This window comes from Mytilus californianus, unplaced genomic scaffold (assembly GCF_021869535.1).
Source record: "Mytilus californianus isolate M0D057914Y unplaced genomic scaffold, xbMytCali1.0.p SCAF_7, whole genome shotgun sequence".
Taxonomy (NCBI): Eukaryota; Metazoa; Mollusca; class Bivalvia; order Mytilida; family Mytilidae; genus Mytilus; species Mytilus californianus.
Window position 1 is genome coordinate 108,171,045 of NW_026262723.1, and position 58,932 is coordinate 108,229,976.

The 58,932-nt window shown below is 34.1% G+C and overlaps 1 protein-coding gene across 1 annotated transcript; it reads left to right on the top strand.

Annotated features, from left to right (window-relative positions):
• Positions 1-9,889: 9,889 nt before the first annotated feature.
• Positions 9,890-26,102, top strand: LOC127707898 (uncharacterized). Its single transcript, XM_052212656.1, has 2 exons — positions 9,890-21,394; positions 22,962-26,102. Exons 1-2 carry the CDS (start codon positions 9,947-9,949, stop codon positions 23,079-23,081), a joined length of 11,568 nt encoding a protein of 3,855 aa, XP_052068616.1. The 5' UTR covers positions 9,890-9,946; the 3' UTR covers positions 23,082-26,102.
• The last annotated feature ends 32,830 nt before the right edge of the window (positions 26,103-58,932 follow it).

Below are 58,932 nucleotides of genomic sequence, written 5' to 3' on the forward strand. Positions count from 1 at the left end.
TTGTACCTCGCTCAAAAACATCTGCAATAGAAATCGTGTGAGAAACAGGAGTCGGTTTCACAAAAAAACTTACGACTAAGATTTATCCTATGTGTACTGAATTGTTCATGACTTAAGATCAATCTTAATCGTAATTTCTTTTGTGAAACCGACTCCAGAGGTATAAGTAAAACAATATTTAGAAAAAAATATAGAATTACGTTACTAAAAGCAAGCTGAAAGTACTTAACCTGCAGATAGGAAATCTTGTATTCTTGCATTCTTATATCGTCGGTTGTACCTCTAAGTGTATGTAGATGTCATACTGATTACAACAATGTCTTAAACATTAAAAGATGACACGATCTTGTACTATTCCCAAAACGAATTTTAGCAGAATTTCAATGACGAAAAACTAAAGTAAATATCTTTTGTTAAACTATTTTATCAATTATTCAAAGGTCAAACAGAGGGATTTAAGGACAATTCCTAACTTTTTTAAGTCTGAACAATAATGTTGCCATAAAACAGTGAGTGTAATACCAATTGTATTGGATTCCTTCCATCAGGTTGAATCTCACTTTAACATCAATGCCTATAATTGTGACGAAAAATAGTAAAAGTTTTGAGTTAACTTATAACAAAACTAATAAGTTAAAGGTTTGTTACATAGTAAAACTTTTGTGAAGTTGTGTAAGTTTTTGTGAAGCAAGGATGTGGGCCATTTTTGTCGAGCCTGCGACTTTTGTCGCAAAAAGCTCGACATAGGGATAGTGATCCGGCGGCGGCGGCGGCGGCGGCTACGGCGGCTACGGCGGCGGCGGCGGCGGCGTTAGCTAACTTCTTAAAAGCTTTATATTTTAGAAGGTGGAAGACCTGGATGCTTCATACTTTGTATATAGATGCCTCATGTTACGAAGTTTCCGTCAGTCACATGTCCAATGTCGTTGACCTCATTTTCATGGTTCAGCGACTACTTGAAAAAAAAGTTCAGATTTTTTGGAATGTTAAATTCTCTCTTATTATAAGTAATAGGATAACTATATTTGGTATGTGCGTACCTTGCAAGGTCCTCATGCCCGTCAGATAGTTTTCACTTGACCTCAACCTCATTTCATGGATCAGTGAACAAGGTTAAGTTTTCGTGGTCAAGTCCATATTTGAGATACTATAAGCAATAGGTCTACTATATTTGATGTATGTAATGATAGTAAGGGGTACATGTCCAACTGGCAGGTGTCATCTGACCTTGACCTCATTTTCATGGTTCAGTGGTCATAGTTTAGTTTTTGTTGTTTTGGTCTGTTTTTTTTATACTGTATGCAATAGGTCAACTGTATTTGGTGTATGGAAATATTGTTCGATGTTCATGTCAGTCTGGCAAGTTTTATTTGACCTCATTTTCACGGTTCATTGCTCAATGTTAAGTTTTTGTGTTTTGGTTTGTTTTTCTAATACTGTATGCAGTAGGTCAACTATATTTGGTGTATGGAAATATTTAATGATGTACATGTCAGTCTGGCAGGTTTTATTTGAGCTTGACCTCATTTTCATGGTTTATTGCTTATGTTACGTTTTTGTGTTTTGGTCTGTTTTTCTTACACTTTAAGCAATAGGTCAACTATATTTGGTGTATGGAATGATTGTTAGGTGTACATGTCTAGCTGGCAGGTGTCATTTGACCTTGACCTCATTTTCATGGTTCAGTGGTCAAAGTTAAGATTTTGAGTTTTGTTCTTTTTTTCTAATACTATATGCAATAGGTCAACTATATTTGGTGTATTGAAATATTTTATGATCTTTATGTCAGTCGCGCAGTTTTTATTTGACCTTGACCTCATTTTCACAGTTCATTGCTCAGTGTTAAGTTTTTGTGTGTTGGTCTGTTTTTCTTAAACTATAAGCAATAGGGCAACTATATTTATTGTATGGAAGAATTGTTAGCTGTACATGCCTGCCTGGCATGGTTCATCTGACCTTGACCTCATTTCCATGGTTCATTGGTCAATGTTTATTTTTCTTGGTTAATGTTAATAGATATAAGAAGATGTGGTATGAGTGCCAATGAGACAACTCTCCCTCCAAGTCAAAATTTATAAAAGTAAACCATTATAGGTCACAGTACGGTCTTCAACACGGAGCCTTGGCTCACACCGAACAGTAAGCTATAAAGGACCCCAAAAAAATTACTAGTGTAAAACCATTCAAACAGGAAAACCAACGGTCTAATCTATATAAAAAAACGAGAAACGAGAAACACTTATGAACCACATCAACAAACGACAACTACTGAACATCAGATTCCTGACTTAGGACAGGTGCAAACAAATGCAGCGGGTTTAAACGTTTTAATGGTACCAAACCTTCACCCTTTTTCTGAAACAATAGTGTAACATCACAACATAGAAAGACACACTATAAAATATCAACTGAAATAGCTTAACTCAATCAAAGGACAAATTAACACCATTGAACATACACTGAACAAATAAATTTGACCTATGACACAATGTAAATACGTTTATGTGACAGTTGTAAGAAAGCTTTATATTTAGGACTATCAACATAATATCAATGATTAGTAAAGAAGGCGAGACATTTCAGCGTGTGCACTCTTGTTTAGATATATATGTCCATTACCAACATGTGCTACATTTAACTCTCTTTAGTTGCGTGGTTTCACTGATATCATTATAAAGAAAGATAACTATCTTTATATTGTCAAGATTTATGACCAATGTTATGTACTAGTTTACGTTGTACAATTTTTTTTTAAATAAGAAAAATAATGCGCGTCAATGAAAAAAAAAAAGAATTATTGTGATTTTTAACGTTTGTGTATTGTGTATTTATATTTGATTTATAAGTTAAATATCGAAATAATGTAATTTATATTAAAGGATCATATGACTCATTGTAAGGAAGTATCAACAGAAATACAGACTAGTAACCAAGTTGTGAAGAAGATTGGAAAAACTGATCAGACTGAGCATCCTGTAAGGAAAAAAAATGGGCAACATTTCGAAACATAAGTTACACAAAGCGCTTGTATCACCTTATTTACATATAAAATACTTATTTCATTTATTGGTTCTTGTATAAAACTACCACTTTCAATATAAAAATTCTGCAAACAAAGTCTTCACTCAATTAAAGATATAATACGCTATGGTGATAATATCTTTGTCCGATATTTAACTGTAATTAAAATCATTATCTAAATATTTTCAACAGATACATTTTGGTAACGATTCAAAAAATGTACTTCATGTAGAAAATCGCAAATAAATATCATACTAATTTGAATAAAAGAAAAATATCAAACGAGGGTCGAAAGATACAAAAGGGACATTCAAACTCGTTAGTCGAAAATAAACTGACAACGTCATGGCTTAAAAAGAAAAAGATAGACAAACAACAGTACACAAAACACAACATAGAAAACTAACGACTGGGAAACACGAACCCCAGCAAAAACAGAGGGTGCTCTCGTGTTTCGGAAGGGTAAGCATATTCTGCCCCACATGTGGCACCCGTCATATTGCTCATGTTAGTACACCCGATAATAAGTATAATTCGGTAGGTCACATTCCGGAAAAGGATTGTAGTTACGACATTTGGAACATATCAACAATTATCGGTGAAACGAGTATTCTATATGTTCAACCAGCTCGTGATGGCGTCCATAAAATTTACGAAGATATGCTTTCAACTCCTCCAATTGGAACCCTTGGTATAATAACTCCATCGTTAGCGTCAACCCTCTATCAAAGAAATCGTGATAGCAAATACCATCCCTGGAATATCGTATCAACATGGAGATTTATACTCCGCATACATGCGCTGCTGGAATGTTGCTACATAGAAATGGAAAGTTCACAATCGGGAAACTGAAATCATCTGTTTTGTTGTAAAATTTTGTTTTCAACCGACCCTCACATGTCAATTTCTAGATGTTAATTTTGAATTATTTTATTATGTGAGATAATGTCATCTCACAGCGGAAAGTACAGTTAAAGGAAACTGCTAACTTCTTTTCTTTCTTCCTAAGAAGTCTCTGTATGAAGTCCGCCTTATACCCTCTTTCAAGAAAATCTCGGAAGAAATACAAGCCATGGAATATAGTATTAACTGGGAAATATACTCTGAATACAGGCGTTTCTGTTATATAGCCTAACTCACTTTTTTTAATGTAAACCTTTGAAAAATTTTCTTTAGTTATCACGTTTTTTTATTTAGTTATGGTTTTACAATTTCAATCTCAAACGATTGAATGATGTTTATAATTCTGATCCTGTTTTTTAAGTTAACAAAAATTATGTGCAATTTGATCTTTACATTTGTGTTGAATATTTCAGAAACAGAAGAAGACTATTCGTGTTTATGTTCACACGGATCCTAAAAGTGTCAGTAGTGTCCGGCTTTGTCACAAAACCAATATTTTGCTCATGAAGAACTTGCATCACACACATTTTTGGGAAACGTACATACTTCAATCGAACATAGAAGGGCGTTTTTATTTTTCGATTGAAGTGGATTATTACCAAGGTGGATATTTAGGAATGTTAAGGTCCAAACAAAAAAATTGTTCATCTCTTTTATCCGAATATGGGTCTCTCAGTTATGTGTTTATAGTTTTGCCTATAGCAGGTACTGTTCCGTTTTATAGTGACGCTTTGTGTGAAATGTTAAGATATATTGTAAGCACTGTTTCCAGTGCTGATACAAGAGAAGGAATAATGCAACTCGATTCACTGATGTCAGACACTGCATTGTCTCCGTTTATTGCACTTCGCATTACACGCAGCGATTTGAGGCTCTATGATACGAAATTTGTACTGAAAGATATGATAGTTGAAGACAATAACGTATTCGTTTACTGCTATTTGATATACCACCTTATTATAGACCTTTCTGTTTTATCAAGAGATTATAGGGTCGTCGTTGACGTAAAGAAAGCACAAACAATATTAAAATCTTGTTCAAGAATTTCAAAGAATGACATAACGCCAAACTCAGCTAGAAAGGTTGCTCGTGTGCTGCAACATTTATGCAAACTTGTTTACAAAGATGAGGCTTCTCTGTTGCTCTTAATGGACTTGTCTTACGACCTGTTTGGAAATGAATTTTTCATTGAGCTTATAGACAATTCTCTGGATGACAGAAAAAGAGTACTTTATTTATATAAACATTCAAAGCATCTTGACTGTACAGATTTATTAGACCGACTGTATAACTTTGCTTTAGCCGACAATAGTACAATTCCCCTTGTTGAACGAATATTCCGTAATTTGCCTCTGATACCCCACGTTGAATTTTTTGAAGAGATGAAACAGTATGACTTATATGGGCATGTTTATAGTGTAATTGAAGAATCACTTTCCTTTAAGGGCATTAAGGAATTGATAGCACTAGGTAGTAAAGGGGCGCTGGAAGCCGTTTTAGATATATGGCAACGTGTTTGCAATTTATGTGTAGAGAATTCAAAGAAATTAGTTGACTCTGCCGAAAAAGGGATTCTCACAGCATTAAGCATTGAAGAAAAGATGATATCCTTTAAAAGTGTTACTCTCTTACTGGATGCTTTAAAAGGAGAAGATCTTTTTGAAAATTCCACGCAGCAACTTAAACTTCTTAAACTGTTGTCCGAAAGCAAAAATCACGATCTGCAACAGTTGTTTTTGGATTTATTGAAATACAGAAAATATTCGAATTTAGAAGAGGACAAAATGTTTCAAATAATTTCAATATGGTTTGCAAATACTCTGCAGGACTTCAAAACTAGATCCGGAATTAATGAGAAGGACCAGATTTTTAAATATTACTTCAATTACGGAAGGATTACGTGTACGGACTACGTTTACCAGCATGAAAGCATCCAAAGAAATTTGGAAGAAATTATTTTGAAAGTGATGCAAAAATGCAAATTCAAAGCAATGATTCATGCCATTCCAGAAATAGAGGCTTCAACCGGTTTATCAGACACATACACTAAGCATATAAACAGAACTTTGCGAGACGGCTATATAGGGAGAGGTGCAAATGATATTATTCAAGACATTTGTGGATTCGGATCATCAAGACTTTTAATAAATTCAAGGTAAGAATTATTGTACAAGCTTTCATCGTCATTGAAATGATATCTGTTCAAAACATCAATATCTGTGCAAAACATCGATATCTGTGCAAAACATCGTCTGTACTTCAGAAATCTGCTGAAAATTTCGAATACTAGTATATAATTGTGATAGCATGCATAATACTGGTTGGTCTACCCTTTTGAGACAGCATCCCAAATATGCATACATTTTAAAGTGAATATGAAGAGATGAAGGATATCCGTTAATAAGTCAGCACCCTAACAACGAAAGGCCAAGTGAGCTTTTCTCATCACTTGGCGTCCGCCGTCTGTCCTCGTCTGTAGTCCGTCGTCGTCGTCGTCCGTTTACTTTTACAAAAATGTTCTCCTCTAAAACTACTCGGCCACATCTAACCAAACTTGGCCACAATCATCACTAGGGTACTGTGGATTCATTATTATTCGTTGGATACCAATTTTCGTGGATTTCGTGGGTACAAGTGAACCACGAAATTAAATGTTCAACGAATGACATATTTTGTATAGGCTTGTACGCAGACTTTCGGTAAAACCACGAAATTAAATATCCACGAACATGCAATTTTTCCCTAATCCACGAAAATTGGTACCCACGAAAATAAATGAATCCACAGTATCTAGTTTAAAATGTGTCCGATGACCCCGCCTGCCAACCAACATGGCTGACATTGCTAAAAATAGAACAGGGGCAAAATGCAGTTTTTGGCTTATATCTCTAAAACTAAAGCATGTAGAGCAAATCTGACGGAATAAAAATATTTATCAGGTTAAGATCTATCTGCCCTGAAATTTTCAGATGAATCAGACAACCCGTTTTTGGGTTGCTGACCCTGAATTGGTAATTTTAAGGACATTTTGTCGTTTTTGGTTATTATCTTGAATATTATTAGAAATAGAGATAAACTGTAAACAGCAATAATGTTCAGCAAAAAAAGATCTACAAATAAGGCAAATGCCCAAAATTGTCAATTGACCTCTTAAGGAGTTATTGTACTTTATAGTTAATTTTTAACAAATTTTTTTAAATTTTTGTTATCTTACAAAATTCTTCTCCTCTGACACTATTGAGACAAATTTTACCAAACTTAGTCACAATCATCATTAAAAAAAATTGTGTTCGATGACCCCCGCCTGCCAACCAACATGGCCGACATGGCTAAAAATAGAATATAGTGGTCAAATGCAGTTTTTGGCCTATTTCACTGAAACTAAAGCATTTAGAGCAAATTTAACAATCTATAAAATGTTAATCAGGTTAAGATCTATCTGTCCTAAAATTTTCAGACGAATCAGACATTGAGAGCAAATTTAACAATCTATAAAATGTTAGTCAGGTTTGGATCTATCTGTTCTTAAATTTTCAGACGAATCAGACAACCCGTTGTTGGGTTGTTGCCCTTCAATTGGTAATTTTAAGGAATTTTTTCAGTTTTTGGTTATTATCTTGAATATTATTATAGATAGAGATAAACTGTAAACAGCAATAATGTTCAGCAAAGTAAGATCTACAAATAAGTCAAATGACCAAAATTGTCAATTGACCCTATAAGGAGTTGTTGCCCTTTAAAGTCATTTTTTTAACAATTTTTGTATTTTTTTGTAATCTTTTATAAAAGTCTAAGCCTCTGAAACAAATGAGACAAATTTAACCAAACTTGGCCACAATAATCAATAAAGTATCTAGTTTTAAAATGTGTCCGATGATCCTGCCAGCCAACCAACATGGCAGACATGGCTAACAATAAAACATAGTGGTCAAATGCAGTTTTTGGCTTATATCTCTGCAACTAAAGCAAAAGTATACAGGATGCATTGATTTATGAATCAATTGTAAATAAAAATATCAGGTGAGCGACACAGGCTCCTTGGAGCCTCTTGTTAGAAGTTATTAGCTTAATTAAATGTTCTTACTTTGTAAAGCAAAGTTTACATTAGATAATATATTTTTTTTAATAATTTATTGTTTCTTCATACATTAACAGGTCTTTAACTTGTGGCACAATAATCAAGGAAGTGAAATAAATAAACATAATATGGTAAAGCAGTATGAAACCTATGGTTCAAATAACATTTTCATCAATTTAATAATAGTATAAATATCAGTGCAAGAACACATATAACCATACATATTAACATACATACTTATAGTTCATTTATATATTTCGGAGTTTAGTATGACGTCCATAATCACTGAATTAGTACACATTTTTATTAAAGGGCCAACTGAAGCACGCTTCTTGGTGCTGGATGTTCTCGCTGTGTTGAAGACCTATTGGTGGCCTTTTGCTGTTTTCTACTCTTTGGTCGGTTGTTGTCTCTCTGACACATTCCCCATTCCCATTCTCAATTTTATTTGATACAATGGTATACATATACATTAAGGTTTAAGAACACCAGTTCATTTTTTCTTGTACAATGTCTATGTATCTACACGTATAATAGTTTTAAGATATTATCCAGAAGTGCAAACATGGGTAGACATTGTCATTTCGAAGAAAACAAAATCCTAAAAAGAGTAAATCAGAAATTTCTTTTTTGATAACTTATTTGTAGATCGTATCTTGTTGATCAGTTTTGCTATGTTCACTTTATCGATTTAGTTGTTGCGAAAATAACCCAAAACGCAAAAATGGTTAAATCATCATTTAAGAAAAAAATCACCAGTAATCAATCGACAATATCGTTTTTGTCATCTGATCATTTAGTAAAATGAAAAGTACAGTAATACATGTTTTCCCTTCAGAATGTTTCTATCTAATACATATTCAAGATATTAGACAATCTGTCATGTTGTAACTTTCATCATAGCTTTAACATCGAAAAGGTAAAATGATTATTAAGTATGATATTGATGTGATTTTTCTTTAAATTCCTCATGGATTTCTTAACTTTGTTTGCAGTTTCAATCATATTAAAGCTCTTACGGTATTAGATGTAAAGGGGTTTAAACGAGTTTGAACTAACCGAGCAGTTGCTTGTGAAACGGTCTTGTTTTGTACCGTGAGCTATAGTTGCTCCCCTTCTACGTCATGTGGTATCTAGTGGAAATTTGTTTTATTGCCTTCATACCACATCTTCTGAATTTAATAGTGTGGTCTTACTCTTTTATTATATATCAGCGGATTGCCATTTGTTGATTGATTGATTAATTAATTGTTTGCAAATTTCTTGCAGTTTTCGATGAGATGTTCCTTTTATTTCCACTTTGAGACTAGATTGTTTGACTGTATGATTCATACAAACGAAAATTGGTACTCTTTTTATAGGTATGTATAGGTATGGTCAAAAGTGTCCATTATGGATATGCATTGCAAGTGGTGTTCTATTAGAGTATTTGAAGTGTCAATGATATCAAGTAATTTTTCGTCTTCTTTCAGGACAACTTTAAGTATCCTAAAAACAACTTTAGACACAATGGAAGTCGCTGCAGACGAATCAATGGAGACCATAATTGGGAAGGTAATGAACAGCAGCAAGTTTTGGATTTTCATTTTGACTGCTGAAGGAACACTAGTAAATGAAATGAAGCAGCACTGTAAGGTAAAGGCTGTAGAAGCTGCAGTAAAAGGTACAATATCTGCCATCAATAAACAAACCATAAACAGCAAGCTATTTTTACTTCTGTTGAACAAAGAACTTGAATCAAAAAGCTTACTTTATTGTATGACTGAAAATAAACATCAGCTGGAAAGGAAAATAGAGAGATATGAGAAGAAAATAAATGACTATACGTTTAATCTAGGAATAATTGATGACACATTTAGAAAATTGAAATGGATTCCAGTTCGTAAACTGAAGTTGTTACTGAAAAAATGTATAGACTATACAAACACTCAAAAAGATAATTTGATGATGGGAAATATAACTGTACAAGAATTGACAAATACAACCCCTGAAATTCAGTTAGTTCAAGACATTGCAGAACGTTGCAAACACATTGAAACTGCAGTTTCAACCTGTGTCTTCGGGAATTTAATTAGACAATATTTTGAAAACAATGAGAAAGAACTAGAGGAAATTGAAAACGAGTCTGACGATGGTTTCGCGGACGACGAATTATCATTGACTTTTCTCTTTGATGAACATTTTATAAAACGTCATGACGGGAAACATGTTAGTCTACAATCAGTCCTTAGAATTGTCGAAATTATTGCTAAGGACTGTTTTGGACGATACAAACAACTATGGGACAATTATGCAAATGAAACGGAGCACAGTATTACTGAACTGAGAACCATGTTCTTAGGCGTGAAGGATATGGACAAAGAGATTAGACAAGCAGAAAAAACGTGTATTTTTAGACTGAAACCACATACGCGAAATAGTCTCATTCGTTTTTCAAATCTTCCTTCTTATGGTCAGACAGTCGATACTATAAAGGTCGCAGCTAAAACGTTCAAATTTGATAACAAGGAAGACTCGCTTTATATCGATACTGTGCAAAAATTTGAAGGTTTGTTAAGTGGAAACCTATCTGGTATTACCTTACAAGATATGACACCTATTTTAAACCAGATTGATATTGTACACAACGTTATAAACTCTGATCTTCAAGATATTCTTCAGGCGTTAAAAACATCTTCTGCATTGCTTGATTTTCTAAGAGAAGTTGCAGACGACGACCTTCGCAATCTGATTGACGCAGTAGAAGAACATTCTGAACAATATGTCAGGGAATCCACTGTTTCGGATTTAATAGAAATAAAGCGCTTTTTTAATCCAGTTTTGAAGGGGAACTTTTTGGAAAATATAGGTAAACTCTTCGAATTGCTACAGAGGCAGGTCGAAAATATTGGAAATAACAAGATTCCAGAGAAAATCTATATTTGTCGTGACAACCTTCATTCGTTGAAAGCTCTATATCGCAATGCTGCTAATAGAGGCGAACGCACTGTTGAAGTTATAGAAAATATTATGCAAAAAGGAGTATTTCGTTTTTTACTTTCATCCAGAGCATGTGAGGTTACCACGGAATATAAACAGGTAAAAAAGAAATATAAACAATCTGGCGCTGATTTAAGTGATCTAAGAAGTAGAGCTCTCCTACTTATGAATGCAGATGATAGAGATAAAAGTAAATCAAAAAGTGTCAGAAAAGACGATCTAGAAAAATTTGTCCATATAGTAGACGAAGCATTTGAAGTTGCAGGTATTTGCATGCAGTTAAAACGAGCTGGTCATTTTGAATTTTCAAAGTATGAAGAAAACTGCCGACGTGAAAATTTGAATAATTTAAAGTGTCAATTACAGCATCAATATGAAGAGTGGATATCGGAGATTCATGCGTGTCGTAAGAAGTTTTACTACTTGAATTTTCTTTATGCAGATCAACTATATGAGTTGTATTCTTTTCTTCACAATGCCAAAAATAATGATGTCATTGTAATGGCGATCCTTAGATTTATCGACCCATCCATCGAGGATTTACAAAAGATCACACTCATTTATGATTCTTTTAAAATTGTTTCAAGTGGTGATCACATTGCCGCACTTGAAAACATTGGTCAAACTTTAGAAGAACTGTACAGCGGGATGAAAACAAACCAAACAAAATTCCTGGAATGTCTCGAACACACCAATCTCGCCGAAAAAGTCCAACCTGGAGTACCGTATGTAACGTCTTTAGCCGATGGAAGTCCTCTTGTTATTAGAACCTTACTAGCACTTTACTTAAACACAACTGGAATGTTTCCTCAAGCTAATCAAGTTCTTTTCTGTAGAAAAGATACCACATTCGACGAAATAACTCTTCTGTTAAATAGGTGTATACAAAAACAGTCAATCCGAACTCCTGTAAAAGCATTATATTCAATAGCGAATATTGAATTACTACCATCAGAAGTACAATTTTGTCTACATAATGAAATTAGACGACTGTTAATATGTTCAAACGGATACGATTTCTTGCTGTGTTTATTATGCCGAGGTCACGAAAATCATCCATTTTTGGACCAATTTGCAGATATCCTGTCAAGACCGTCTCCCTTATCTGATTTGAAATTGAAACAATATTTAGTTGAGCAATGGTCGCACGTGACAGTTGTTACATCAGATGTACCTGGATTGGGAAAATCTGAGTTCATTCAGAGAAAAGCGATTGCTGATAAAAAACGACCAGTTTGTATTCACATCAGTGGACCGTTTAATAGACTGTCCATTATAGAAGAATTGATCAAAATTCGGTTGAAAAATTACCACGTATTACATCTTGACATTGGTGTTATCTCAGATCCTAATGAACTAGATTTGTTCATGTTTGAGATGATTGTTTTACGATACGTTTCTGCAGGATCAACCGCATATGCTTTAGCGTCCACCAGTATATCCATAGAAATTGCAAACACCATACACGACGAACTTAGGGACTCCCTGCCAACAGTGACCTGTTTTTCTAGAGAAAATTTACAGTGGAACTGTTATAGCGACTTACGCGTTAGTTCTGAAATTAATAGTCCAGTTCAAGTAGTTTGTCATTATTTGAAAGGTTTGGATGATGGTTTGATTGATACTCAGGACTTGTACTTTACCGGAACTAATGCCTTGAAGCCACTGACCAGTACAGAGTGTGCAAGAATTCTTGGAAGTCATTTCGAAGTGTCAGGGGATATGTCATTTACCTTGATGAATATTTTTATCAATGTTTTAGCAGATCAACTCAAAAAGTTGTCAGTCAGTTTGTTTTTCAGGACTTCCAGTCTGAAGGCAATGATGGAAAAAAGTCAACGGCCAACTGTAAAATCAAATCTTGTGAAAGCATTGGAAAATGTCTCAATGGATTTTGCCGCTAGATCTGTGAATGCATGTAGATCTGCGCAAACAGCATCAGTTTTATATAAAACAACAGCTATTGCAGATATCTTGGCTAATCGAGTTTCTGGAATGATTCGGTGGGAAGACAGTAATCATTTGGTTGTTCTTTTTCATCAAAATGTTCAAACTGTTTCTGCTTTATATAGAAATGTGAAAGATGTGCCACTGTCCGTACGCAATCTTTTTGAAAGTCAAGTGAAAAGCAAATTGACAGATTTTAAAGAAAAATCTACAGAAGAATTAAAACATCTTTTGCTAAAGCTTACAAGAAATTCGATAGCATCTATAGATAGGCAACATCTTGCACTATCAATGACGAAATACGCTTTAACACCGGATAACTTACTAAAAATGGTACTAATTTCATTGAGAGTCAATAGCAATGTTCCTGTATTGATTATGGGAGAAACTGGATGTGGGAAAACTTCATTGATACGTTTCTTAGCAAAAGTATGTGATGTTGAATTTGAAGTTTTCACTATTCATGCAGGCATTGAGGAATCTGATATAATTCGAAAATTCAGTCACACAAATCAAACTGCCTTTCAACATTTAAATGATCAGTTCTGGTTGTTTCTTGATGAGATAAACACTTGTAATCATTTGGGATTGATAACAGATTCACTGTGCCATCGAATGCTTCTAGGGACAGAAATTGCTCCTAATCTTACAATCCTGGCTGCTTGCAATCCATACAGACTTCGACAGGAAGAGGAAATACTGACAACTGGTTTACAGGGGAAAATCGGAAACGATGAACTTTCAAGATTAGTTTACAGAGTAAATCCTCTACCAGAGGCTTTGATTGACTATGTCTGGGATTATGGAAGTCTAAGCGAAGAAGACGAAAAGTCTTATATCACAAAAATGGTGGACTCTACTTTTCGAGATAAAAAGCTTACAATGCTTTTAACCAAAACGCTTGTAATGTCACAACATTTTGTACGAAATTTGGAAACAAATGATTACTGTGTAAGTCTGAGAGATGTTGATAGATGTCGAAGGCTTGTGGAGTGGTTCGACAACACTTTTCTGTTTAAGAAGCAGACCATACAATCAGTCACAGATCGAAAAATCAGAGCAGTAATTTTAGGATTAACCGTGTGTTATCACAGTAGATTTTCAGATGGTATCATTAGGAGAAAGTATCGTGAGGAGATAAAAAAATGCATTTGGTCAACAATGTCCTATGCGATAACAGAAGAAGAAATCCTGGACTCTATTTTAACAGAGCAAAAAGACATATTAAACATGATGACAGAACTTCCAGCAGGTACAGCTTTAAATGCAGCCTTACAGGAAAACGTGTTTATGTTATTGGTATGTATTTTGAATAAAATACCAATTTTTCTGGTTGGAAAACCAGGCTGCAGTAAGTCGCTTTCAATGCAGTTGATACGAAGTAATCTCCGAGGAAAAGATTCAACCGGTCACTTGTTTCAAGAAATGCCACAGCTGTTTTGTGTGTCTTTTCAAGGTTCAGAGTCATCAACCTCTGATGGAATTATTAAAGTGTTTGAGAAAGCTGAGAAATATCAAAAGCACAATGATGAACGCGATGTCTTGTCAGTTGTTATACTAGATGAAATAGGTTTAGCAGAAATTTCAAAATTCAATCCTCTCAAAGTGCTTCATGGTCTTATAGAACGACATGATGAACAGATTAAAGTTGCAGTTGTTGGGATTTCCAACTGGGCATTAGATGCAGCAAAGATGAATAGAGCGATTCATCTGTCACGACCGGACATGGACCTCGAGGAACTCATTTATACTGGAAAATCTATCAGTAACAGCATGATGCCTTGCACAGTAAATGCTATATTTGATCTAGAGTCCAGTCTTGATGATAATTTTGGAAAGCATTTACAACCACTAACAACTCAATTACTGGAAGGAATAGCGAAGGCATATTATGAATATTGTTCTCATGACCAAAAGTTTCCAAACTTCCATGGGCTTCGGGATTTTTATTCCCTGATCAAATACTTAGGCAGGAAGGAAGCAGTATACCAAAATGCAGATGATGAAGAAATTTGCGAAATCATTCTTACAGGAATATTTCGAAATTTTGGTGGTCTTCCAACAGAGAAAAACAAAATTTTTGAAATTTTCAGGAAGAATATTCCGGGTATTAAATCTCAAGAAATGCCTGTCACGAGGCTTATTATTGAAAACTTACAGGACAAATCCTGTCGTCATTTAATGCTTATTACCAATGGAGATGCTGTTATAAGTATTCTCGAAAGTCAATTAAGGCATTTAGGACTGCCATTTGACATTATTTTTGGTAGCAGCTTTCAAGATGATCTAACAGATGCTTACAACTATAGAATTCTTAGCCGAATTATTCTTTGCATGGAACAAGGTATGGTTTTAATACTCAAAGACCTAGAATCTATTTACGGTAGTCTATATGACATGCTTAATCAAAACTATACTGTCGTTGGAAAAAAGAAACACTGTCGAGTAGCATTAGGCCATTACAGTAATCCGATGTGCCACGTGCATGATGATTTTAAATGTGTTGTATTAGTAGAGGAGTCTAAATTAGATTACTCTGATCCACCTTTTTTGAACCGGTTTGAGAAACAACATTTTGAATTTTTTGATCTACTTGAGAACGAGAACCTCAAAAAAGCAGTTTATGAACTAAACAATGATATAGTAAATTTTTGTAAGATTCCAAATCACGCCTTTTCCCCTAATGATGTCATTCCATCATATAGTACAAATTTGCTTGTATCACTTATTATCAAGCTACAGCAAAACATGGCTTGCACGAGTTCTTTAGAAAATATCAAAAAGAATGCATTTGATACTTTGCTATGGTTGGTACCACCAGAAGTTGTTATTCGCTCAAAGGAAAGTGTATTTTGCAGATCAAAAAGTCCAAACGAATTTGGTCAAATTTTGAATAAATATCTGGAATTGCCAATTCATACAGGCTTGTTTCATTTCCTTGACAGAATGTGCAATGCATCTTTTGACGTAATAAAAGAAAAGACGACCGAAAAAAGTAATATTAGTTCAACTATATCAAAAGATGGGATTGAAAATGAAAACTCGGCTTCAACTCAAATACCCTCCGAGAATACTGATTATAATGGACAAGCGTCGTCATGCAATATCTTGGAAAGTAAGGATAACATCTTGTCAAGACAGACACTGCCTACTGATGTTTTTGAAATAAAAAATGCACTCAAAGAACAGCTTTTACAAATAACATATATAAAGGAGCAAGAAGTGCATGGTGTTTGTGAATACTTATATGTTATCTATACATTTTCGGGTATTAATTCTTTCTTTGAACCTTTGATTCAGAATAAAAAAATTCAGAGAGAAAAGTTGGCCATATTTAAATCAGAAAAACAATTTTCTTTTAAAATTGACGAGTTTTTTCAGTCTGACAATAATATTCTTGTGTTACAGTGCTCATGTTTAACGGACAATCGTCATTTACTACTTGTAAAAGGAATAATAGAGAAATACATTCGAACGCATATGGTTGATATGCATCAACAACAAAAACATGTGTGTATTGTTATACACCTAGAACGAAACGTTACTTCGGATATACCATTGAACTTTTTATCTGGTTGGAGTTTATTCTTTATAGATAGTATTGAAACACCTTTAACGCCTTTGGAACATTTGCTGAATGTTGACAAACTACAAATTGTTACAGAACGCAGACCTTTAGATAGCTATATCAATAAAATGCTGTTTTGGGCATTTTCAAGAATCAAATTTACCAATGGACAGAACTCCGTAAAAATCCTCGAAGATGTAATGATGCAAATTAAATCATGCAATGAGGTTGTTTCTACTCTAGAGGACTATGTTCTTATGTGGATAAAGAAAACGTCACTTGATCTTGAAATTCTGAGGACGAGTGGTTATGAACAACAAGACTTTTGTTCAACCTATTGGTGCGTAGATGTTGCCGAAAATCCCCATGAACTACTAAAAGCAGGCCCCTTTGTATGTGCGTTAGAAAATAGCATCTCAGACATCATTAGACTTCCACTTGCACCCTACATCTTCAAACTTTTAGAGCAAAACTTACTCAGTCCAGTATTTGTAGAGGACGCCTGCACGCCTGCAAGACGACTCATTTGGAGACGAGTGGTTCTTTCAGATATTTATGTAAATACTGACGGTATTCCTCTTCCATCTGGACCAGAATGCTACTTTTGTAGCAGTGAGCCTTTGAACTTTTATATGCCATGTAGTCAGTCATTAATGCTGCAGATAGACGATCGAAAAGGCGAGTTTTTAGATATTATCAGACGACTTCGAATAGACAATGATATAGACGTAGATGATGAACTCCCAAGGGATCTATTTGACAATGCAACAAATAATTGTATTGATATTATCTGTTTTGAAGCTGTTAGTATATCTGAAGATTTACGTTATCCGGAAAGGAATAAAGATTTTATTCGGGATTTTTGTAACTACTTTTCCGTTAAAATACTAAAGGATACGGACGAATTGGAGAGAATTGATATTTTTAAATGGGCCTTATCAAACTTTGTCGACTTTGAAAAAATAGAAAGTGTTGATTTTCTTACTCTTGTCGCATATCTTAATGCAGGTTTGTGGGTATATGGGCACATAATCAATGCAATATGCCATATAGTTAAACTATGCATGTACTCAGTTGATCTTTCAACTTTAAATGTAGCGGAGCTGATCTGTTTTCAAAACACAATCACTGGTACGACTACTAAAAGTGCTGGCAAGGAGAAAAATGTAAGCATGAAGGAAGTCAATAACACAAACATTCAAATGATTGAAAACGGAAGCGATTTTTTAATGTTTGATGATCAAACAGACGAAATGGTAGAAATCAAGTGTCTGATGGAAGATATGATAACATCTGTCGCATTGAATGACTCTTTTCCAAGTTCGTACGGAGATAATCCAGGTAGTAATATTTACAGCTTATCAGAGGAAAATGACGATTTGACTGTTTGTGTCACAGATTCTAATGAGCATGGCGATACCACCTCTCTATCAAGGGAACATTTTATGAAAGTCCTATGCATGTCACTTCTACCAACAAAACAAGTATTTGACACACTAGTAGTTGATGAATGGATAGCACTTGTCAGAAATATTTTACCTCTTGCGCATATCATCAATGATGAATGTGATGAACTCACGGCTTTAAAATTTTGTCAGGAACTAACAGAAGATTTCGTGAAAAAAGGTTTTTCAATTCCCGTATCTTGTATTACTGAATTAGGGCGATGTATTATTGATAACAATGGAAAACTGGGTGCATTAGCGGTATGTGAGTGTTTACACAGTAGTTTAAGGAAGCTACAGAATGAACAATCAGTGAAACAGGCCATACTACAGAAACTTTTTTGTTCTTACATACTGCGATGTATGATAGCGTCCCCGGAAAATACTGACCCGTTAACTTTTACATTAACTAAAATCAAAGAAAACGAAATGTTCGACCCAGAAATGTCATATTTTGGACAGGTTGTGAAATTTGCAGTAATAATAGATTTGAACGACAATAGAGACGCATACTTTAACATGTTGATAAATGAAAAATCCTGTACGACAAATGAGATTGTTGGCATGTGCTTTGATTCCTATTTAGTTGATCTGGACGTCACTGACATCAAAAACATGTCTCTTCCAATTTTATTATTACATGTTCTCGAAAGCTACGCATTTGAAGAATATTTGACAATTGAACATTTGGGATCAGTACAGAGTAGTTCCGACGAAATACTCCATTGCTTGTCTCGTTCGTTTCAAATTATAGAAACTGAGATTTTCTCTCTTAAGTTCGTTGTTGCATTGGCTTTTGTGAAAAAAATGTTGATGGTTTTTGTCGATTTACTTGATTCAACAAAATACGACTGTTCTGCTATGCCAACTCTTGCTCAGCACATTAACTCAATTATGACCATTACAAGCAATACGGATTACAATATATTGTTTTCAACCGAAACACTGCATTTCTTCTTGAAACACATAAATCAGAGATTTGGTTGCCAAGATATTGCGAGAAAATGTCAATTGATGGAACCATATATTCCGGTATTAAAGGAAGTCGTGTGCACGTGGACAAATAGTTTTGTAGAGAAATCAGCAGTCTTCAATCCATTATTTCTTTACCTTGATCCGGCGTCTTTTGACATGTTTCTGACCCAGATGAAGAGCGTAGGCAGTAAAAACAACACGCTACATATTCTTTTGTCGGAAAGAACTGACATGCTGAAGTTTGTTGGTGTGCTGGCTCAATGTTTCTTTATGAGAAAATGTTTAAAAGAAAATGATGACACTGAGATGCAGATAGCTGAACAAATAGCAGCCATGGTAGATAAAGCAAATATTAAAGAGGAACTCAAAAGTATTATAAATGGCTTACTTGGTGTACAGGAATTTAAACATAACTTGTTTAATTTATCCGTGATGGTTCGTACACCACAACCACAGATCTCATCAGTAATTGTTCATATGGCTTGCATAATTGGAACAATAACTCATTACGAATCATTTTGGAATCAAACTGTTTTTATGCCTATTTCCTCGGCTGTGAATGGTTTACCACTTATCCCATTTGAAAAATTTGAAAAAGAACACGAGTTACCAGAAGCATTTCCAGGGACGTCAAAGGTTTGTTGTAACATCATGCAAATTTTTCTGCACAGCAGTTTAGTTATATCTTTTGGATTAAACAAAATATCATCTCTAAACGTACTGAACCTTATAGGTTACGAAAATGACAACATTGACAAGCAGATTCGACAGTACTGGCAGAATTTGCAACAAGAGCTTCAGTTGAACTGTGATGATATGTGTATTTTACTGCATTCTATCCTTTTCAATTCTCTTCACCTGTTTACAGCCGAACCCGATGGCACCAGTTTAAAAGAATCAGTTAACATTTTGATGCAGAAACATGTAGTTGTTATCAACGAGATTTTACCAAATAGGTTTGCCCATATCCATTCATCAAAACGCCACTGTGCATTGCTATGTAGTGAAGGTGCCTTGTCAGTGGAAAATTGTGTGACTGAAGTAGGTCCATGCAATTACAATGTGAACATTAACAGTTTTACGCATTTATTCAGAGTTTACACCAAACCAACTAAAGAAAGTTTATTCGCAAATCTTCACATTGCCGCGAAAAACGATTTCCCCGTGCTTCATTTGGTGATTGACCACATGGAAAAATTAAGCCTACCACAAAAGATACTGTCAATTTTGAAATGGCATTTATCATTAGTAATTTATGCAAGTTACAAGTTTCGCAAGGTTGATTTTAAATATATGACAATAACAAAACTTTTCGCCGAGGAAAATGATGATAAAAAGAAACGGGTATTAAAAACTAGGTTTGAAGCATTTAAAAACGATTGGAATGACATAAGATCATTTCACTGTTTCCAGTCATGTGATAAAGATTCTGAAACACTAGAGATAATGCATACGATGTTAAAGATGAGCTCTGCCACTATAATTGGAGAAAACTCGCCACTTTATAGAGTAGTAGAAAAATTAATTCAAATTCAAAATAATTTCCTATCTGAGGCATGTAGTACGAAATCCATGAAGGAAAATCCCATAACTGTGTCGTTGTTAGAAATCAGAAGTAAAGATTTATTGAATTTTAAATGGAGTGACCGTTTTCTTACATTCTCGCAGTGTGATACAAGATATGGTTTAGATCAAAAAATAGATTTTGATTTCGAAAAGATAGAACAAGAAATCAAGGCAGAAGTTTTGTTTGGAAAATGTTTTATAAAAATACAGGATCTCCCACAAATAGTTTTTTCTGATGAGTTGTTCCAAAACACGGTAGAACTTTTGAAGGAAATACAACGCAATGTTCAACAGTATGATTTAACGCAGGATATTAAAAAAGAAATAGTACATAAAAGAGACAGAGATGCATCACAAATAACAAACATGTTGACACAAACTGGAATGGTCATATCGCTTATCCGAAAGACAGGAGCAGATTCAGCCCAACCTATAGTCGAATATTTAACTAAATGGGAGAATGTTTCAGGAATTTCCTCCTTGGAATTGAAAAATCTTTTACCCGAGGACATCAAGATTGGACATATAATTCCCTTTTATCAATATTTAGAAGAATTAAACGGAGACAATATAGCTAACTCGTTAGAAGATAAATATCGTGTACACCTTCCAAGAGAAGGAAGAGAAAGTTTGATTAAATCGTCAAAAGGTAATTTTAAAACTGTCGAGAAGCTAGATCATGCTTTAAAGGTGTTTGTACATAGATGTCTGTCGTCAAGTAATAATGTTATTCGACCAGACCAACCATTGGTTGACTACATATGTGATGAACACTTCTGGTGGACGGACGATTTTCAAAATGAATTTGTATTGTCTGGACAGAGCCGAATTCCTCTGAGAGAGCTATTGTCACCAACAATTCAAGTTGAACACATCTTTGAAACCATCAAGTACATAAAAGATCTTTTGGAGGTAATATATAATTATTTACTTAGAAACTTCTCATTTCTCAAAAAAAAATCCCTTTTCATACTAAAGGAAAATTTATTATCACTATGCTTCTTATTTAAACACAGGGAACCTCTAAAGAATATTTGAATATTATGTTGGAAGTCTCGTGGGTCATGTCTGTGAATTATTATGTAAATCAAAATGTCGTTTAGTTGTTGGTTAAATAGTATCTAAAAGGGATTGTTGCAAACTTGGTCAAGGTAAACCAGCCAAGTTATTTTCATCAGTTTGAGGACTTTCAAACTATACTTTCTGTTCCTACTAAATACAACTTTTTGTTGAATAAGCTAAGTTAAACAACTTTTTTGGGCAATTATAACATGGATAATGATTGACTGTCATCTAATATGTTTAATATCAATTCTGTAGAACATAAATACTGTAACAACAAATGCTTTCATCATTCATACAAATATTCGTCCCAGAAGGTAAAGATATATGGGAACAAAAAGTGAAAATAAAATTTCTGACAATATATGTATGGATCGGATTTTTTATTTCAACTCGATAAAACTTTAAAATATGTCAATTAATCTATGAATGATTGTCGTACAAGAGACTAGATAGCGTCATACGGTATGATAGATACCAAATCTTTTTGAAGCCTCGAATTTAAATGGTCATAAACTACTAAAGTCTCAAAGGGGCTGTCCATATTCGAATTTGCAAATTTCCGTTTAGACATTTTAAGATTAAAGTTCCAGATTTAAAATTCAATTCTGAATTTGATATGCAAAGTATAAACAATATCCAAAACAAACAATCAGAAAGCAGATGTCTAATTAAAAGGCTATTACAACTAGTTAAACATATTCTACCCATAACGGAATGTCTGCAACTGAAGTTCCGGTTTTTGAATTCTAAGATCTTTGTATAGATATATAGTTAACGGGTATATACAGTAAGGTGAAAGCGTTTGATAATAGATAACTAAAATACAAAATAGATAACAAATTTTATAAGCATCAAAGAATATTCGCAGTTACTGAAAGCAAGCTGATGTCTCGGATAACTTCTCCTCGCGTTCTTAAGCCGTTATTCAAAAATTACTGAGCGACTGAGCGAATTATTTAGCCGCAGGGAATCACGATAATATTCAATACTGGGGAATTGAATTTATCCACCAAAATATAAGACGAAGTGATTGCTCAACAATAGTATTGTCATAACCTTTATCAATAATTCTGATCAGTCAATGAGATAGATTAGATAGAAATTTTTTAAGCTTAATCAACAATTTTACCGTAAAAGCTGGGTGCGAAATATCTCTGTTTATCAAAAATCAAAAGAGTAGTGCACGTAGAGTCAGACCTACACAATAAGAAATATATAAAAAAAAAACGAATTATAAGTGTTAGATGTTTTTAGTACTTTTCTTCACATTGATTTCCTTGTTAGGTGATATAATGACCTTATAGAGCTAGGTATATTGATGTAAATAGATATGGATCAATCAGTCAGTACCTCTATATGTACGCTTACTTTTTTTTTCCAAATTCTAAACTTCTTTTTCTAATCTGTATTTCAGGACTCTAAACAAAAAGCAGCACGTATATCAGGTATTAACTCTTCATATAAGACTGCTAAACAAACCGAATTGCCAAAACGAACAAGAAGCAAAGCAGCGATGAAAATGATGAAAACTTAAAAAAGCAAGATTTGAGGGAACAGTCCATTGGGAACCCTATGTTGCATACTGATCAAAATGAAAAGAAAACTTTGTGAAAAAAAAAATATGGATTCTTTTACATGTAAGAATTATAAGGAAATGATGTGTTGACTATATTAAATATATATTTAATTAACTTTATTCTACTAATTTATAAGATAATTAATGAGAATAATGTTCTGAAAAAAAGTAGTCCAAATCTGTGAATGTTTACTTTATTCAATCATATAACATTATGACTATATTTTCAGATGTATATATATTTTTTAGTTTTAATGCCGTACAAAATTATTATGCATATGTATATTTCTTTTTTGTAAATTTCTAGCTTATAAACCACATGTAATGTTATTGTATATACACTGACTGTATGTGTATCAGTACATTATTCTTTCAGACATTAGGTCAAAAATGTAATTATCTTTTTTTTAATTAATGTACATATTAATACTTAAATTAAGTAGTTTTCATTGGTGGTTTTTTTTTTTTCGTGTGAATGAAAGATTAGGGTCGTTCGAAAGCTGGAACAAAACATTAAAAATCTTACTGCATATTGAGATGTAACATGTCAATTTATCAGAAATTAACATAAATACTTATTTTTTTCAAAAATCAATCGACTTCGTTTCATTTTTTTCATATTTCATACTACATATTCTTATACCTTTATTTCTTTACCTATAATTTATTTAAAATCTTTACTTATTCAAAAGATTATAAGTGATAATACTCAAAATTACGTCATGTGTTTTCCCAATAGTCTTTCTGTCAATATACCTATTTGAATATGAAATAATCTTAAATTCGTCAAATACCCTTGTTGAATGATTTAGAAACTATATTGATAATGAAATGCTGAATAGATACAGCAATGATGGCACCTTCAATCTAGAATGTTCACCATATCCTTTAAAAAATTAAAAACCTTCTGTGCATGTCTGATTATTCAATGTAGAGGTAGTTTTTTATTTTAAATTGACCTAGTGTCACCAGCCATATTCGTTTTAGATTGTTTTCATGTTGGTATCATCGAACAATTTTCAACAACTCCATATACATTTTTTATTCGATATTTTTGTTTGACTTCCGTGCAGTACAATGAACATTTTTTTTTTGTTAGTTAGCTCATTTTCTTGTTTCATAATTATATATTATGTTGTTTTTGTTTTTGTTTTTGTTTTTTAATGTTTATAATTTATATGTGTATAGGCCTACAATGTATCATGAAGCTGTATAATTTTGTTTTCACACATTGGAAATTGAATGATGATAGTAAATCTGAACTGTGAATAAGTAGCAAAATACTTGGATCAGTAGTGGTGCCAAATTAATTTATCATCTCAAAATACACTACTTATAATCTTAAAAAAAATTGATAAACTCTTAGAGGAAAAGAAGCAAAAATGTTTAGATTGTTTGACACATTGAAAGTATCAAATTCAATTCTTTATATTATAAAAACATGGCCATGGTGTGGTCGACCTTAATGTGAGATATTTGCCACTGGACAGTAAAGGCAAACTATTTGTAGCGTATATATTTAGCATGTTAGATCATTGATTTATTTTAGGGATATAAATAATTATCTTGAGACAAACCAATGTTAAAATAGATACAATGAATATTGATATAATAATATCTTAATATGAGGTATTGATATTGATGCCTAAAATATACTTGATCATTCTTTATTGATATTCCAAAAAATTTGTTTTTTAAAGTTAATCATAAATTGTGTATATTTTTTATATTTTTTACACAATCAAATGATTATATGTTTTGTATTTACTAATTCTACATGAATATAAGCTCCTACAGTTGATAACTTATTAGAGATTTACAATCAAGTGTATGACTCGAACCCAATTCCGAATAAGAATAAGACATCGAAAATTATGTATTCTGGTAGTATAGAACAGTTTAAATAATGTATTTTTTAAGGAGAATCATTGAAATTAATTCCATTTAAATCATATGTAAGCATCCATCCTTTGCTTCGTAACACAGTATGTGTTGTAGTTAATTATAGTTTACGTTTTTGTTAAGAGAACGAGGAATTGACAAAGGGTCTAACAAAGGTCGCGTATATAACACTTTTTTTCAAATTTCGAAAAAATACCTTTGTACCTATTCTGCTACTTTGTGTTATTAACTGACGCATGTCGAGTCGTGCATTCACATTTATTTCCATCTCGTTAATAATTTGAGTGATCATTCTTGTTTTAATAGTTTATTGCTCTTTTTATATTTTCTCTATAAGTATCGGATTAGTTTTTTTCATCACTTTGGCAAAAACCTCGTTTTCATCGATGTCTGTTTAGTTTGAACTTTCTCTTTTAAAATTGTATCGACATTGAACTTTGTAGGAATACGCACATTGAATATCCTATCATTTGATTTGTGAACCAAAATTTCAAAAATACTACAGCCCAGTTATTGTAAATCTCTATTAGGATCTTACAACAGTGTCAGCTAAAGTGTTATCGTATATTAAGTTTAAGTGTATTTAGTTATAACATGTAGTTAGTATTGGTAAAATGTTGAATATGTTCCACTTATTTAGAGAGCACGGTAACAGGGCATAGATCAACGGAAAATTGATTCATCATTTATTTCTGTATATTTTTTCATTTAAGTGAAATACAAGAAGTTTGATTTTCGTCTTTTATTATTTGATTCAGTACTTTTTTTATTTAACTTAAAAAAAAAATAATTACTGTTAACTTTTGATTGTAGTAAGTTGATTTTTATGTTAAATATGTTTTGAAATTTGTGATAATTGATGAAAGTGCAGCCAGATTAAGCATGATGATTATGAATAGGTATGATAATTGCAAGTAAATGTATATGTTGTTAATTCGGCTATTTTGATTATCTCAGACAATAGCTCTGAAAGTTTGACTAAAAATGTTTTATTTGATTTTTATTTTTTTTTCAAAACAATTGTGACCACATTGCACTTTATCAGCGATTTTTTTTAAATAAATTTTCCTAAATCAATACCTCTCATATACAAATATGTGAATACAATTTATTTTAGAGTTTTTAGAAAGAGAACAAATCTGCTTAGCGTTCGGTTGCATATAGTTATCAATCTGTCTGGATGTCTGCCTGTCAGTGTCACTGTGCAAGTTGTGTTCGGTTCAGAACTTTCGATTGCCTTTAAGGATATTGATGATACTTGGTATTCTTGTTGCCTACTACTGGAAGGTGTGTTCTAGTAAGTTTGGAATGTCTTTCTGCAAGGTCAAGGTTACAAACTAAGTTCAAATTTACATTCCCATTTTCTAAATATACAAAGTCATGTCTGGCTCAGAACGTATGTCTCGAATAAGGTTAGAATGTCCGTCTGGAAGATAAAAGTCACACATATAGTTTCAAATATAAGAAGTCTTAAGTACAACTATTGAATGCCCTGAAAGATTTTACACAATATTGCTGTCCCGAATACCAGGCAGTTTTTTTTTGCATTAAGATGGAATGCCTGTCTGTCAGGTCTAGAATATTTAGATCAATACTTCAATATAGAGACTTGTAAGAAGATGTGGTATGAGTGCCAACCACGTTACAATTTATAAAAAGTACGGCCTTCAACACGAACAATATCAAAATCATATATGAACATAAGGGGTTTGATTGCAGTATCTCTAGTTTTGTCTGTTGTAGTTCTAAAGAAAATTTAGACCATTGAACAAGATAACAACATACGAAGATGCTTGAGTAGACGTGATGAAAAGGCTAGGAAAACTCAGAAATATAAAAAAAAATTTATGTATCGCTGCTGTCTTGTAAGGTTCCAAAAATTGGAAAATTCTTATTCTTATTCTTTATAGCAAGTTCAAGATACCCTACATCTGCACCAGTATCCTATCAAAAAAAGAGAAAGCATGATGTGTGCTAAAGACTCCATTTGGGGTAAACTTTTATGAATTACCAAATCATGTGATATTTGTGTAAAATAATTGAAAAGAGCACGTACAAAATTTAAACTGTAAAAAAATCAAATACTGTGATTTTTAAGCGCTGTTTTATCATCGAAATGAAATATATATAAAAAAAGAAGATGTGGTATGATTGACAATGAGACAACTCTCCACAAGAGACCAAATGACACAGACATTAACAACTATAGGTCACCGTACGGCCTTCAACAATGAGCAAAGCCCATACCGCATAGTCAGCTATAAATTTCTTCAAAACATACGGAAGCCTTTTAAGGCCATGTTAATTTACTTTTTCCAATTTGATATAACAAATTATTAATTTGATATAACAGATTATCAATTTGATAAAACAAATTATTTATTTGATATAACAGATTATCAATTTGAGATAACACATTGTGAATTTCTTTACCAATAGTATGATTTTATCATAATAGTGATAAATTAAAAGATTGCGTAACCCAAATTTGCGCATTTTGTGTATTAATTCATTGTTTATCTGACGTCCAGTGACAAATATTTAATGCATATTCAAAACACAATTTACATGTTTAATGTTTCTATGACCCACACTCCTACCCTTTTCCCTTTATTTGAGACAGTTTTCGGGACTAGTTCCTCTATTTTTTTATGTGTGACCTTGTGTCTTAGAACGAACAAATATAAGAGAGAAAAGGGGGCATATTCGATCAATTTAAATGGCATATTTTCAAGTCAAAACGAAACGAAGAGTTCTATTTAGATATTGGTGTTTCTAGGAACATAGGAACATGCAAGGATAAAAAAAATGCTTCACCTTCTTAAAAATGTCTGGCATGTCGCTTTATTAATTTCAATAGGAACATGAAACTAACATGTTTAACCCCGCCACATTCTGTATGTATGTGCTTGTCCCAAGTCAGGAGCCTGTAATTCAGTGGTTGTCGTTTGTTGATGTGTTACATATTTGTTTTTCGTTCATTTTTTATACATAAATAAGGCCGTTAGTTTTCTCGTGGTGATACAAAATTTATATAGTATCGGTCTTTGTAAAACATGTCACCCTATACCTGGACACATTATGCTGACTACGGGTCTATCACTCATTCTTCACGCTCCTAAATGTTATGTGCTTACATTACACGTGCTTATAATAGAAGAAATTGATTCTTCATATCTTAAATGTATGCATGGTTCAGCGACTACATAAACACACACACACACACACACACACAAACACACTATGTATTGGGTTATTTTTAAGTTACTTTGACTAAATAAGACATGTACTTTTGTACATAAATTCGTTGCAAGGTACAATATCAATGCATATTCAACCCCAGACAGGCTTTACGTGATCTTCACTTCCGGTGGAAAAAAATGAGTTGAAATGTCATACTCAGATTCAGAAATCAATCAATCAATCAGTAAACTGAATTTGTTGTTTCGAGCACAAATTTTGTTCTCCGAGTACGGGGTTAAGTTTTATGACTGACAGGACCTTAGGCCATCTTAAACTTGCAGTGAGGTGAGAGTTTGTTTTCCTTATTTCATTTTTCGAGGGTTTTGTTTTGTTTTTGCTCCGTGTAGAAGGCCTCAATGTGACTTTGAGACGAGGAACAGCAATAAAAGCGCTGTTCCGTACTGAATTTGTGTCATGGATGGATACCTCATATCCTTTTTTTTTTATTATCTCTAAAATCAGTAATCAACATTAAGTTTTCGTTCTTAGGTCTGTTTCTCTGAAATGGTAAAGTGAATATGTCCATCCGGCAGGGTCCATTTGACCTTTATATCATTTTCATTGTTCATTGGTCAATTATACGTTTAAGTGATAAGTATAAAAATGCCAACGAGACAACTCTCCGCCAGAGGCCATTGTCCGGTCTTCAACAATGATCAAAACAAATAAATGAACCGTATAGTAAGCTATTAAAGGTAACGACAAGGCAAAAATGTGAAAAGTAATGGCCTTTTTCATACTAAAACGATACACAAAAAAAACCAACATAACAGACAGCAACCAACAACAACCATCGAATTACAAAATGTATAGGTGGGTAGCTTGGTACAAGCACATACAGAACCTGCCGGGGTTTAAAATCTTCGCAAGCGCTGAATCCTTTAACGTGAGATAGAGGTGTAAATGTACAACATGAGGACAAACTGTAAAAATCAGTTTAAAAGGCATGGACTCTTCAAAAAGATACAAAAAAAAACGACTACAAAAAGACAGACACAACATGGCGATCTCAGATACTCGCAGATACTGAAAGCTAGTTCAAAGCCAATAACAACTCATAAATAAATCATGTTTTACTGGGCTAAGAAATCAATCAGTACAAATGACCTTGTGTAATGCCAAATATAAGTATCGGCAAGATGTAGGACCGTAAGTGTTCATTTTTGAATATCAATACTGAACATATTTAGATTCTATTCTTCGACTTTATATTATAAAGTAACAAAAAAGCTCGAAAAGCTTGACAATGTTATACATCTGAAAATGCATCCTTACAAAGCGTTATGGAATTTAAGGTCAATTAGACAATAAGTATCGGAGATATGAAATTGGTGTGAGCCAAGGCTCCGTGTTGAAGACCGTACTTCGACCTATAATGGTTTACTTTTACAAATTGATGAGAGAATTGTCTCGTTGGCACTCATACCACATCTTCTTATATCTGTTAAAACTGAATTGAAGTCCAAGAACGGTATTTATATGTAGGTCAAAATAAAATCCCAATGATAAGGCGAGATTCCGGCAAGCTGATCATTACAGAAAAATGTCACAAATTTATACTTCCAGTGGCATTGTTATTTATTTTGGCAATGCTTTTATTAGTATTTTAAAATAAAAGGACTTGACAGATCTGTGGGTGGATGTTTCATAAAAGAATACTTGTTTTCATTATTTCTATTTTTTGAGGCATCTTCTTATATCTATTGAATTATAAAGTACCAAACAATACACGACTCTGACCTCACTTAGACTGGTACCCGGCCGTTATTGAAATTCTTGACAATATTTGTATATTCCGAAGGCATACTGGATATTTTACGGAGGGAACCAACCTAGACCTCACTTACCCGGCCTACTCTGAAAAAATATTGCATTTACCATTCGTTTTTTGAATGTTTTCACCTATTTCGCTAAATATCCCCAAATGCAGACTTTAAAAACAGTTATGCAGGTATGCACACTATTTGGAAACTGAAACAGGAACATTTATACTTCACGAGATGCAGTCAATTAAAAATTTGTTACATCGGTCTATAAAATGTCATCGGCACTTAAAGTTAACCAGCGAGAGACGTTAACTACCGAGGGTCGGATTTTAGACACGCCCAGTGCAACTATGCACGCCTACTTTTGGAGCTCTTTAGTATGAAGATAAGAAAAGTATACAGAATTGAGGGACTGTCGACAATGTTTTATATTGTTCTTGGTTTACAGACGTTACCCGTAAATAAACTGGACCCCTGTTGTGTTTATTTATCGCTGCCCACTGAGCCTCCTACACTACGATGGAATGGCGGACCAGTTTAAACATGGTAAACAGATAAACAGCTGATTAAAGTAACCTGTAAGAAGAAATTAGTTAACTATTGTTTATATTAGAGACGAGAATGTCTCGTGTTTTGTTCTGCTCAGAAAAGCAGGAACCTTGGAGTTTATAGTTAGATTGTAATTCTTTCTTGAATCAAAACTGGGTAAATTTGATATAGGTAACATAATAATTAAACACTCCCCCTTTTTAAAAAATAACTCGAGAACCAAACATCGGCCATCGCGCTCGCTGCACAAAGTAACAATAGTCAATAAGAAATAATTATTGTTACTTTCAAGAATCATTAATTGTCAAAACCATAACATAACCTTTTAAGAAGTCATAATTATTTGAACTACCCCTGAATATATTGCAGACAGGCTCTGATCTAAAAAATGTTTTAAGAGCAATCTTTGAAATGATTTTTTAGGTAATTTAATTTTTATTTAATTAATATTAACATAGTTATAAACTTTCAAATTTATTGACCAATATGACCAAATCCTATGCTCTTTCCCATAAATGTCACAATATCATTATATTACAGTAAAATCCGATAGTTTGATGACATTCGTCATTGTTTATGCCTATTGACCTCAGGTCAGCCTAAACTGTAATTTATTCATTAATAAAAACCTAAGACATTAACCACCTGCAATGTGATTGCATCAAAATGACACCTAAGGCATATCATACTAATTGTGCAGGATGTGCCACCAAAATAAATACTGTCTTGTAAAATTAGATGATGATAGTTATAGCTACATGTAGTAATTATAATAACTGATGATAGATTTAAATCTGAGTAAAAGGTTGATTTATATGTGCTCATTCATGTTTTAATTAAAATATAAATTGAATCTTTTCTTTTATAATATTAAGATATTAAAATCACAATTATTTCATTGTATTAATTTGTAAACTAAAAATATTTTTTGTCCTTTTAAGAACATGACTGTACACAAACATTATACACAAATAATTTTAATAATTCTGTCATGTTTTTTTTTATGTAGCCCCAGAATGGTCAGAACAGTGGCAAAAGACTAATCCAGATTACCAAAAAATAGAAATTGTTCAGCTACCATTCATGCCATAAGCATGATAAGAAAAATTTTTGCAGTTTCCAGAATTTGAGGTAGAGTATATTCAGGAATAGTTTAAATATGCAGATGTTTAGTTTGCAATAAACAATTATGTCCTTGATAGAAAAGTAGAGGAAACAAAAGAGTATGAAAATAGTTGAAAAAAGTAATCAATATTACCTAGTCATAAATAATGTAAATAGAAAATAGAAAGGCAATGGTTACGACTTGGTTTTTATTTATAGCTTTATCATTTGTTCATAATTTGGAATGAATCTTGACATTTTCATGTCACAATTTGATCTAAATGCATCCTCCTTTATAAAATAATATTATTTTCAGTCTACTGAAACAGGTATTTTTTTTGTTATTAAAAAGAACAATGAAACAATCGTTGAACAATTTTACCTAGCCTGTAAAGCTGATAGCTTGTTGATTTATAAAATTGATTAACTCATGGGTTAACAGGTAGTAAAATTTTATACTACAATCCTGGTACCTGCTACAGCCTTCAAAATCTGAAGGTTAGTTTCAATCCAGTCCTGATAAATTTATCAATGAAAACTAATCAACAGACCAAATAAAAATTCACTGGGTAAAATGATAATATTTTAAGTAATAATACAATATTCATTCATACCATTTGTTGCGTAAAATAGTTTTGTTACTTTTCATACATATATGATTTACTCCTAATACTCTAACAGTATTGTATGGTAACCACCGACGGTAAGTATGGACAAATACTGTATATAGAGTGTATATAGGAGTACTGTATTGTATGGTAACCACCGACGGTAGGTATGGACAAATACTGTATAAAGACTGTGTATAGGAGTACTGTATTGTATGGTAACCACCGACGGTAGGTATGGACAAATACTGTATATAGATAGTGTATAGGAGTACTGTATTGTATGGTAACCACCGACGGTAAGTATGGACAAATACTGTATATAGACTGTGTATAGGAGTACTGTATTGTATGGTAACCACCGACGGTAAGTATGGACAAATACTGTATATAGAGTGTATATAGGAGTACTGTATTGTATGGTAACCACCGACGGTAGGTATGGACAAATACTGTATAAAGACTGTGTATAGGAGTACTGTATTGTATGGTAACCACCGACGGTAGGTATGGACAAATACTGTATATAGATAGTGTATAGGAGTACTGTATTATATGGTAACCACCGACGGTAAGTATGGACAAATACTGTATATAGACTGTGTATAGGAGTACTGTATTGTATGGTAACCACCGACGGTAAGTATGGACAAATACTGTATATAGACTGTGTATAGGAGTACTGTATTGTATGGTAACCATCGGCGGTACGTATGGACAAATACTGTATATAGACTGTGTATAGGAGTACTGTATTGTATGTTAACCACCGGCGGTAAGTATGGACAAATACTGTATATAGACTGTGTATAGGAGTACTGTATTGTATGTTAACCACCGACGGTAGGTATGGACAAATACTGTATATAGACTGTGTATAGGAGTACTATATTGTATGGTAACCAACGACGGTAGGTATGGACAAATACTGTATATATAGACTGTGTATAGGAGTACTGTATTGTATGGTAACCACCGGCGGTAAGTATGGACAAATACTGTATATAGACTGTGTATAGGAGTACTGTATTGTATGTTAACCACCGACGGTAGGTATGGACAAATATTGTATATAGACTGTGTATAGGAGTACTGTATTGTATGGTAACCACCGACGGTAAGTATGGACACATACTGTATATAGACTGTGTATAGGAGTACTATATTGTATGGTAACCACCGACGGTAAGTATGGACAAATACTGTATATAGACTGTGTATAGGAGAACTGTATTGTATGGTAACCACCGACGGTAACTATGGATACATACTGTATAAAGACTGTGTAAAGGAGTACTATATTGTATGGTAACCACCGACGGTAAGTATGGACAAATACTGTATATAGACTGTGTATAGGAGTACTGTATTGTATGGTAACCACCGACGATAAGTATGGACAAATACTGTATATAGACTGTGTAAAGGAGTACTGTATTGTATGGTAACCACCGACGGTAGGTATAGACAATTACTGTATATAGACTGTGTATAGGAGTACTATATTGTATGGTAACCACCGACGGTAAGTATGGACAAATACTGTATATAGACTGTGTAAAGGAGTACTGTATTGTATGGTAACCACCGACGGTAGGTATGGACAAATACTGTATATAGACTGTGTATAGGAGTACTATATTGTATGGTAACCACCGACGATAAGTATGGACAAATACTGTATATAGACTGTGTAAAGGAGTGCTGTATTGTATGGAAACCACCGACGGTAGGTATGGACAAATACTGTATATAGACTGTGTAAAGGAGTACTGTATTGTATGGTAACCACCGACGGTAGGTATAGACAAATACTGTATATAGACTGTGTATAGGAGTACTATATTGTATGGTAACCACCGACGGTAAGTATGGACAAATACTGTATATAGACTGTGTAAAGGAGTACTGTATTGTATGGTAACCACCGACGGTAGGTATGGACAAATACTGTATATAGACTGTGTATAGGAGTACTATATTGTATGGTAACCACCGACGATAAGTATGGACAAATACTGTATATAGACTGTGTAAAGGAGTACTGTATTGTATGGAAACCACCGACGGTAGGTATGGACAAATACTGTATATAGACTGTGTAAAGGAGTACTGTATTGTATGGTAACCACCGACGGTAGGTATAGACATATACTGTTGATAGACGGTATATAACAGTACTGTATGGTATGTTAACCACCGACGGTAGGTATAGAAAAATACTGTTGATAGACTATGTAATGGAGCACTGTATTGTATGTTAACCACCGACGGTAGGTATAGACAAATACTGTTGATATACGGTATATAGGAGTACTATATTGTATGTTAACCACCGACGGTAGGTAAAGACAAATACTGTATATATAGACTGTGTATAGGAGTACTGTATTGTATGGTAACCACCGGCGGTAAGTATGGACAAATACTGTATATAGACTGTGTATAGGAGTACTGTATTGTATGGGAACCACCGACGGTAAGTATGGACAAATACTGTATATAGACTGTGTATAGGAGAACTGTATTGTATGGTAACCACCGACGGTAACTATAGACAAATACTGTATATAGACTGTGTATATGAGTCTTGTATTTTATGTTGACCACCGACGGTAGGTATGGACAAATATTGTATATATATAGACTGTGTATAGGAGTACTGTATTGTATGGTAACCACCGACGGTAAGTATGGACAAATACTGTATATAGACTGTGTAAAGGAGTACTGTATTGTATGGAAACCACCGACGGTAAGTATGGACAAATACTGTATATATATAGACTGTGTATAGGAGTACTGTATTGTATGGTAACCACCGACGGTAAGTATGGACAAATACTGTATATAGACTGTGTAAAGGAGTACTGTATTGTATGGAAACCACCGACGGTAGGTATGGACAAATACTGTATATATAGACTGTGTAAAGGAGTACTGTATTGTATGGTAACCACCGACGGTAGGTATGGACAAATACTGTATATAGACTGTGTAAAGGAGTACTGTATTGTATGGTAACCACCGACGGTAGGTATAGACATATACTGTTGATAGACGGTATATAACAGTACTGTATGGTATGTTAACCACCGACGGTAGGTATAGAAAAATACTGTTGATAGACTATGTAATGGAGCACTGTATTGTATGTTAACCACCGACGGTAGGTATAGACAAATACTGTTGATATACGGTATATAGGAGTACTATATTGTATGTTAACCACCGACGGTGTGGCACTATAAAACCAATGGCTAAAGAGGAACTAATTTTTATTCAGTGCCTAGTTACAATCTGAACTGTCTTGTTAGAGACAGTTCCTTTTATACAACAACGAACGTGACTTTAATTTAGAAGGAATTTTGTTTATGATATGTACTTACTTTTAGAAAGCCCAAAGCCACAAATAAAATTGTTCTAAACAGTGACCATTACTTTTGGTCCCATATACTTAACATTAGGTTAATTAAAGCAAAACTATTAAAGTTTAATTATCTGGCCAGAACGCGATGACCATCTGTTACTTAATGCAAAAGCAATTGTCATAAACTTGAACATCCCTAAAGCCAAAACATGTACATATAGAAAGTCACGTTTGTAGTTTTACAATAATACATACTTTGATTTTATAATTATTAACTTTACCAAATATATTTAATAAATGCAATTCTTTCGATCACTGCATAGTGTTACATACCCCCCAATGTTCTAGAAATATAGCATAAATTTCTTTACTTCAAATACAACACTACAGGATCGAAAGATACCTAAAATAAAGCATTTATACACAAAACCTGAAATAAAACATAAATATACATATTCAAAACATTCAATTAATAAGTTTAACATAAATGTTCAATTATTGTCAAAAGTTCTGTTCTATCATTTCTCCGACTACCATTTCTCCGTCTACCATTTCTCTGCCATGCATTTCTCTGCCATGCATTTCTCCGTCATCCTACTCCGTCATCCTGCGCCAACATCCATTTCTCCGACATCCTAATCCGACATCCTAGCTCCACCATCCATTTCTCCGACATCCTACTCCGACATCCTACTCCGACATTCTAACTCCGACATCCTACTCCGACATCCTACTCCGACATTCTAACTCCGACATCCTACTCCGACATCCTAACTCCGACATCCTAACTCCAACATCCATACTCCAACATCCATACTCCAATAATTGTGTATATAATAAATAAATAACAGTTAGTATTTATGGTCGTATATGTCAGTATATAATGGATAAAGAAAAGTCAATATTTGTGATCGTATAGTGGTTTTTGTTTTTACATAAAGTTTTCGTTATGATCATATAATAGTTCATTCTTCAGTATTTACACGTTGTGCCATTAGTTTGATTTACACACGCAGTGTTTGTTCTGCTAATTTTAGCAGTGGATATATATTATTAGCCACCTCGTCCTTCGAGTTGTCTAGCATTGGTGCAGAGGGAACATCTCTGGAGGTGTTAACATCACCCTCGGTCTTAGCCGACACCAGTTTACTCACTCTGTCATACTTAGGGGCGACATTCTGCATCTTGCAACCATTTCCTCGTTTGACTGAACAAGGTAACTTATTTCTATATTTACATAATATGAAAATGATAATACCTAACAAAAGAGAAATTACTAGATAAATTACGTTATACACCCAATTTGGAAAACTTGAATCTTCTTGTATGGTTTGTAAATTTTTCAATTGGTAAATCAGATTATCCATTGGGATTTCTTTAATATTTTTCAACTCTTTTGGTAGCTCAGTCAAGTTAAACTTCGGTAAGGAGTCATGGAATGGCTTCCAAAGTTTTCGCATTGTTAAATTATAATTTTGAATAACTTTCGTAAATGGATCATCCTCAAGAGTATATGAAGATTGTCTACTATAAAACGGTAAAAGCGTAAGATAGTCATTAGTCGCAATACATGTCTCATTTAACGCTAAAATATTCAAAGGAGGGTTAATTATTTTAGTAAACGTTGTCTTTTGCTTATATTTTTCACAAACAATGGCAAAGCGTAAGGGTGTGTTAGTGGTAACTAACCACGAACCTGACGATATATAACTTGCCATTGGAAGAACTGAGTTTGGTTCAACTACAACACGACAATATTTATCAATATCATTTCGTTTCTTCAGGAACAAAGAAGTTATGCAATTTTTACTTAAATTAATAGGATAAACAGGACTTATAATTTTACAAAATTTCGTAAAGGTGTTTGTGCATGATTGAATTTCTTGCTGTTTAAGCAATACATATTTTGACCTTTCTGCATTAACTGCAAAGTATTCTACATCCAAATCGTATTTTGCAACCATACCTATACTTGTATGATTCTTTTGCATGGGCATTGGTAAATTAAATGCCTGATAAATTTCAAATTTATTATTTGAATCGAGAAGAGGTATTGAAATGACAACTAATATTCTACTGTCATACAGGATAGTGGAACATGTCAAGAACCTATAAAAGAACCACAGGTTTTCTTTTGGATCGTTAGTCAATTCCAAATATTTTGGAAGTTTATCTTTTATTTCAATAAGAAGACCTTGTAAATTATTTGGTGTTATTGTACTTGGTGAAAGATGGCCCAATGAAAGCATGCTCAACTGATCTTTTATATGTTCTAAATAGAAAAATCCTCTTTGGATTAATTGTTTTAAATCCCCAGTTATTAAATCTAATTGAATATATATTTGCACAAAGTTTTCCAAATCTATTATTTGTTTTTCAATAGCCTCAGTAATATTGACCAAACGGATGTCTAAATCTTGCAACCCCCTTGATAATTTATTAATGGCGTCTCTATTTTGAGATACCTCTAGCCTAGTTATGTTTAAAATTGATAAATTCTCAGTCAAAATGTGTGAAATTTTCTTTTGATTTTGTGCTAATGTACGAACGTTGCCCTTAATTAAATTAATACCGTCTTCTGTCAATGTACCAAACAAAAAACTCATTGCACTACCTATAAACGGCAAAACAGAACGTTTGTGTCGATATAAAGTTTTGAAATCGTCGAATGTATCAGTTATCGAACGATGCATGTCCATTAACAGATTAAATTCTTGTTCCAAATTTGCAAAAGTATTATAAAAATGTTCCTTTCCAGGTTGTTCATAACGTCTCAAAACAGTTTGTGTTAATGCGGAGGATTTTACCATGTCATGGGATATTCTGTTCAAAAATCCTTCAAAAGGTTTTAAATCAATTATGAAGGTTACCAACCATTTCGACCTCGTGGTGGTAACAGTATTTACTTTGTCAAATACAATATTGTCAGATATGAAAGCCAGCTTGCCAAAACCAAAAAGAAGTGTTAGAATTATATGTCCAGCCGTCCGTCCCATATCCTACAATTAAACAAAATACCAAATTTTCATGTCTAATTATAAAACCATAAAATAATTTAAAATAGTTGCTGTACACGTTAACTCTCACGGTACAACCACAAAAGATCATTCCGTATATCTCCCCCAATTTCGGCCTTGAACTCAGGGCAGAATACAATCGCCCTGTTATACCTTATTTGGTTTTCCATTTGTAATCTAAGAGTGTGTAAATAAAAGAAACCCTTGTTTCTGGCTCTATCTACCACAATTTCTACGACCTCTTTAACTAAAGAAGGAATTAACAGTCTGTCGTGGTGGGAACTGTCGAAGAAAGTTTTATAAGAATCCCTAAAAATAATCCCCATCATTCTATTTTCGTGGAACAATCTGGCCTTTAGGGACCAGGTTTTATAAATTTGTTTAATAATAGAAGGAAGAATCCCCTTTTCAGCCAACGATTCGTGGCAACCCGAGTAGGCTATAAAAGCGAATTCTGTTAAAATCAAATTAAACTTCTGTTTTTGTTCCACTGCCTCCATGTCCTTCCCTTCCAAGTCGATTCCTCTGAACTGCATCTAATATAGTAATATAAATATATTAGTATTTTATATATATAAAATGCCTAGACATACATGTATATATATATATATAAAACAAGCTACTGTTCGAGAATATCTTTTAAACATTTTGACATATCAGAAAAGATATTCAAAATTTTGTCATTTTTGGCAATGTCATCCCGCTTACTCGCAGGTTTTTCAATAAAATGATTTACTGACATTGCCTCGTCTTCCGACGAGTTAGCATCTAAATTGATAGATCTTGTTTCAGAAGTCATTGCCCGAGATTTCAAATTATTCTGGAGCTCAAGTAAAGGAATATTGTCTTCTTCGTCCGTCGTATTTTCATATTGAGCCTTTATCCGTTTCTTACGGTATTTAACCCTTTTCGTAAGTTCCATTAAAGGAATATCATCTTCACCAGAGGAAGATTCGCGTTCGTTTTTATACCTTCTTATCAATTTGTCACGAGTTTGCTCTACTCCTTCCATAGAAGAATTTTCGCTATCAGTTTCATTTTCTGACTCTTTATCAGATGATTCGGGGGGTACAACATAAGTAGTTTTTCTTAACCGTTTATCTTTGTCAGCTTGACCTAATTTCGGAATAGTCCACTCATTTACGGGTGCGGGTTTAAGATGTTGGGCATGCACTTTGGTGGTAGTTCCGTTTAGTTGATTTTTTATGATAAAACTGACCGGTGACCTTTGTTCAATTATCCTATAAAATGGTTTCCATTTACTGTCTAACTTACTTTTACGGAGGTGATTTCGATAAAATACAGCTTGCCCTACTTTAAATTCAATATCGCGTCTCGACTTATCCGCGTGTTCCTTTTGTTTTCTTTTTGACTTTTTCATATTTTTGTGAACCATGACAAAAGATTTATGTTGCTGCTCTAATAAAATTTTATGGGGATCGTCACCTGCGTACTTCCGTCTTGGACGCAAAATATTATCAACGGGAAGTACAGGATCTCTGTTGTATAAAAGAAAGAAAGGAGAGAAATCAGACGACTCGTTTTTGTTAAATCTAATTGCAGCTAACGTTTGATTTAGATAAACGTCCCATGTTGAGGCGTCGTCTTGTATTTTCTTTGCTAGAATGTCATGCAAAAATCGATGTAACCTTTCAACTTTGCCATTGGACCCTGGTGAATAAAATGATGTAGTCACATGGCTTATATTAAGTTCTTGTAAAGTTTCGCGAACCATATAACTTGTGTTTTCACCCCCATTATCTGTCAATATTTGTAAAGGAAAACTATGTTTTGGGATGATTTCTTCTAATAATAAATGAACTACATTTTCAGCGCACTTATCAGGAACAGCAAAGCATTCTGGGTATCCGCTATAAAGGTCAATAAAACTTATGATATATTTATTTCCCGACAATGACCTTGGGTATGGACCGGACAAGTCAATTGCAATTTTCGCAAATGGAAATGGTGGTATATCAGTTTCCTGGAGCTTTGGTTTCGCATGATAGGAGCTCCGTTTTTGACACGTTATACAAGAGTTTACATATTCATGGAGTTCTTTGTATAATTTTGGCCAAAAATATTTACCCTTAATAGCGTCATACGTTTTGTCAACACCCAAATGATCTTGATCATGATATTGTTTCACTACTTCGTCTCTTAATTGTAAAGGGACATACAACCTTAACACAGGTTCAGTATCTGCTTTAGAGATATAGTACATTATTTCATCTATCAGTATATACTTATTTTCAACTGATTTCGAGGCTTTGCCATTTTCCATTTGACTAATTATCAAAGCTAATTCTTTGTCGAGTGATTGCTCATATTTCATGTCGTAACCCGAAACCACAAAATCTTTAAGTGTCAAAGTATCTGACTCTTTGTAACTACAACTTGCAAATTTCTTTGGGTCAATTTCATTAGAATTAATGGTGTTAATTTCATAAGCATTGTTACTAATGTCTATTTCAATGTCTTCGTCGTCTGTCTTTTTGCTGTCTGATTTATTAACTTCTGTCCGGTTAGGTCTTCTAGAGAGATAATCAGCGATAGTGTTTTCTGCCCCAGCCAACCATTCAATTTTACAGTTATATCCTGTTATGCCTAATGACCATAGTTGAATCTTTTTATTCTGCATAGGCGATTCTAAAATGTACTTTAATGGTTTGTGATCGGTCTTAATCGTAAATTCCGCGTTATGCAGATAATGGTCTAATTTTTGAAGAGCATAATGAATACTAAAGGCTTCTTTTTCAATAGTTGACCAACGCGTCTGTGTGTCACTTAATTTGTGTGACAAGAAATAGATTGGTTTTTCATTTTTAACCCCATACAAAACTTCCTCAGTATCGTTACACGGTTGCGTCAAACAGGCACCGATTGTGTCATCTGATGCGTCCGTATAAAGCGTGTAACTCTTTGTCAAATCTGGGTATGCTAATAATGGAATAACTGTCAAACTATCTTTAAGATAGTCAAAAGCTCTTTGACATTCGTCTGTCCAGTTAAACTTTGCATATTTTTTCGTCAGTTCAACCAAAGGGATCGATATTTTCGAGAAATTTGGGACGAATCGACGATAATAACTAAGCATACCGATAAAACTTCTGACCTCTTTGACATTAATTGGTGCAGGCAATGATCTTATCGTTTCCACCTTTTCCGTATCCGGTTTAATCCCATTTCCGGTTATTTTGAAACCTAAATAATTTGTTTCATTTTTCAAAAATTGGCATTTCTTTAGTTTTAACTTAAGCCCGTGTTTTCTCAAGCGATCAAATACTTGTTGAATGTGGGAAAGGTGTTCGTCTAAAGTACTTGAATATATTAGAATGTCATCAATGTACGCTACCGCGAAAGGTAACCCTTCGAGAACGATTTCCATTAATCGCGAAAAAACTGCTGGAGAATTTTGAAGACCAAATGGCATTACATTATACTCGTAAAGGCCTCTAAAGCAACCGAATGCCGTTTTCTCACGGTCCTTATCGGACATCAACACCTGCCAAAATCCTGATTTCATATCGAGCGATGTCATGTATTTGGCTTTATCTAATAAAGCAAGAATGTCATCGATTACTGGTAGAGGATAGCTCATACTTTTTGTAATATTGTTCAATTTTCTAAAGTCTGTGCAAAAGCGATTAGAGTTATCTTTCTTTTTTACTATGACTATTGGTGAGCACCAACTACTTTTTGACCTTCTAATTATACCGGCTTCCAACATTTCATCAATTGCCTTATTAACAATGGACCTTTTATGCAACGGTGTACGATAAGGTTTTAATTTAATTGGCTCATGGTTTCCTGTTTCTATTTCCATTTTAACTGTTTCAGTATGCCCCAATTCAGAGTCTTTCAAAGCAAATACATCCCTATTTTTACTTAACAATGTGTCTACTATTTCCTTGTGTTCAGGGGGCACATTTACTTCTGTTTCAACTTCCTTTTCTAGATTAGCATTTTTAATCTCTTTTTCAAAACTGACTAAATTTTCTTCAAGAATTGAACCTATCCTTGCAATTGCTGTACCTCGTTTAAATTTAAAGGTTTTGTTGGTACTATTTACCAAATGAACTGGTATTTTGTACAAAGATTGAATTTTCGCTACCGCATTTCCGACCATTAAACCTGGTTCTGAACTTAAACTTCCCTTATCCAAAGAGGAAATTTCATATAATCTTGAATTTGATAATTCCGTTCCCTTTTTCAATTTCGTCAAACATATATTTGAAGTTTGAGGTTTCAAAACAATTTTCTTTGATAATCTCAAAATTGTGGAAATATGAATATCTTCTTCTAAATTAGCATATATATTTCCTACCCTTAACATTCCCAAATCGTAATAAAGCCTTACCCCATTTTTAACAAGCCAGTCACGACCAAGTATCAAATTTCTGTTCATGTCCGAAACCACATAAAATAATTGTGACATTTTTGTACTCTTTATATAAAAGTCTATTTCTATGCATCCTAAAACGTTAAGTGAATTTCCGTTTACAGATTGGAGTTGAACTGTCTTTTTGTTTAATTTTGGTAAATCAGCCAAAGATTTATAAACATTAAAATGCATTAAAGACACTTCCGCTCCAGAATCAACTAATGATCTAAATTTTTTTTTATTAATATTAATGATGCAACTATTTGGATTTCCTGCCAAATTTATTGTATAAATTTTTGTCGTTACTGGTTTATTAATTCTCTCTTTGTCGGCTCCGAAACAAAGAGAGTGTCCTAGTTTCCCTGATAGTGTGTTTGGTTGGGTCGAGAATAACAGTTTCTTTGAATATGTCCGGACTTCCCACAATTCCAACAAACTATTTCTTTTCTTGGTTTGTCTGTTTGATAAACAGGCCTACCCTTATCTTTGTCATTTTGATCGTAAGCATTGACTTGACGCGGCATTTTCCTAGCCCTACAATCCTTAGATTGGTGCCCAATTTTGTTACAATTATAACACCTACGTGCGGGTCGGAAGTGGTCAACTTCCATAGGTTCTTGTCTGTCCGGATACCCCGTCTTGTCAGTAGTTAATTTTCCCCTCCTTAAATCAAACTTTTTTCTTAAGTTTTGTTCTGTCATAGCAATTGTTACTGCACGTTGCAGTGTGTCAGGGTTTTCGCGCATAATTTTCATCTTAAGGGTATCCTGAGATAATCCATTTATGAAAAAATTGATCAATTGCGACTGAATTATCGCTTGAGTCCCATCTTGACCCCTGAACGCTTCTTCTGCCAAAGTTAATAAACGTTCAGCAAAAACCTGAACATTTTCTGTCGGCTTTTGTTTCAATTTATTTAAAATGCTGACGAAAGCATGCTGAGAGTCGGTCACTTCAGCAAATCTTGAGCTCAGTTCGTCTTTTAACTGAGGCCAAGTTCCCCTGGGGTTGTCCCTTAGCCATCTATGAATGAAATCGCTTACCGAGCTTGTGCTTGACTGATAAGCCACCAATTTAGTATCGTTTTGTTCCAAGTTTGTTAACATAGCATATTTCTCAATTGATTTCATCCAATTTTTGAATTCAGCTTGATCGCCCGAAAATGTTGGAATAATTTGATTTACCCCTTGAGCCCCTAACTTTATTGATAAGCCTTGTAATTGATGGGAAAAATTTTGAAATGCTACCCCAAATTGTTGTCCCTCTTGCTCAGCCATGGTGAGAAAGTAACGGTTTTTAAAATGCAAAAAAAATTGTCTTACCTTTTCTGACAAGAGTAAAGATCCTGGTCACGGCACCAAAACAACCCTATATGTGGCACTATAAAACCAATGGCTAAAGAGGAACTAATTTTTATTCAGTGCCTAGTTACAATCTGAACTGTCTTGTTAGAGACAGTTCCTTTTATACAACAACGAACGTGACTTTAATTTAGAAGGAATTTTGTTTATGATATGTACTTACTTTTAGAAAGCCCAAAGCCACAAATAAAATTGTTCTAAACAGTGACCATTACTTTTGGTCCCATATACTTAACATTAGGTTAATTAAAGCAAAACTATTAAAGTTTAATTATCTGGCCAGAACGCGATGACCATCTGTTACTTAATGCAAAAGCAATTGTCATAAACTTGAACATCCCTAAAGCCAAAACATGTACATATAGAAAGTCACGTTTGTAGTTTTACAATAATACATACTTTGATTTTATAATTATTAACTTTACCAAATATATTTAATAAATGCAATTCTTTCGATCACTGCATAGTGTTACAACGGTAGGTAAAGACAAATACTGTATATATAGACTGTGTATAGGAGTACTGTATTGTATGGTAACCACCGGCGGTAAGTATGGACAAATACTGTATATAGACTGTGTATAGGAGTACTGTATTGTATGGGAAACACCGACGGTAAGTATGGACAAATACTGTATATAGACTGTGTATAGGAGAACTGTATTGTATGGTAACCACCGACGGTAACTATAGACAAATACTGTATATAGACTGTGTATATGAGTCTTGTATTTTATGTTGACCACCGACGGTAGGTATGGACAAATATTGTATATATATAGACTGTGTATAGGAGTACTGTATTGTATGGTAACCACCGACGGTAAGTATGGACAAATACTGTATATAGACTGTGTAAAGGAGTACTGTATTTTATGGTAACCACCGACGGTAGGTATAGACAAATACTGTATATAGACTGTGTAAAGGAGTACTATATTGTATGGTAACCAACGACAGTAGGTATGGACAAATACTGTATATATAGACTGTGTATAGGAGTACTGTATTGTATGGTAACCACCGGCGGTAAGTATGGACAAATACTGTATATAGACTGTGTATAGGAGTACTGTATTGTATTTTAACCACCGACGGTAGGTATGGACAAATACTGTATATAGACTGTGTATATGAGTCTTGTATTTTATGTTGACCACCGACGGTAGGTATGGACAAATATTGTATATAGACTGTGTATAGGAGTACTGTATTGTATGGTAACCACCGACGGTAAGTATGGACAAATACTGTATATAGACTGTGTATAGGAGTACTGTATTGTATGGTAACCACCGACGGTAAGTATGGACAAATACTGTATATAGACTGTGTATAGGAGAACTGTATTGTATGGTAACCACCGACGGTAACTATGGACAAATACTGTATATAGACTGTGTAAAGGAGTACTTTATTGTATGGTAACCACCGACGGTAGGTATAGACAAATACTGTGTGTAGAGTTTATTTATTTAAATGAAAAGTGTTGCACATAAATTGTATTTCTGCATTGAATATTTATGTAATCTGTACATTTCGTTTTTTTCCCTTCAAATGGTGGAATGGTTCTATTTGTCCTTAAATGGCAAATAAAACTTACTGTTCTTGGCTTTTATGTTTGATATATTTTTGAATATTCTTCACGTGGAGATCTGATCTTGTCTATTGAATTTTGTCATTTTCCTTATTACATGTATGTTAATTGCAGCAACTGAATTGCACTTATTTATTAAAAGTGATAATATTTCTGTTGTAGGTAATCAAGATTTAGTGTTTCCATACAAGTGTCAAAGATTGAACGACAAAAACATCTAAAACTTTACAGGACAGAGTAGACTTTTTTCACTGTGCTTCATTTTGTCTTTATGTCTAAACTGATACATTTTAAAAAACCAGTAAAATATGGAATAAAAAAGATTGTTATCTTATAAAATGGAGTGAAGAAATAAGGGGTGATTGAAAACATAAGAATATATTGCTATCATATATGCAGATCAGCAGTACATGCATGTGCTATAGATGTACATAAATAAGGGGCCAATAAATTCAAGTTGCCTGTTAAAAAAGACTTTATTAATGTTATGCAAGATACCATCAAATATCACTAAGTGTTAATCAAATAATATTGTAAATAAGAGGGTTGTCCAAAATATTTCCAACAGTTGTTTTATAAACACTACCTTTATCAAATTACACTGTTAAAAAGCAGTTTAGGTCAGTCTTAAGAAGCAAATATAATTTAGAAAAGTGCAAGCTGTTGATAAAAACTACAAATATCAGCCTTATTGCAAAGGGAACTGCCAGTCATAAGAGAGGGGGCGAAAGATACCAGAGGGACAGTCAAACTCATAGATCAAAAATAAACTGACAACGCCATGGCTATCAAAGAAAAAGACAAACAGACAAATAATAGTACACAAGACACAACATAGAAAACTAAAGACTAAGCAACACGAAAATGTGTGTGGAGATTACCATTTAGCACAAATGAGTTTCGGGACAAAAGAAAGTATTTTCGGCACAAACCGATTATACCCTTTCAAAAACTATGTGTAGTCCCTTTTATAAAAGTGGCTAATGTTTTTTTTGCCTATTTATACATGAGTATCTATGACAACTAACTGCTGCTCCTAGTAAAGTTAGTCTTTGGTTTTTGAAAGATTAGATCTGTTGTTACAATTCTTTTCTAAGGCACCGGCTTCATAAACAGGAAGTTGCCAGATTAGTAGCAGTACTAATACAATACTGTAAAAATAAGGAGATGTGATATGATTGCCAATGAGACACCTATCCACTCAAGTTCAAATGAAGTGGATGTAAGCAGTTATATGCAACCATACAGCCTTCAACAATGAGCAAACACATACCATATAGAACCTTGTAAAGGCTAGTATGATTTACATCTGCAATAATCACTGAACAATCAGAGACAAGTTTGGGCCTAAATTAGTATGTCCTAACTACCAATCAAATTGATCGAAGAGAGAGGCGAAAGATAAAGGCTCATTCAAACTCATAAGTCAATAATAAACTTGACAAAACCACGGCAAAAAAGAAAAAGATTAAAAGTCAATCAACAGTATGCAAAACACAACAAAGAACACTAAAGACTGAGCAAAACGAACTTCACCAAAAACTGGTGTGACCAATTGACTAATTGATCTCAGCCTTACATTATTTAGCAGACCCTTTATTATACCAAACCAAACAAAGTTCCTAAGGGTACAATGTTTTTGACCCATCAGTCTGTCTGTCCTGTTCTCGTTATCTCAACTCCTCTGAAACCACATAATAGAATTTATATACCTTTGTAGATAATATCGACAGGAAATTATGAAATTATCGATTCATTGATTTTCTATTAGTTATGAGAAATTTGGCCTTAATATACTCCTACAACAGTTTGTCATCACAACTTTCTGAAAGTACACAACAGAGTTTCATGAAATTTTTTAAATAGTTAGGACATGCTACGTCGATGTGCATATCGACAGAAAATTATGATTAAATTTTTATGCCCTACCCACGATAGTAGATGGGCATTACGTTTTCCGGTCTATGCTTCCTCCGCTCGTTCGCCCGTCTGTCCCGCATCAGGTTAAATTATTTGGCCAAGGTAATTTTTTGATGAAGTTGACGTCCATTCAACTTGAAACTTAGTACATATGTTTCCTATGATATGTTCTTTCTAATTTTAATGCCAAATTAGAGTTTTTACCCCAATGTCACGGTCAACTGAACATAAAAAAATATAGTGCGAGTGGGGAAACGTGTACTGTGGACACATTCTTGTTTTTGTCGAGCCTGTGACATTCGTCGCAGAAAGTTCGACATAATGATAGTGATCCGGCTGCGGCGGCGGCGGCGTTAGTTCACCTCGTAAAAGCTTTATATCTTAGAAGGTGGAAGACCTGAATGATACATACTTTGTATATAGATGCCTTAGGTTAGGAAGTTTCCGTCTGTCACATGTTCATTGTCCTTGACCTCATTTTCATGGTTCAGTGACTACTTGAAAAAAAAGTTAAGATTTTTTGTAATGTTAATTTCTCTCTTTTTATGATTAATTGGGTAACTATATTTAGTATGTGCGTACCTTGCAAGGTCCTCATGCCCATCAAACAGTTTTCACTGGACCTCGATATCATTTCATGGATCAGTGAAAAAGGTTAAGTTTTGGTTGTCAAGTCTATATTTCAGATACTATAAGCAGTAGGTCTAGTATTTTTGGTGTATGGAAGGATTGTCAGGTGTACATGTCCAACTGGCAGGTTTCATCTGAGCTTGACCTCATTTTCATGGTTCAGTGGTTATAGTTAAGTTTTTGTGTTTTGGTCTGTTTTTGTTATACTGTATGTAATATGTCTACATATTTCATGTATGGAATGATTGTAAGGTGTACATTTCCAACTGACAGGTATCATCTGACCTTGACCCCATTTCCTTGGTTCAGTGATCAAAGTTAAGTTTTTGAGTATTGTTCTTTTTTCTAATATTATATGCAATATTTCAACTATATTTGGTGTATGGAAATATCTTATGATGTACATGTCAGTCTCGCAAGTTTTATTTGACCTTGACCTCATTTTCACGGTTCATTGCTCAGTGTTAAGTTTTTGTGTTTTGGTCTGTTTTGGTTACTTAAACTATAAGCAATAGGTCAACTATATTTGTTGTATGGAAGAATTGTAAGCTGTACATGTCTGCCTGACATGGTTCATCTGACCATGACTTCATTTTGATGGTTCATTTGTCAATGTTTAGTTTTCTTGGTTTAGTCTGTTTCTTAGAAAATACAAGCAATAGGTCAACTATATTTAGTGTATTGAATGATTGTAAGGTGTATATGTATTTCTCGTTTTGGTCATATGACCTTTACCTCATTTTCTTGGACATGATCCAATAAAATGAGGTCAAGGTCATATGATCCGCCACTGTCATGTTAAGTTTATAGTTGTAGTAAAGCTTTATATTTAGAACTATCAACATAAAATCAATAGTTAGTAAAGAAGGCGAGACTTTTCAGCGTGCATGTGCACTCTTGTTTGGAATTAGGAATTATGCCTTTGAACTTTGTGCATATCCACAAGAAATTTGTATCAGTTGGCTTTTGAAGGAGTTATGCGTCTTTGAACTTAATAATCTGTTGAGATTTTGCTTGCTAAGTGACAATGTCGGGCTGTGGGGTATGTGAGCCTGTTCACAAAGGTTCTTTAATTAGCCACAATCAATGCATTGTCTGTGCTTCCAAGATACAGTCCGTATGCATTGCCTTTTGTTGTAAGTTAAATTAAGTTTACGTATTGTTCGTGGTTCTTAGTCTATTACATTGTTTATATGCTTTGACTATGATTCTAAGATACAGTTTCTGTTGTCGGTATATCTTAGATTCATACACTGTCTATGGATCAGATATAAAGTATGTATGCATTGTAAGTTGTTCTAAGTTGAAGATACAGTCTGTATGTTTTGCTTGTTACTGCAAGATAAATTGTGTGCATTGCCTGTGGTTCTTAATACAGTCTGTATGCATTTTTTGTATGCTTTGTCTATGGGTCTAATTTTTACATACAGTCTGTATACATACTGTATCTCTGACTCATATACAGTGTCAAAATAACCTCTGGTTCTAAGATGCATGTTGTATGATTGCCTGAATGCTTAGTATATATTGGTTTCGATATATGGTCTGTATGTATTGTATGGATCTTATATATATATTATCTATACGTATATATTTTCTGTATACGTATTTTCCATGTTTAGATGATGCAATGAAAATAAGAAGATATGTGGTATGATTGCCAATGAGAAAACTATCCACCTAAGACAAACGAACGTGAATCAACAATGAGTAACCCATACGTATACATGTACTAATATAGACTGTAGTACTATGCAATGATGTAGAATGTTATTAAAACCCATTCCTGACTAGATGTGACGAAAAACGAAAACTAACAGCCCGAGTAATGCTGAAACAATAAACGTAAAACCAATATCAAAGACAGCAACCAACAGCAACCACTGAATTAAAGACTACTTACTGACTTGGGAAAGGTACACACATAATGTGGCGGATACAACGTTTCCATGATCACGAAAAGCATATCAACAGTCGATAACGTGTGTGTGGCTAAAAAAGGAAACAACAGATGAAAGTATAATGCAACCCAACCTCAGGGGTTAACATGCAATGCAAAACTTGTATAAACAGTCGATATAGAGTATACTTGTATGTCCATACCTACCGTCAGTGGTTACCATATATTACAGAATTTATATCTACAGTACATATACAGTATATAGAGTATAATGTTATGCCCATACCAACCCTCAGTAGTTATCAAATATATTACAGTACTTGTATCTGCAGTCTATATAGAGTATACCGTTATGTCCATACCAACCCTCAGTGGTTACCATATATATTACAGTACTTGTATCTACAGTCTATATAGAGTATACCGTTATGTCCATACCTACCCTCGGTGGTTACAATATATCACAGTACTTGTATCTACAGTTTATATAGAGTATACCGTTATGTCCATACCAACCCTCAGTAGTTACCAAATATATAACAGTTCTTGTATCTACAGTCTATTTAAAGTATACCGTTATAACCATACCTACTCTCAGTGGTTACCATATATAACAGTACTTGTATCTTCAGTCTCTATAGAGTATACCGTCATATCCAAACACCCTCTGTGGTAACCATATAATATAGAACTCATATGCACTATCTATCAACAGTATTTGTCTATACCCACCGTCGGTGGTTAACATACAATATAGTACTCCTATATACCGTATATCAACAGTATTTGTCTATACCTACCGTCGGTGGTTAACATACAATACAGTGCTCCATTACACAGTCTATCAACAGTATTTTTCTATACCTACCGTCGGTGGTTAACATACCATATAGTACTCTTATATACCGTCTATCAACAGTATATGTCTATACCTACCGTCGGTGGTTAACATACAATATAGTACTCATATGCACTATCTATCAACAGTATTTTTCTATACCTACCGTCGGTGGTTAACATACAATATAGTACTCCTATATACCGTATATCAACAGTATTTGTCTATACCTACCGTCGGTGGTTAACATACAATACAGTGCTCCATTACACAGTCTATCAACAGTATTTTTCTATACCTACCGTCGGTGGTTAACATACCATATAGTACTCTTATATACCGTCTATCAACAGTATATGTCTATACCTACCGTCGGTGGTTAACATACAATGTAGTACTCATATGCACTATCTATCAACAGTATTTTTCTATACCTACCGTCGGTGGTTAAGATACAATATAGTACTCCTATATACCGTATATCAACAGTATTTGTCTATACCTACCGTCGGTGGTTAACATACAATACAGTGCTCCATTACACAGTCTATCAACAGTATTTTTCTATACCTACCGTCGGTGGTTAACATACCATATAGTACTCTTATATACCGTCTATCAACAGTATATGTCTATACCTACCGTCGGTGGTTAACATACAATATAGTACTCATATGCACTATCTATCAACAGTATTTTTCTATACCTACCGTCGGTGGTTAACATACAATATAGTACTCCTATATACCGTATATCAACAGTATTTGTCTATACCTACCGTCGGTGGTTAACATACAATACAGTGCTCCATTACACAGTCTATCAACAGTATTTTTCTATACCTACCGTCGGTGGTTAACATACCATATAGTACTCTTATATACCGTCTATCAACAGTATATGTCTATACCTACCGTCGGTGGTTAACATACAATATAGTACTCATATGCACTATCTATCAACAGTATTTTTCTATACCTACCGTCGGTGGTTAAGATACAATATAGTACTCCTATATACCGTATATCAACAGTATTTGTCTATACCTACCGTCGGTGGTTAACATACAATACAGTGCTCCATTACACAGTCTATCAACAGTATTTTTCTATACCTACCGTCGGTGGTTAACATACCATATAGTACTCTTATATACCGTCTATCAACAGTATATGTCTATACCTACCGTCGGTGGTTAACATACAATATAGTACTCATATGCACTATCTATCAACAGTATTTTTCTATACCTACCGTCGGTGGTTAACATACAATATAGTACTCCTATATACCGTATATCAACAGTATTTGTCTATACCTACCGTCGGTGGTTAACATACAATACAGTGCTCCATTACACAGTCTATCAACAGTATTTTTCTATACCTACCGTCGGTGGTTAACATACCATATAGTACTCTTATATACCGTCTATCAACAGTATATGTCTATACCTACCGTCGGTGGTTAACATACAATATAGTACTCATATGCACTATCTATCAACAGTATTTTTCTATACCTACCGTCGGTGGTTAACATACAATATAGTACTCCTATATACCGTATATCAACAGTATTTGTCTATACCTACCGTCGGTGGTTAACATACAATACAGTGCTCCATTACACAGTCTATCAACAGTATTTTTCTATACCTACCGTCGGTGGTTAACATACCATATAGTACTCTTATATACCGTCTATCAACAGTATATGTCTATACCTACCGTCGGTGGTTAACATACAATATAGTACTCATATGCACTATCTATCAACAGTATTTTTCTATACCTACCGTCGGTGGTTAACATACAATATAGTACTCCTATATACCGTATATCAACAGTATTTGTCTATACCTACCGTCGGTGGTTAACATACAATACAGTGCTCCATTACACAGTCTATCAACAGTATTTTTCTATACCTACCGTCGGTGGTTAACATACCATATAGTACTCATATGCACTATCTATCAACAGTATTTTTCTATACCTACCGTCGGTGGTTAACATACAATATAGTACTCCTATATACCGTATATCAACAGTATTTGTCTATACCTACCGTCGGTGGTTAACATACAATACAGTGCTCCATTACACAGTCTATCAACAGTATTTTTCTATACCTACCGTCGGTGGTTAACATACCATATAGTACTCTTATATACCGTCTATCAACAGTATATGTCTATACCTACCGTCGGTGGTTAACATACAATATAGTACTCATATGCACTATCTATCAACAGTATTTTTCTATACCTACCGTCGGTGGTTAACATACAATATAGTACTCCTATATACCGTATATCAACAGTATTTGTCTATACCTACCGTCGGTGGTTAACATACAATACAGTGCTCCATTACACAGTCTATCAACAGTATTTTTCTATACCTACCGTCGGTGGTTAACATACCATATAGTACTCTTATATACCGTCTATCAACAGTATATGTCTATACCTACCGTCGGTGGTTAACATACAATATAGTACTCATATGCACTATCTATCAACAGTATTTTTCTATACCTACCGTCGGTGGTTAACATACAATATAGTACTCCTATATACCGTATATCAACAGTATTTGTCTATACCTACCGTCGGTGGTTAACATACAATACAGTGCTCCATTACACAGTCTATCAACAGTATTTTTCTATACCTACCGTCGGTGGTTAACATACCATATAGTACTCTTATATACCGTCTATCAACAGTATATGTCTATACCTACCGTCGGTGGTTAACATACAATATAGTACTCATATGCACTATCTATCAACAGTATTTTTCTATACCTACCGTCGGTGGTTAACATACAATATAGTACTCCTATATACCGTATATCAACAGTATTTGTCTATACCTACCGTCGGTGGTTAACATACAATACAGTGCTCCATTACACAGTCTATCAACAGTATTTTTCTATACCTACCGTCGGTGGTTAACATACCATATAGTACTCTTATATACCGTCTATCAACAGTATATGTCTATACCTACCGTCGGTGGTTAACATACAATATAGTACTCATATGCACTATCTATCAACAGTATTTTTCTATACCTACCGTCGGTGGTTAACATACAATATAGTACTCCTATATACCGTATATCAACAGTATTTGTCTATACCTACCGTCGGTGGTTAACATACAATACAGTGCTCCATTACACAGTCTATCAACAGTATTTTTCTATACCTACCGTCGGTGGTTAACATACCATATAGTACTCTTATATACCGTCTATCAACAGTATATGTCTATACCTACCGTCGGTGGTTAACATACAATATAGTACTCATATGCACTATCTATCAACAGTATTTTTCTATACCTACCGTCGGTGGTTAACATACAATATAGTACTCCTATATACCGTATATCAACAGTATTTGTCTATACCTACCGTCGGTGGTTAACATACAATACAGTGCTCCATTACACAGTCTATCAACAGTATTTTTCTATACCTACCGTCGGTGGTTAACATACCATATAGTACTCTTATATACCGTCTATCAACAGTATATGTCTATACCTACCGTCGGTGGTTAACATACAATATAGTACTCATATGCACTATCTATCAACAGTATTTTTCTATACCTACCGTCGGTGGTTAACATACAATATAGTACTCCTATATACCGTATATCAACAGTATTTGTCTATACCTACCGTCGGTGGTTAACATACAATACAGTGCTCCATTACACAGTCTATCAACAGTATTTTTCTATACCTACCGTCGGTGGTTAACATACCATATAGTACTCTTATATACCGTCTATCAACAGTATATGTCTATACCTACCGTCGGTGGTTAACATACAATATAGTACTCATATGCACTATCTATCAACAGTATTTTTCTATACCTACCGTCGGTGGTTAACATACAATATAGTACTCCTATATACCGTATATCAACAGTATTTGTCTATACCTACCGTCGGTGGTTAACATACAATACAGTGCTCCATTACACAGTCTATCAACAGTATTTTTCTATACCTACCGTCGGTGGTTAACATACCATATAGTACTCTTATATACCGTCTATCAACAGTATATGTCTATACCTACCGTCGGTGGTTAACATACAATATAGTACTCATATGCACTATCTATCAACAGTATTTTTCTATACCTACCGTCGGTGGTTAACATACAATATAGTACTCCTATATACCGTATATCAACAGTATTTGTCTATACCTACCGTCGGTGGTTAACATACAATACAGTGCTCCATTACACAGTCTATCAACAGTATTTTTCTATACCTACCGTCGGTGGTTAACATACCATATAGTACTCTTATATACCGTCTATCAACAGTATATGTCTATACCTACCGTCGGTGGTTAACATACAATATAGTACTCATATGCACTATCTATCAACAGTATTTTTCTATACCTACCGTCGGTGGTTAACATACAATATAGTACTCCTATATACCGTATATCAACAGTATTTGTCTATACCTACCGTCGGTGGTTAACATACAATACAGTGCTCCATTACACAGTCTATCAACAGTATTTTTCTATACCTACCGTCGGTGGTTAACATACCATATAGTACTCTTATATACCGTCTATCAACAGTATATGTCTATACCTACCGTCGGTGGTTAACATACAATATAGTACTCATATGCACTATCTATCAACAGTATTTTTCTATACCTACCGTCGGTGGTTAACATACAATATAGTACTCCTATATACCGTATATCAACAGTATTTGTCTATACCTACCGTCGGTGGTTAACATACAATACAGTGCTCCATTACACAGTCTATCAACAGTATTTTTCTATACCTACCGTCGGTGGTTAACATACCATATAGTACTCTTATATACCGTCTATCAACAGTATATGTCTATACCTACCGTCGGTGGTTAACATACAATATAGTACTCATATGCACTATCTATCAACAGTATTTTTCTATACCTACCGTCGGTGGTTAACATACAATATAGTACTCCTATATACCGTATATCAACAGTATTTGTCTATACCTACCGTCGGTGGTTAACATACAATACAGTGCTCCATTACACAGTCTATCAACAGTATTTTTCTATACCTACCGTCGGTGGTTAACATACCATATAGTACTCTTATATACCGTCTATCAACAGTATATGTCTATACCTACCGTCGGTGGTTAACATACAATATAGTACTCATATGCACTATCTATCAACAGTATTTTTCTATACCTACCGTCGGTGGTTAACATACAATATAGTACTCCTATATACCGTATATCAACAGTATTTGTCTATACCTACCGTCGGTGGTTAACATACAATACAGTGCTCCATTACACAGTCTATCAACAGTATTTTTCTATACCTACCGTCGGTGGTTAACATACCATATAGTACTCTTATATACCGTCTATCAACAGTATATGTCTATACCTACCGTCGGTGGTTAACATACAATATAGTACTCATATGCACTATCTATCAACAGTATTTTTCTATACCTACCGTCGGTGGTTAACATACAATATAGTACTCCTATATACCGTATATCAACAGTATTTGTCTATACCTACCGTCGGTGGTTAACATACAATACAGTGCTCCATTACACAGTCTATCAACAGTATTTTTCTATACCTACCGTCGGTGGTTAACATACCATATAGTACTCTTATATACCGTCTATCAACAGTATATGTCTATACCTACCGTCGGTGGTTAACATACAATATAGTACTCATATGCACTATCTATCAACAGTATTTTTCTATACCTACCGTCGGTGGTTAACATACAATATAGTACTCCTATATACCGTATATCAACAGTATTTGTCTATACCTACCGTCGGTGGTTAACATACAATACAGTGCTCCATTACACAGTCTATCAACAGTATTTTTCTATACCTACCGTCGGTGGTTAACATACCATATAGTACTCTTATATACCGTCTATCAACAGTATATGTCTATACCTACCGTCGGTGGTTAACATACAATATAGTACTCATATGCACTATCTATCAACAGTATTTTTCTATACCTACCGTCGGTGGTTAACATACAATATAGTACTCCTATATACCGTATATCAACAGTATTTGTCTATACCTACCGTCGGTGGTTAACATACAATACAGTGCTCCATTACACAGTCTATCAACAGTATTTTTCTATACCTACCGTCGGTGGTTAACATACCATATAGTACTCTTATATACCGTCTATCAACAGTATATGTCTATACCTACCGTCGGTGGTTAACATACAATATAGTACTCATATGCACTATCTATCAACAGTATTTTTCTATACCTACCGTCGGTGGTTAACATACAATATAGTACTCCTATATACCGTATATCAACAGTATTTGTCTATACCTACCGTCGGTGGTTAACATACAATACAGTGCTCCATTACACAGTCTATCAACAGTATTTTTCTATACCTACCGTCGGTGGTTAACATACCATATAGTACTCTTATATACCGTCTATCAACAGTATATGTCTATACCTACCGTCGGTGGTTAACATACAATATAGTACTCATATGCACTATCTATCAACAGTATTTTTCTATACCTACCGTCGGTGGTTAACATACAATATAGTACTCCTATATACCGTATATCAACAGTATTTGTCTATACCTACCGTCGGTGGTTAACATACAATACAGTGCTCCATTACACAGTCTATCAACAGTATTTTTCTATACCTACCGTCGGTGGTTAACATACCATATAGTACTCTTATATACCGTCTATCAACAGTATATGTCTATACCTACCGTCGGTGGTTAACATACAATATAGTACTCATATGCACTATCTATCAACAGTATTTTTCTATACCTACCGTCGGTGGTTAACATACAATATAGTACTCCTATATACCGTATATCAACAGTATTTGTCTATACCTACCGTCGGTGGTTAACATACAATACAGTGCTCCATTACACAGTCTATCAACAGTATTTTTCTATACCTACCGTCGGTGGTTAACATACCATATAGTACTCTTATATACCGTCTATCAACAGTATATGTCTATACCTACCGTCGGTGGTTAACATACAATATAGTACTCATATGCACTATCTATCAACAGTATTTTTCTATACCTACCGTCGGTGGTTAACATACAATATAGTACTCCTATATACCGTATATCAACAGTATTTGTCTATACCTACCGTCGGTGGTTAACATACAATACAGTGCTCCATTACACAGTCTATCAACAGTATTTTTCTATACCTACCGTCGGTGGTTAACATACCATATAGTACTCTTATATACCGTCTATCAACAGTATATGTCTATACCTACCGTCGGTGGTTAACATACAATATAGTACTCATATGCACTATCTATCAACAGTATTTTTCTATACCTACCGTCGGTGGTTAACATACAATATAGTACTCCTATATACCGTATATCAACAGTATTTGTCTATACCTACCGTCGGTGGTTAACATACAATACAGTGCTCCATTACACAGTCTATCAACAGTATTTTTCTATACCTACCGTCGGTGGTTAACATACCATATAGTACTCTTATATACCGTC

Bases quoted from the DNA above. Each gene is read 5' to 3' on its own strand.
- LOC127707898 (XM_052212656.1), top strand. From the start codon at position 9,947: ATGATGGGAAATATAACTGTACAAGAATTGACAAATACAACCCCTGAA. The intron at 21,395-22,961 runs GTAATATATAAT...TCTGTATTTCAG, and splicing joins ACATAAAAGATCTTTTGGAG to GACTCTAAACAAAAAGCAGC.